This window comes from Camellia sinensis, chromosome 10 (genome assembly GCF_055761805.1).
Source record: "Camellia sinensis isolate YWXY chromosome 10, ASM5576180v1, whole genome shotgun sequence".
Classification (NCBI taxonomy): Eukaryota; Viridiplantae; Streptophyta; class Magnoliopsida; order Ericales; family Theaceae; genus Camellia; species Camellia sinensis.
The window spans coordinates 172,936,822-173,008,910 of record NC_138970.1 but is presented as its reverse complement, the minus strand read 5'-3'; the positions used below and the strand labels follow the sequence as shown (position 1 = coordinate 173,008,910).

At 43.1% G+C, this 72,089-nt stretch overlaps 2 protein-coding genes across 3 annotated transcripts; one reads left to right on the top strand and one right to left on the bottom strand.

The window, feature by feature from the left end:
• Positions 1-43,339: 43,339 nt before the first annotated feature.
• PHT2;1 (phosphate transporter 2;1) lies at positions 43,340-50,210 on the top strand. Its single transcript, XM_028239422.2, has 3 exons — positions 43,340-44,417; positions 48,919-49,110; positions 49,185-50,210. The coding sequence occupies exons 1-3, from the start codon at positions 43,740-43,742 to the stop codon at positions 50,007-50,009; spliced, it is 1,695 nt and encodes a 564-aa protein (XP_028095223.2). The 5' UTR covers positions 43,340-43,739; the 3' UTR covers positions 50,010-50,210.
• Positions 47,479-56,407, bottom strand: LOC114295217 (Nucleotide-diphospho-sugar transferase family protein). Of its 2 annotated transcripts, XR_014342939.1 has the most exons (7): positions 55,614-56,407; positions 55,152-55,495; positions 54,098-54,350; positions 53,260-54,018; positions 52,881-53,127; positions 50,910-52,332; positions 47,479-47,768 (listed from the first exon to the last, which is right to left on the bottom strand). XR_014342939.1 is itself a non-coding variant. In XM_082892839.1 (6 exons), exons 1-6 carry the CDS (start codon positions 55,656-55,658, stop codon positions 51,887-51,889), a joined length of 2,094 nt encoding a protein of 697 aa, XP_082748965.1. In that variant the 5' UTR covers positions 55,659-56,407; the 3' UTR covers positions 50,770-51,886. The 2 variants fall into 2 exon arrangements, 1 of the variants encoding a protein (XP_082748965.1); XM_082892839.1 differs by lacking the exon at positions 47,479-47,768 and having other exon boundaries at positions 50,770-52,332.
• Between the last annotated feature and the right edge of the window lie 15,682 nt (positions 56,408-72,089).

Below are 72,089 nucleotides of genomic sequence, written 5' to 3'. Positions count from 1 at the left end.
AGTATTTTCTTTGTCCAATTGCTTGGGGCAGTTTCCCAACGAGATCCATGCCCCATTGGGCAAACGGCCAAGGACTGGATATTGGGTTCAGGTCTGCTGCTGGCTGGTGTATCAGAGGTGCAAATCTTTGACATTTTTCACACTTCTTCACATAGGCTTCTGCGTCTTTCTGCATGTAGGGCCACCAATACCCCTGGGTAATGGCCCTATGGGCAAGTGATCTGCCTCCAGAGTGGCTTCCACAAATTCCTTCATGCATTTCATATAAAAAATCTTCAACTTGTGAAGGATGTACACACCTTAAAAGGGCTCCAGTGAAGGATCTTCTATAGAGGTGTCCCTCTGCTCTTCAATCTGATCTTGTGTGCCTCCTTGTGGTCATCTGGCAGCTTTCCTTTTTTCAGGAATGTAACAATTGCATCCATCCAGCTTGGTCCCATGTCCACACACATCGCTGTGCGCTCTGTGGTCAGTGGTTCGATGCTCGGGCCCAACAAGTAATCAACCATTATGGTCCTTGCTTTTCCAAGTTGTACCGCACTAGCTAGGTTGGCCAACGCATCGGCGTGGCTGTTATCATCTCGGCTTGCCTGAAGTAGTCGGCAGTTCTGAAACAAGGCTGACAACCTGATGACCTCCTTTGCGTAGGCCGACATTCGTTCATCTCAGGCTGCAAACTCGCATGTTGTCTGGTTAACTATCAGTTGTGAATCACAAAAAACTATTACCTCATCTGCTTGCACTGCTGCTGCTAGCTTTAGCCCTGTAATGAGTGCTTTGTATTCTGTTTCATTGTTTGAGGCCTTGAACCCCAAACGAATCGATTGTTCTATTATCTGCCCATCTAGAGATATCAAAACTACTCCTGCCCCGCTCCCTATCGGTTGGAACTCCCATCGACGAACAGTCGAAAAGAGTCGCCGATGTAAATGCTGCAGGGTCTGAGTTTTTCTTCTTTCTTTTGTTCTTTCGCCTTTACCTGGGCTTCTCCTTGCTTGTTTGGACATCGTTCCTTTTGGCTCAACGGAGCCCGATGTATGATGGATTTTGGCGTGAACTCGGCCACGAAGTCAGCCAAAACCTGGCCTTTGATTGCTGTTCTGGGTCTGTACTCCGGGTTATACTGGCCCAGGACGACTACCCATCTGGCTATTCTTCCTGTCAAGTCTCCTTGTTGCAGCAAGGACTTCAAGGGGTATTCAGTTAGCACCACAATTTTATGGGCTTGGAAGTAATGGTTCAGCTTCTTTGAAGCCATTACCAAAGCCAGTGCCAATTTCTCTAAGGGTAGATACCTTGTTTCTGCATCGGCCAAGATTTTGCTTACATAGTAAACGGCCCTTTACTCCCCCTTTTTCTTCTCGGATTACCACTGCGCTCACTGCGTGTTCTGAAACCGCTAAGTACAGGAATAGCTCCTCCCCAGGTTCTGGATTTGAAAGAACTGGAGCTGTGGTCAAGTACTTCTTCAGGTCGACCAAAGCGGCTTCGCACTCCTCGGTCCATAGGAAGTCCGTGGCTTTCTTTACTAAGTTGAAGAAAGGTTTGGATTTGTCTAAACTTCTGCTAATAAACCTATTCAGGGCTGCGGCCCTTCTAGTTAGCATTTGCACCTGTTTTGCCGACGTCGGGCTCTTCAAATCCAGGATGGCCTTGATCTGATCTGGGCTGGCCTCTATGCCCCTTCTAGGCACCAGGCATCCCAAAAAATTACCAGATCCTACTTCAAATGCACACTTTGCTGCATTGAGTCGGAGCCGATATGTCTTAAGGATGCCAAAGACTGCTTTCAGGTCGGCCAAATGACCTTCAGGTTCCTTGGTCTTCACGACCATGTCATCAATGTACACTTCTACCGTTTCGCCAATCAAGTGTTTGAACATCTTGGTTACCAATCTTTGGTAAGTTGCTCCTGCGTTTTTCAGCCCGAAAGGCATCAATCTGTAGTAGTACAGTCCTTTGGAGGTGATAAACGCAGTCTTCTCTTCATCTGGGGGGTACATGGCTATCTGATGGTACCCCCTGTATGCATCCAGGAAGCTCATCCTCCCGCGCCCCGAAGTGGCGTCTACCAGCTGGTCAATCTTGGGTAGAGGAAAGCTGTCTTTGGGATAGGCTTTGTTTAAACTGGTAAAGTCTACACAGACCCTCCATTTACCGTTCTTCTTCTTCACCACTACTGTGTTCGATAGCCATGTCAGGTAATTTACCTCTCGAATGGCCCTGGCCTTAAGAAGTCTATCTACTTCTTCTTCCACTGCTTCGACGTGTACCAACGTCGGTCTTCTTGCTCGTTGAATTACAGGTTTGGCCAACCTGCCAACGTTCAGCTTATGGCAAGTGACCTCGGGGTCAATGCCTGGCATTTCGTAAGGCGTCCACGCGAACACCTCAATGTTTGCTCTAAAAAAAGTTTCCAATTCTTTTTCCTCTTCTTCGGCTAAGCCCGAGCCGAGAAGAAAGAAGCATTCTTCATCCCCTTCCTGGACGAGGATTTTCTTCAATGCTTCTTCACTCTTCTCGGTTGGCTCCTTGCCAACATCTTCTAGGACCTCCACGTCCTCGTCTTCGATCTCTGCCTTTTCTGGTTCTCGAATGCTGCAGGTGGATTTCATTGCTGCCATGGAGCAATTTTTTGCCTGCAGCTACTCTCCTCTGACCTCTTCAATCCCATGTTCTGTTAGGAACCGCAATAGTTGATGCAGTGTTGAGGGAACAGCCCCCATTGCATGCAACCATGGCCTTCTTAAGATGATGTTGCAAGGGGAGGGTGTGTCGATTATGGTGAACTCTGTTGTTACCTTCCTGGTGCCTGCCTGCACCTCTAAGCTGGTTGTTCCCAGTGGCCATGTCGGCATTCCATTGAACTCGACCATTGGGCTATTGGATTGCTCCATATCGTCTGGGTGAAGGCCAAGCTCCTTTTAACATCGAACGTACATGATGTCGCAAAAGCTGCCTTGGTTAATCAAGATGCGTTTTACTTTGCACTCCCCAACCTGGAGGGATACTACCAAGGCATCATTATGCGAATGTTGTACCATCTCAAGGTTGGCTTCTGAAAAGGACACTACTGGTCCTTGGCACTCCTCTGCCCGATGTCCCTTCTCCCCGACTTGGTAGACATGTTACAGGTGCTTCACCTTCTGGGTCTCCCCCATAATTTCGTTCTCGTTGACCTCGAGTGAATCACATTAACTACTCGAGGTCCTCCTGCCTGAGGTTGTGGTGCTGGGGGAGGCGGAACTGCTGGCGCCTGAGGCAATCTTGTCTATTCTTCCCTCGTCCTGGCCTTATCAACAAGGTCTCTCAGATGGCCTTGTCTCACTAGGTCTTCCAAGTGTGTTTTCAGGGCTCTGTAGCCCTAAGTCATATGCCCATCTTCATTGTGGTAAGCACAATGCCTACCAAGGTTTCTTCCCATAAATTCTCCTAGAGCCCTTGCTGGTGCTTTGAAATAGGGTTGATTCCGAATTTGTTCGAGGACTTTGTGAATTAGGATTCAGAACATAGTTGTCACTGCCTGTGCAGCCCTTAGTTCTATTTCTTGTTTGCTCGATCCATTGTTACCTCGGCCTTGCTTCGGCGAGCTATTTCCTTTCTCTTGCTTTATCTCTTTAGTTCCCGACGTGTCTTCTTCGGCTCTGGCATACTTCTTGATTCTCGCCATGAGCTCTTCTATACTTTTTGACAATGTCTTTGCCAAAGACTTTCGTAGTGGACAGTTGTCTTTCAGGTCGTTCTTGAAAGATACGACCGCCACCTCTTGATTGCATTCGGGTATTCGGTTGAACACCTCATAGTATCTTTTTGCATAGGCCCTAAGGCCTTCATCCTTGCTGATCTTCAGAGCCATCAATGCGTCCACCCTTAATGGTTGCAACTTGTTTGTCACGAACCTGGCCACAAACATCTCGGCCAGGCCTTCCCAAGTCTTCACGCTTCCCTTTGGTAGTTTATGGAACCAATCTGATGCAATATCCCCGAAGGATGAGGGGAACACTTTGCAGAGCAACGGCTCGTTCCCACTATCCAATGCCATTGAGTTCAAATATAGTCCAACGTGGAAGTTAGGGTCTGACTTACCATCGTATATTTGGAATCTCGGCATGCTAAATCTCTTCGGTGCCTCAAACCTGTCCAATTCCACCGAGAATGGTTCTTCGGCTTATCTGGGGAGGTTACCTCGGTGTCGATGTTCTGTTGCTTCCTCTTGAGGTAATCTCTTAAGTCCTCCTTCGTTCGTCCAGGAGCTCAGCTATCTCCTGCTTTCAGTCTTTTTGGTGCACTACTTTTAGTTTCGTGGTGAGTCCTTTTCGACCCTTCTCCGTGAGTTGTGTCGAAGCACAATGCCTGCCCTTGAACATGCCGATGTCCTTTAGGGTCTGCCTCCTTTGTGTGATGCGTCCCTCGTGATTCTTCTCTTCTTGACTCTCTTCGTCCAACTTCCCTAGAAGGTCGGTGAGAGTGTCTTTCGCTCCCGTTGTGCTGAGGGGCTACGGGGATTGTTTTCTGCCCTCCCTTCTGGGGCATTAGCCGCTAGAATCGGCGTGTCCTGCAGCGGGAACGGTGGCTGCATGATGTTGTTTTGCATCATGAAATTGACGACCGACTGTAGGTCTGTCAATTTGTTTGCCATCTCTTTTACCTCTTCATCCCTCCGCAGCCACCTATCCTTCCATTCCTAGAGGTCGTCCTCGTTATAGTATCCACTTTGATCTGGTTTCTTTGGTGCGTCGCCAATCTGGCCGACGTCTTTCACTCCGTGGTTTTGGTCACAAGTTTCTGCGTTGCATTCGTCTCCTGTGAGATCAAGGTCAATAGGTCTCCCACTCCCAGCAGGAGTGTCGTCCCCAATCTTTTCCTTCTGTCCGTTACTGGCCATCTATGCTCCTTTCTTTTCCACAGACGGTGACAAATTGTGTGAGTGATTTTCCGATCACACTGCCCAACTCAGTATTTAGCTAGAGAGAACTGGCAGAATAGATGACATGTCACGACCCGAACCCGCCTCCATGGGTTAAGAACGTAACCGGCCAGTAATCATGAGATTACCTACGGCCTCAAAACAAACCAAACGTATTTTAACAGAGTTAATAGGGGCCAAACGGAAGCAATTTAAAACTTTGTCCATAGAGCTGTGCTTACATGGCACATCATAACAATCATACAGATACATATTAATAACTCACATCAAAATATGTACTAACACAACCTCTGTATATACAGGATCATTCGAATCTAAGTCATCCAAGTAAAACTATATACAGACGTAAACCAAAGTCCTCGCCAACATGACAAATGGACACAAGATAACAAAAGGGCGAAGACGTGTCTCGTTCATGAGACGCAAGGGCTGACTCTTCAAAACCTTGGTTATTCCACACAAACTTCACTGAGGCTGGGTTTGGACCTCTCTTCGCTCACCTACAAACACATGAATGAGCGTGAGCGATAGCCCAGTGAATAATATCAAACAAAGAAGTTATACAAACTATATGTAGAACAACATACTCCAAATGGCCTTGGGCCCAATTCATACTTCTATTTAACATATATATATACACAATTTAAGTCAAGTGACTGTAGTTCGTATCAGGCTGGCCTTCGGCCCATTTATACTTTTATTTATGTCAGAACGGCATCTGGCCCATCCATTCGTGTCAAAACGGCCTCTGGCCCATTCATTCGTGTCAAAACGACCTTCGGTCCATTCGTTTATCTCAAAATGACCTTCGGTCCATTCATTTATCTCAAAAAAACCTTCGGTCCATTCGTTTATCTCAAAACGACCTTCGGTCCATTCATTTATCTCAAAACAACCTTCGGTCCGTTCATTCGTATCAAAACGACCTTCGGTCCATTCGTTTATGTCAAAAAGGCCTTTGGCCCATTCACACTTTCGTGTCAAACTAGCCTTTGGCCCAATCATTCATATCGAAAACGGCCTCTGGCCCATTCATTCATGCTTGTCAAAACGGCCTTTGGCCCATTCATTATTTCTTGTCAAAACGGCCTCTGGCCCATTGCAAACTTTCATATCAGACATTGTCCACTATTCAAATTAATGAACTTACAGACTTACATAGAGGTAAGCAATAGGACAACAACATATTCAAACATCTTTTGTTAAGATATTATTCACAATGATCAGCTTATAAATTTGCCCTGGAGCTTAACCCTACACATCACATAACATATATGGGTCATAAATAACTTAATCCGTTCTTTAATTCACACATTCCTCTTTAGACTTCATTCTTATCTCTTTAATTCAATTACAATGCTCAAAGTATTCCTAAGAGTGCTTAGAAGTGAAAGGGAATGGAAAACAGAACACAAAATGCATTTTCAGAATTTCAAAAAACAGGGTCCCCGCTCGAGCGTGGACTTCCCCGCTCGAGCGGACCCTTAGGGCCTGCAAAAGTACTGGTTACATCAAATCCCCGCTCGAGCGTGAACTTGGCCGCTCGAGCGGAAGGCCCGTCTACATAGCTCCCCGCTCGAGCGGTAGTTTCCCCCCCCCCCCCCCCGCGGCTCGAGCGGACACCAAAATTCTGGGTTTTCCAAAATGAGTTCTTGAGCTCCAAATCGACTTTCAACCAATTTTTCTTGCATACAATGGCTCCAATCTCACATATATTTGTACTAACACTAGAATACGTCAACATGGAGCTTAATCTCATGAATCAAACACATGCATGGCTCATTTTCCACCAAACTCATTACCAACATAACAATGTCATGCATTCAACCTTATAATTTGTACATGCATGTGATGATTCTTAACTTAGATAACACAATTGGTGATTACATCATGAGCTTTAACCAAAACTCTACATGAATCATGTATTTCAAGCTCAAACATGCAAATTTAAGACAATTTCTTACATGCACGCACAATTTAGCCTTCAATTCAACAAAACCAATTCAATTTCATCATACTCAATTAAATTAATGTTCTTTATTCTTATTCAACTCTGAATTTACAATTAGCAAACAAAAACCCATGATTCAAGGGTTAATTACTCACCTAGGAGCCTTAAACACTCAAGTTCTAGCCAAATCTTGAGCTTAATCTTCAAATTCCCAAGCTTGAGCCAAAAATCACACAATTCTCTCCTTCTCTCTCTCTCTACAGCCGGTTCTCTCTATTTTGAGTCCCAAATTCAGCCGAAATGAAGTGAAAAAGAGAGGATAGAAAGTGTAGTGACTTCACAACAAAACCCACTAAGGCCAATATAATATTAATAAGATAATTGGGCTCTAATTCACCGATTTAATCGATTTAATTTGATCCGAATCAATTTTCAATTAAATTGCACCATAGGTTCCAAAAACTATGCCAATCCTAATGGCGTAATCAATTTCGGGTTCTGTGGCCGATAAGGCCTCCAATTAAATTTCCAAAGCAAATAAATCAAACAGATATTCCTACGGTGAACAGATAGAAATCCAAGACCACATAATGGCACACAAAATCATATTAAACACATAATCATACTCATATTAAGGACCAATTAACATATTACGAAACAGGGGTATTACAGTCTTCCCCCTTTAGGAAGTTTGGTCTTCCAAACTTAATTTACCTTTAGCCAAAACACTTCGAAATACCTTCTTATTCAATGGTTCCAATCCTTTTGATAGTTATCTGCTTAGTTTCAAAATCAAGCAACACTCTGTTCTCAATCAGTCAAAGACTCAACTTTTCCTCCATACAAGACTTGTATGGTGTCACACCAAAACTAGAGTGTAAGCTATGGTTGTAAGCAAAGTCTGCCAACAATAAATAGATCTCCCAAACTCCCCGAAAAATCTACTGCACGTATTTGGAGCATCTCTCCCAAAAGTTCTTTCTAGTTACATTTCGATTTTTGGATGGAAAGCAACGCCGAATCACAATTCAGTTCCCATTGTCTCTTGAAGGCTTGTCAAAATTCAGACACATTTTAGGATTCCTGTCTAAGCAGTAGACACTAGGATCCCATGCAAACGAGCAATCTTATTGACGTAAACAGTTGTCAGTCTATAAGCATCATACAAAAATTTCACAGGGAGGAAATGAGCAAACTTAGTAATTCTGTACACAATAACCCAAACGGGACTTATACTTGGGCGTCCAAGGCAGCCCCACAATGAAATTTGTAGTCACATATTTCTATTTCCATTCTGAAATAGAGGTAGAGATTGCAGTAGTTCTGCCAATATCTGTTATTCAACTTTGCCTTGTTGGCACCAAAAACATTTAGACACTAATTCAACAATTTCTTCTTCACAATAGGTCGCCAACATATTTATTTCTAATGCTAACTAACTTTACCCCAGAAGTTCAGTTCATTTCCTTGTCACAGAAGTTCAATTCGTTCTTCAATAATCCCATAATTTACAACCCAATTCAGTACTTAGTTTAGTGACTCATCACAGTCATCCAAGGTCAATTAAAAGTTTTCAGGAACACAAAGTGGATCCAGATATAGATTCCCGAACCAACAAAGGATAACAACAAAACAATGAACCACACGACATACGTAACTCATATATCCCCATAGCACCAATTGTAAAGCACAAGAACATCGAAGCAGTCAACTTTTAACATAATACACCTGTTCTCAATTCATTCAATTCCCCGTTCCATCAAGTCTCTCCATATTATCTGATAGTTGTCGAAAGCATAAGACAATTCACATATTAATCCCCACGGCGTCAAAGGTAGTATTAAAAACAGTCAAACACGCGTTAAATACAATTTACACATCCTCAGAGCCCCAATTGCAGAATATAATGGCACTGAGCAGTTATTTACACAAGGCGTACTGAATCCACACACTTTCGGATAATCAGGGTTTTTCAAAGCTTCTTTGGATGTTAATAACATCCACATGATCTCAAGAGATGACATTTGGGACCAAGCAAACAAATAATCGCCTCGAGACCAAAGCACACCCATTCACGACCATCGGTGGCCGGCCCGAGATCGATTAGACAGACCCACCCGTACAAGACCGTCGGTGGCAAAAGAGATATCTCAACAAAGGTGCTTCATAGGCTTAACGTCCCCTAGCACAAAGGGACGCTCCAAGAATGTCATCAAAACAAACATAATACCATTTACTTTAACCTGATTTCCTAAAATCTGATAACATTGAAGCAACTACTCTCCCTTACAAAATATATTCTGATCAGTCAAAGACAAATGTTCAGTACTGCTTATAATCAAATCAATCTGCCATCATCGGTCCCCATAGCGTCAACCAACAAGGATAGGACAATACACAAGCATCGTTTCTTAAGACACCCAATCACGGGATTTGTACAATTTGGCTCATTTCCAACGCATATGTCCTTGATAGTTGGGGGTTGGTTCTTAATGGTGTTCATGGTTAGATCAATCTGTCATAGCCCACAAAAGGTCTTTCAAATAGGTCAAGTACTCTAAACAGATTCAAGTTTTGGGTCTATCAGTTTTTCTGCCAAGAATATTCTGGCTATTTATTTACAGGCAATCCTCAATCCCTTTTTACAAAATTAAATTAGATAGAGGGTCTTATCAAACTAATCCCGACACAGGTCTTGCCAAATTAAATCAAACAAAGGTTTTATCAGATTATATCAAATGAGGGTTCCATCAAGACAATATCAGGCAAAGGTTCTATCAGATCGAATCAAATAAAAAATTTCTCAAATAGGGCACATTCAGTTCTGTAAGGCATACTTCGTCTGCTTAGGTACATGGGTGATGGTTTCTCAACTGCCCTAAGTTCATCAGTTCTCAAGGTCATATTGGAATCATTCACCACAATAGTTCATATCAAAGTGTTTCAAATCAAGTACAATACGGTATTGTCTACATAAACTCGGAGGTAGTCACATATGTATGCAGTTATTCGTATCGGGAGGTACGTATCATAATTAGTATAGCAGTTCTCAAATAAGTCTTATATACAAGAACACGGTGCATAGTAACACATTAAACAGAGTTCCTCAGGTACACATAGTATAAGATTGTTACGCAAAAGTTCCAAATTAGCCACAAAAGCATAGGTTTATGAGTCGAGCCCAGTATAGTCACGTAATCCAGTCAACTTTCTACCAATCAAAATACATGGTCTCACAATTATAGAGTTCATCATTTAGGGTGTTCAACTCGGTCACACGATCACAGAATCATACTTCCAGTGGTTTAGTCATTGAAACAGTAATATAACAAATCACCCTAAGCATAGGTTCAGATGTACATGTGCATGTGCAGAGTTAATCGATACCCCAATACGCATTTCACAAATTTTCCCAAATGGAACATACACGTTCAATGAATACGGTCTCGATCTTGTGGGTCCAACCAATCTAAATACACATGCAGCAGATACGAAAGGATATGCCAATTCGAATCAAATAATATCCCAAGCAAAGATGTACACATGTACTAATTCAAAATCAATCAACACATAAGCATTCGTTTGTAAACAATATAGATACCCGGGATAACAATCACAGTGTTCTGAGTGCTTTCTGGGATGAGTGTAATTACTCTATCCTGAGTAGCAATTCCTACCACTGGTACGAATTTAGCTGAGGCAGAACATTTATTCACATTGCTCAGTTCGGGAACAATCCCTTACCATATGGTCCATTTTACCACACCTATAACAAGCCCCCGAAATTTGACAACGACCCCTCGGCGTTTCTTACACTGGTGGTGGCAAAAGTTCTTGTCATAGCAGCAACTGGCGTTGTTGTCTTAAGATCTCTGTCATTTCTTGTACCATTCTTCCCATTCTATCAAGTCGGGCTGTAGAAGAGCTTTCCAGTTCGTAAGCCCTTAATTTAACCACCCTCTACACAAACTCTCATTAAACCTTGCCAATTACAGGGATGTCCAATACAAAAATAAACACAGATACACATAGGTACATTCGCACATAGGCACATTGTTATATTTTCATTTCACATATCATACGCAATAAATCACATACGTAACAGATAATTGCATACTTATCAAATATCGCATGCTAAACATTTACTAAGTAATTATATACTCAAATCATGTTCATGTTTCACATAGGCACCCATTGGCAGAATCGAATGCACATAAGCAACTTTTCATGGTTCATATGTTCATGTATGTGCACTATAACAAAACAAATTTTACTGTATACAGTAGTGTAACAATTCATATCTCATATTCAAATCATGTGTGGTATTTCCTTTAGCGTAACATATCATGTTGGTCAAGCATAACAAGTTCCATAATGGAACCTTCGGTACCGGGTAACATATCTCATTCATAAGCCATGGTATTGTTTCCCCCGGGCGAGGACTTCTGCTAAGGATACCGTAATTACATTCGAAGAAAATTTAGACAGTCATTCACTCATGCAAAACATAGCATTTCAGGGAACTTGTCATTTCATATCATCAGAAAATAATTAAAGTTCACCATTTGATTAAACTTGCATTATACTTTATACAGAAGATTCACAAGTATGCATATACTAGAGAGCATACATATTCCAATGGTTTACAATGCAAGCGATTCACGAATTTATAACACATAGCTGTTCATATCGAAACAATTAAGCATATTCTTGATGCTTCTAAGTTCACATTTATCACATGAATGCATCCTAGATCTTTTCTAGACGCTTATTGCTCATTTGGACAAGTGTGTGAGTTCTTAACTCGTGCTCTGATACCACTCTGTCACGACCCGAACCCGCCCCCATGGGTTAAGGACGTAACCGGTTAGTAATCATGAGATTACCTACGACCTCAAACCAAACCAAACATATTTTAACAGAGTTAATAGGGGCCAAACGGAAGCAATTTAAAACTTTGTCCATAGAGCTGTGCTTACATGGCACATCATAACAATCATACAGATACATATTAATAACTCACATCAAAATATGTACTAACACAACCTCTGTACATACAGGATCATTCGAATCTAAGTCAGCCAAGCAAAACTATATACAGACATAAACCAAAGTCCTCGCCAATATGACAAAATGACACAAGATAGCAAAAGGGCGAAGACGTGTCCCGTTCATGAGACGCGAGGGCTGACTCTTCAAAACCTTGGTTGTTCCACACAAACTTCACTGTGGCTGGGTTTGGACCTCTCTTCGCTCACCTACAAACACATGAATGAGTGTGAGCGATAGCCCAGTGAATAATATCAAACAAAGAAGTCATACAAACGATATGTAGAACAACATACTCCAAACGGCCTTGGGCCCAATTCATACTTCTATTTAACATATATATATACACAATTTAAGTCAAGTGACCGTGGTTCGTATCAGGCTGGCCTTCGGCCTATTTATACTTTCATTTATGTTAGAACGGCCTCTGGCCCATCCATTCGTATCAAGACGGCCTCTGGCCCATTCATTCGTGTGAAAACGACCTTCGGCCCTTTCGTTTATGTCAAAACGACCTTCGGTCCATTCATTTATCTCAAAACGACCTTCGGTCCATTCGTTCATGTCAAAACGACCTTCGGTCCATTCGTTTATCTCAAAACGACCTTCGGTCCATTCATTTATCTCAAAACGACCTTCAGTCCATTCGTTCATGACAAAACAACCTTCGGTCCATTCGTTTATCTCAAAATGACCTTCGGTCCATTCATTTATCTCAAAACGACCTTCGGTCCGTTCGTTCGTGTCAAAACGACCTTCGGTCCCTTCGTTTATGTCAAAACGGCCTTTGGCCCATTCACACTTTCGTGTCAAACTGGCCTTTGGCCCAATCATTCATATCGAAACGGCCTCTGGCCCATTTATTCATGCTTGTCAAAACGGCCTCTGGCCCATTCATTATTTCTTGTCAAAACGGCCTCGGGCCCATTGCAAACTTTCGTATCAGACATTGTCCACCATTCAAATTAATGAACTTACAGACTTACATAGAGGTAAGCAATAGGACAACAACATATTCAAACATCTTTTGTTAAGATATTACTCACAGTGATCGGCTTGTGGATTTGCCCTGGAGCTTGACCCTACACATCACACAACATATATGGGTCGCAAATAACTCAATCCGTTCTTTAATTCACACATTCCTCTTTAGGCTTCATTCTTATCTCTTTAATTTAATTGCAATGCTCAAAGTATGCCTAAGAGTGCTTAGAAGTGAAAGGGAACGGAAAACAGAACACAGAATGCATTTTCAGAATTTCAGAAAACAGGGCGGACCCTTAGGGCCTGCAAAAGTACTAGTTACATCAAATCCCTGCTCGAGCGTGAACTCGGCCGCTTGAGCGGAAGGCCCGTCTACATAGCTCCCCGCTCGAGTGGACACCATGTCTGCAAAAAGTGCTGGGAGCACGTATTTCCCGCTCGAGCGATAGTTCCCCCCCTGCTCGAGCGGACACCAAAATTCTGGGTTTTCCAGAATGAGTTCTTGAGCTCCAAATCGACTTTCAACCAATTGTTCTTGCATACAATGGCTCCAATCTCACATATATTTGTACTAACACTAGAATACGTCAATATGGAGCTTAATCTCATGAATCAAACACATGCATGGCTCATTTTCCACCAAACTCATTACCAACATAACAATGTCATGCATTCAACCTTATAATTTGTACATGCATGTGATGATTCTCAACTTAGTTAACATAATTGGTGATTACATCATGAGCTTTAACCAAAACTCTACATGAATCATGTATTTGAAGCTCGAACATGCAAATTTAAAACAATTTCTTACATGCATGCACAATTTAGCCTTCAATTCAACAAAACCAATTCAATTTCATCATACTCAATTAAATTCATGTTCTTTATTCTTATTCAGCTCTAAATTTACAAATAGCAAAAAAAAACCCATGATTCAAGGGTTAATTACTCACCTAGGAGCCTTAAACACTCAAGTTCAAGCCAAATCTTGAGCTTAATCTTCAAATTCCCAAGCTTGAGCAAAAAATCACACAATTCTCTCCTTCTCCCTCTCTACAGCCGGTTCTCTCTATTTTGAGTCCCAAATTCAGCCAAAATGAAGTGAAAAAGAGAGGATAGAGAGTGTAGTGACTTCACAACAAAACCCACTAAGGCCAATATAATATTAATAAGATAATTGGGTTCTAATCCACCGATTTAATCGATTTAATTTGACCCGAATCAATTTTCAATTAAATTTCACCATAGGTTCCAAAAATTATGTCAATCCCAATGGCGTAATCAATTTCGGGTTCTGTGGCTGATAAGGCCTCCAATTAAATTTCCAAAGCAGATAAATCAAACAGATATTCCTACGGTGAACAGATAAAAAACCAAGACCATATAATGGCACACAAAATCATATTAAACACATAATCATACTCATATTAAGGACCAATTAACATATTACGGAACAGGGGTATTACATGACACCTGGCTGACCTGTAACAGAAAGAGAAGATTCTAGCGGTAGTTCGTCCACCCGGGGGCACTCCGACGATCAAGTAAGTATATCTCTTAAATATAATCAATAGTGCTAAATTCACTGTTCAGAACATAAATTGCCTACCTTAGACCCACGGGGGTGCCTCTCTTTTATAGCTAACTCAATCCTTGTCCCAACAGGAGCCTAGCTCTAATGGACTTAGGATTACTATTAATCTTGGACTCCCAGTAGGATTAGGATAAACTCCCTAAGAGTCTTATCCTTTCCCAACTGTAGTCTTCCCCTTTTCTAGGAATCTTGTGCCTTATCCGCTTATCTCGGATTCCGATATCTTCGGAGGTAACCTCGGCCTCGCCATGATCACCTCGGCGCCATGACTAGGACACGTGGCACCTCGGCTGACACGTCGGCATCACCTTAGCCACGTGTTGGTACTTAGAAAATATATCCCCACACTAACCTAACATGCTGAAATTCTACCAAGTGAAAAAAGAAATTATGCAGAAATTAATAAAATAAATATATCTATTCTATTCATAAAATAGAGAGGATCTGAAATTTGTCAAGAATAAGGGTATTTCTCACAGTGTTTCCTTGATTATGGAGTGTTAGGTAAATGCTATAGTCCTTCTATAGATGACTAGCTAGGGTCATATATAATTTGGAAAAATCAAACTGTCCAAGCTCCTTCAACTTGGCTGAGCATATGTAAAAGGTAAACTGCAAATAAATCAAACCAATCATTAAATTTTAGCTGAACTAATTAAGCTTAAGCCAAGGTTTATTTTTGTTTTTATGACTAACACGTAACAATATCACTATCCAATGAGCAATCTCATTTGTGGGGGAACCACAATAATTTTTTATTAATAAGAGACACAGATGGTTCACTTAATCCATTTGCAGCTTTTTTACATTTTTTTTTTCCCCAAAATTAGGAGAATTCCATGGTTGTAGAAGCAAGAATACACCTTTACTTATGAGAAAGGGAAAAAAATGATGTACAAATAAATTTTTTTTTTCCCCTGTACAAAACTATGTTGCTAGGAATAACTAGGCATTAATATTTGAAATGGATCCACTAAAATTAAATATTAATAACAATTCAACTGTCACGCTAATTTGTAATTTGTAAAAATAATTTGCTTGTATAGTGACATGGGTAAACCCATAAAGGTTATAGCCCACCACTTAAGGCCCAATACATAATTCAAATACTAAAACTCAGCGTTACTGGAGCTCAACATGGCATTAAAAACCAATGGCATCTAAACACATGGCAAGAGAAGGACAGGCCACATAAGCAGACAAAGATCCTACAAAGTTATTGCACTGCACATCAGCCATTAATGAAGTCCCTTACAGCATTTATTGCGATAACCCCTCCCCGTCTAGACAGAACGGCCTCACCATGAACAAGGTAAGCTAGAGCATAGACTTTCGGCCAAGATGACAGGTCAGAAGGGACAACGAAATGATTACCAGAGGATATAAGCAGACGTCGAAGACAAGAAGAAGGTTAAGCTCTCTATCTTTATATTACATCTCTCTTTCTAACTTGCTCGTCGAATGGTTCGCTGGGGGACTCCCCGTTCCCCATCAAACTTTTGTGTAGGTTCCTCTGTAGGCTTGGTATCTCGGGCACTGGTTTGGGAAGCGTGGATCAGTCCGACCCGTTCCATCTGGAACACGTTGTATCATCAGTTGGCGCCGTCTGTGGGAACCCTTTTGCTCCGCGCACTAGTTGTGCTCATTGTCGCCGGAGACCCTTTCCCAATAACCCCTTCCTACCACTTGCGAAGGTGGATGGTCACAACTAGATCCATGGCTTCTCACCACAATGTTGCCAACCACCAAGCCGACCCTCCCAATCCAAACAACCCACCGTAATATTTTATCGAGCTCACCAACAGCATTAATCGCCTGGCCGAGCAAAACTAAGCTTTGATTAATGCTCTACTCCAAAGAAACCTTCCCATGCCTCCTCCACCACCTCCAGATGTCCCACCCAACCAAGAACGAGCCCCAAGCCATACTATCCAGCAGCCCCATCCACCCAACTTGGAAGGCTTGCGACCCCCTCCCCCAGATATGAACCTTTCACCTCGGATCCCACACCCATCGGCCCCGGCACCCACCCCCGAGGGAGAGGCTAGTAACGTCCAGCCTCCGCCCCAGTCTGGTGGTGACAACGTCCCTTTTTGGGATGCGAAACTCTGAGCCATGAAGCTCCAGCCCCAAGGAGTCATGCAGAACATACCGAATAAACCATCCACCACGGCCAACTCACCATTCGTTGCCTCCATCCGAGACAAACCTCTACCTCCCAAGTTTAAAATGCCCACGATCGACTCTTTTGACGGTACAACGGACCCAGTCGATCACTTGCAGACCTACAGAACACTCATGATCCTCCATGCATTCCCTGATGAAATCATGTGTCGGGCTTTCCCCGTAACACTCAAGGGGTCGGCTCGACTCTGGTTCAGTCAACTGCCAGCAGACTCTGTTTCCACTTTCCAACACCTCAGTGACTCATTTCTCAGCCATTTCATTGGAGCCCAGTGCCAGCGACGTCCGGCAACCCAACTCCTCAACATTCGTCAGACCGAGGGGGAGTGCTGCGTAGCTTCGTCACCTGCTTCAACACCGAAGCCCTGCAGGTAGCGAAAAATGATGACAGGGTCATCCTCACGGCGCTCATGGCCTGCCTGCAATCATCTGATTTCCTTTTCTCCCTCTCCAAAAACTCCCCGACCTCCATGGCAACCCTACTTTCCAAAGCCTAAAAATACATGAATGCTGAAGATTCCCTAGCCGCCCGGCAAGATCCTACAGCCAAAAACTCGACCCCCAGAGAAAAGAGAAAGGACTCAGAAGCCAGAAACACCTAGTACAATCGCCAAACACCTCAGTATACTGACCGACCACCCCGAGCCGACCGGTTGGCGCCGACCCCACCAGCCGGCTGGTTCGAACGATACACACCCCTCAACTCCCCTATGGAACAAGTCTTGAACCAGATTCAACAAGATTATCCCTTAAAATGGCCTAAACCGTCACAGTCTCCCTCCAACTGGCGAAACCAGTCCAAATACTACCGCTTTCATCAGGACCACGGCTATAACACGGCGGACTATATTAACCTCAAAGGCCAGGTCGAGGGCCTGATACGTCAGGGACGTCTTAGTCGATTCATGGAAACCCATCCTTAGCAGAGGCAAAGGACTGAACCCATCAGAAACAACCACCAGCGCGCCCCTCTCCGGCAACCCGCACAACCTAATCAAGGTCATGATCGCCCTCCACAACAACCCCGGGCACAAGGTAACCCCGCCCCCCCTGTTGGAGAGATTAGAGTTATAGTTGGTGGGCTTGCTTGTGGAGGACCATCCCGCTTGGCTCAGTGGACAGAACTCAGAAAAATAAAGCAGGGCTCAGACAAAGAAATTGCCACATTGGACTGACCCTCCAAACAGCCTAAGCAGTGGACGGAGCCTATCACCTTTATGGAGGCTGACTGCACAGGCATCCGTTACCCCCATGATGACCCTCTCATCATCTCTGCCCTCCTCTCCAATTACAAAGTCAGATGGGTTCTCGTTGACAACGGCAATTCTTTAGACATCATCTTCCTAAATGCCTGCTGCCGACTCAAGATTGGGGAAGAAAGTCTATCCCCTCTCCAAACCCCATTAGTCGGTTTTACTGGAGATCACGTGACCTCCATCGGCTCCATCGACCTTTCCATCGCAATCGGAGAATACCCGCGGCAGACCACAAAGTTGCTCACCTTCCTCGTCGTCGACTGTCCCTCTGCTTACAACATCATCCTTGGCTGCACCGCCCTAAATGCTTTCCAAGCTATTACATCCACTTTCCATCTTGCTATCAAATTTCCCACCAACCTTGGGGTCGGCACAGTGAGGGGCGAGTAGACCATGGCCAGGGAATGTTACGTCGCTTCACTTAAAGAGGTCAAGCTAAAGAAGGTTATGATCATTGAAGGGCTCGACATCAGGGACGAGGATGAACTGGTCAGAGGGGAACTAGTGGAAGAGCTTGTTGAGGTCCTCATCGATCCCACCAACCTGACAAAATCTGCCAAGATCGGCAGCCAACTATCCTCCCAGGCCGAGGCCGACCTTACTGCCCTTCTGATTGAACACAACGACGTATTTGCCTGGACCCACTCCGACATGCCGGGTATTGACCCCTTCTTCATCACCTATCGTCTCAGCATTGAGCCTCATTTCTGACCCTTCTGCTAGAAACATCACATCTTTCACCTGGAGCGCAATACTCTTATCGCTTCTGAAGTAGACAAGCTCCTTGAGGCACAGATTATCAAAAATGTGGACTACTCCAGGTGGCTGTCAAATGTGGTCCTGGTCCGTAAGAACAATGGTAAATGGCGACTCTGTGTCGACTACTCCGACCTCAACCGAACTTGCCCCAAAGATAGTTATCCCCTTCCTCGCGTAGACCTGCTTGTTGATGCCACGGCCAACCATCAAATGCTCAGCTTCACGGATGCCTTCTCTGGGTATAATCAAATTTTGATGCATCCGTCTGACTAGGAACACACCTCCTTCATCACCAAACGGGGAACCTACCATTATTGTGTCATGTCATTTGGGTTGAAAAATGCCGGGGCCACTTACCAACGGTTGGTCAACGCCATCTTTTATCATCAGATAGGCCAAAACATGGAGGTATACGTCGATAACATGCTAGTCAAGAGCAAACTCTCCATTAATCATCTGGCCGACCTACGAGAGACCTTCGGCACCCTACGAAAGTATCAAATGAAGCTCAATCTGGAGAAATGTGCCTTTGACGTAGGATCTAGGAAGTTCTTGGGTTTTATGGTCAGTCAAGGAGGCATCGAAGCTAACCCTGAAAAGATCAAGGCCTTGGTAGAAATGCAGTCACCCAGCACGGTTAAAGAAGTTCAAAGGCTTACTGGCAGAGTCGCTGTCCTCAACCGCTTCATTTCTCGTGCAACGGACAAGTGCCTCCCCTTCTTCAAAGTTCTTCGGCAGACTTTCGAGTGGACGACCGAATTCGAAGAGGCTTTCCAACAGTTGAAGCAGTGCATGGCCAACCCCCCCTTACTCTCTCAGGCACTCGCGAGCGAGCCTCTTTTTCTCTATCTAGCTGTCTCGAGCATCGCAGTCAGTGCGGCCCTCATCAGGGAGGACGGTTCAGTACAGCGCCCAATTTATTACATTAGACGGGCTCTCAGAGGCGCCGAACATAACTACCCATTGCTAGAAAAAAATGTCCTTGGCCCTGGTCACCGCCTCAAGATGACTCCGTCCTTACTTCCAAGCCCACTCCATAGTGGTCCTCACTGATTAACCTTTGAAAAAGATAATGCAACAGCCCGAGCTGTCCGGCAGACTCATGCAATAGTCGGTCGAGCTCAGCCAATTTGACATCTCCTACTGACCTCAAACGGCGATCAAAGGGAAGGCTGTTGGTAATTTCATCCTGGAATTCACTAATCCCACTCCAACCACGGCCCCACCGCCCCTGCAACCCCCTACTGAGGCAGAAGACCCCCATTCTTGGACCCTCAACGTCGACGGATCATCCCGCAAAGAAGGCAGTGGGGCTGGTCTCATCTTCACCGCCCCCGATGGTGGTTATTTCAAGTGTGCTCTCCGCTTCTTATTCGATGCAAGCAATAATGAGGCCGAATATGAGGCATTGATCGCAGGTCTTCACCTAGCCAGAGACATTGGTGTCAGCCATATCCGGGTGTTCAGCGATTTCCAACTTATTGTTGGACAAATTATGGGGGAATTCGATGCCAAGAAAGGCACAATGCGAGCTTACAAGGATATTGCACTCCCCCTTGCCCGCCTCTTCAATACTTTCCATATCAAGCACATCCCTCGGGCGAAAAACTCCAAGCAGATGAGATGGCTCAATTGGCTTCTATAGACCAGTCCGACCTTAGCCATGGTGTCCGCCTCGAGTATTTGGCCTACCTTGCCATTTCACCCAACCAGCAATAAGTCTACTTCCTCCAAAACGAACCTATTCCATGAGCGGCCAACATCTTTCTATTTTTGACACAGGGGGAACTGCCAGACGACAAATAGCAGGCCTCCAAAGTCAGGGCCCGGTTGTCCAACTACATTCTCATCAGTGGCCTCTTGTACAAACGTGGCTTTTCACGCCCATACATACGATGCCTTAATCCTGCTCAAGCAACCTACGTGATCAATTATGTGGTAATCATTCGGGTGCCAGGTCACTAGCCTACAAAATACTTCGCACTGGTTACTTATGGCCTACTCTCAACCAAGATGCCACTGAATTTGTGCTTAAATGTGATAAGTGCCAACGCTTTGCTAACATCCCCCACGCTCCTCCTACAGAATTGATCACACTTTGCAGTCCTTACCCATTCGCCAAATGAGGGATCGACCTTGACGGTCTATTGCCCACTGGCCGAGGCCAAACCAAATTTGCAATCGTCGTGTCATTGATTACTTCACTAAATGGGTGGAGGCGGAACCCCTTGCCATAATTACCGAACGGAACACAGCCAGATTCATCTAGCAGTCGATCGTGTGCCGATTTGGTATCCCTCAAGCCATCGTCTCCGACAACGGCAAACAATTCAACAATGCCAAGTTCAGGAAATTCTGTGCAGAACTTCAAATCCAGCCATGTTTCTCTTCCTCAGGTCATCCCCAAGCCCATGGCCAAGTTGAGGTTACTAATTGTTCTCTTCTGAAGATCATCAAAACTAAGCTGGAAGTTGCTAAGGGACTCTGGGCTGAAGAATTACCAAACGTACTCTGGGCCTACCGCACTACCGCTCGAACCCCTACTGGAGAGACCCCCATTTCGTTTAACATACGGCGCTGAGGCGGTCATCCCAGTGGAAATCGGTCTGCCTACCCCGAGGGTCCTACACCCAAATCCAGAACTAACTGAAGAACTGCGTCGGGTAGACTTGGACCTAATCGAAGAACTCCGAGAGACCACTGCCATCAGACGAGCCTCATATCAACAGAAAATGAGAACACACTACAACCGCAAAGTCCGACTGAAGGAGTTCGCCGTGGGGGACCTTGTTTTGCGCAAAGTAACTCTTGCCACCAAAAATCCGGCTGAGGGCAAGCTGGCAGCTAAGTGGAAGGAACCTTACGTTGTTAAGGCCAAACCTCGTCCGGGCACTTACCGACTTCAGGACATGGAAGGTCGAGATTTTCCCCATCCGTGGAATGTCGAGCACTTGAAGCGTTATTTTCAATAAAGCCCTATTTTTATATTGATCAATTGCTGTATTTTCCTTTTTTGACATGGTGTAAATTTTTGATCAATGGGCTACACTTTAAATGACAACAATCTTATATCTCAGTTATCTATGTAATATTTCAATAACGACCTGCCTAAAGCGTCAGCCAGGCTGAGCATGAAGAGCTCAGCCATATTGAGTTACTTAAAGCCTCAGCCAGACTGAGCATGAAAAGCTCAGCCAGACTGAGTTACTTAAAACCTCAGCCAGACTGAGCATGAAGAGCTCCGCCAGACTGAGTTACTTAAAGCCTCAGCCAGACTGAGCATGAAGAGCTCAGCCAGACTGAGTTACTTGAAACCTCAGCCAGACTGAGCATGAAGAGCTCGGCCAAGGCCATTCTTGCAACTTCATGTTTGTGGCATAGTCGCCATACTTAGTCAAATTTCAGGACCATGCTTTTACGCCTCTTAACATTCTTTACATTTTTTAGTTTTCATTTCCCAACCCAGTCTTTCATTTCTCAACACTCGTACAACATGCCTTAAAACTTCACATTTTAAGACCTTTACATTTCAACATTTTACAAGTTAGAATGGTTCCCTGCTGGGTCGCGATTTAACATTTCACATTTTTTAACATTCTTACAAGTTAGACTAGCTCCCTACTTCTCAACCTTTACTATGATTTTTACACAAGCCTTATGTGAATGACCATTCTCATTCTTTTCAGATCCACACACACACACACACACACACACACACAAAAGATACAATAGTATAAAAAACACAACTCATAATTTCATTCATTCACAAACTTACACATAAGTTCACTACAGAAATTACAAAAAAAAAAAAAAAAAAAAAAAAAAAAAAAAAAAACAACAACAACAACAACAACAACAACAACCAAATTTTATTTACAAATGCAAAATTTCACATAAATCATTCATCATCGCTCGAGGCCAGGTCTTCTTCGTCAACCCCTTCATCTAAGGGGGTCTGGGCTACATCGTCTTCGTCTATTCTAACATTGCTGAAGTCCAAGTCTGGGAACAGCTCTTCTGCTTTACATTTAAACATCTTCCAGCCACTGTCCCAGAACTCAGCCATCTCATGTTTGTAGAAATCTGACCGCTGGAAGCTCTGGATCACTTCCTCTTCGCTCCTACTTCCAGCGGTCGCTCCCGATGGACCAGCCGCCCTATCCCCCTCTTTCACCAAGCTGTTGGCGACTGCGGCATCAATAGCCATCTGGAAGTCGGCGGACCCCTTGAACTGCTCTACTGCTGCAATACATAGATCGGGGTACGCCGTCCTCTCAGACGCCAACTTGGTCTTCTCCTCCTCCAAGGCTTTCTCTAGCCTTGCCTTCTTAGCCATCGACTTGACCCTCTCGTCTGCCAGTGCCCGCTCCAACTCAGCGATCTTCAGATCTGCTTCCTCATTTTCTTTGATCGACTGAGTGCGCAGATCTTCATTGCAGACCATGGCTTCGTTCCACCTTTCATTGGCAATGGTGCAGGCTTTCTGGGCCTCTTCTAGCTTCTTCTACTGGCCAGCCAACTGGAACTCGAGCGACACCACCTTACGGCGTTCCGTCTCCAACTCTAACTTGGTGGCGAGCAGTTCAACATTGGCACGGTCGGCTGAATAGCCCTGCACCATCGCCAACACCTCTATCTTTTTGGCTTTCTGGGCCTCTTCCAGCCCCCTAACACACGCACTCTGTGCGGTCCTCCTCCACCCTGCAGTCTCCCTCCTCAAACTTTCAAGTTGGGCCTCCACCTCCTCCAACTTTGCCTTTAGTGGCCTAACTTCGTCTTTTGTAGTCGCCGCCTTGTTCAGTAAGGTTCATGCCAAGGTCGTCACCTCCATCTGAGCCAAGCACAGCCCCCTTAATAGTTTGGCCTCTGTGAAACTGGCCAACGAACGCACGGCCGCATCCTCTACCACCCCTAAAAGCCGATAGGAAGCAGTCCTGGCTTCCCCTCCTTCTCCCTCAAATCGCCCAGACACTGCTGGAGCGTGGTAGATGGCAGTCTTCAACTTGGTCCTTTCTCCCTCTCCTTGGGGCGCAGGCCCCTCCTTAGGCCGTTGCTTTGCTCCCTCTTCAGGCCCAGTTGACCCACCTTCCACTTGTATCTCGGGGCCCATGGCACTCGTGTGTTCTTTTTCCACTTGGGTCCCTTGACCTTCGTCCCCTTGCACCTCTGGGACAACCAACCCTTCTGGAGTAACCCCCACCCCCCCATTCCACTGCCTTCTCTGCCAAGGGCGTGTCCTTGCCACCAATCCTCATCTTCTTCGAACCGGGCGCATCCTAGCCCCCTCAGTGGCGACCCTCCTCTTCTTCGACCTCTTCAGCCCTGCCTCCACCTCTCATCTGCCCCTCTCCTTCAGTGGGTCTATCGATTGTGGCAATGGGGCAAACTCAGTCAGGTTCTTGTCCCCCAAAGGCTTAGGGCGAGGTCAAATCCTCTCCTTCACTACCAATTTCGGAGCAGGCCCCAAGTTTGCCTTTTTATACTTGTCCGCTCTGGCGAACAATCTCCTCTCCTCCTTCTCCTCCTCTACCTTCCTCTGCACCTCCAACTCCTCCCTTGTCGGATCCTCCCCCAACGGTTACTGTCCCAAGTTCAGGGCAAACAACGTTGAAGGAAGGACCAACTCATCCCACCTCACTCCTTTCTCTTCCCTCCATTCCCTCACCCTCTTCACTCGGTCCTCGGCCGCCTCGTCCAACTTAGGCTCGACTGACTTGGTGGGGACCTTCCACGTTGTGCGCACTCCTGCCCCACTTTTCGTCATCACAAGAACCATCTCGGCCTCCACCCCTTTACCGAAGATAGAAGACCCGTCACCAGACCTCGCCTCGCCACTGTTTGCAAAGTCACCCAAGTCTCCTGCTGACCGAAGGCCTTGTAGCAGGAGAAGAACTCAGCTACTGTCATTGTCGTCCCTCTGGTCGCCTACTGCCAGGTACTTGCGCATGCTATTATTATCTTCCAGCCGTTCGGCATCAGTTGCCCCGGTGTCGCTTGTAATTTGTTTAGCACATCCACCACTATTTTGGGGAGAGACAGTCTCAAACCCCCTCGCAACGCTTCCTTGTACAGGCTAAATTCGCCCGGCCGCACATCGGACGCCCTTTCCTTGGATGTGGGCAACCTTAATCCTATCTCCGAGGGAATTTGGTACTTCCTCCTTATTCCCTCCAACTCCTCTGCCGTAAGTATGGATCTGTCCGATTTGGTGTGCCAGTGGTCCGGCTCGACCTGACTAATAGGTCTCGCGACTGCAATCATTGTCCTGGGGCGAGCTCGCACCGCCTGACTCGCTACCTCCCTCTCCCTTCGCTCTGTGCGATATTGTTTCGCTAAATCCACCGCATCGTCGTTACCTAACGGATCAACCCTTGTGGGTGCTACCTCCTCTTGGGCTATTTCTCTTGTGTGTCTGCGAATGGCTTCGGATGCGGGCATAAGATGGGTTCACAAAGTGTTACAGGGGTGTATCACTGGAAAAGAAAGAGTTTACTTCTGGAACGTTTTGATTTTCTGCAAAAAGATAGGTAAAGCGGATAATACCAAAAGCCTAAGGTTTGCCTATATTCTAAGGGTCACAATTAAATTTTGCCAATTTGAAAATTTTCAAAAATCCGCTAAAACTGTCTTTTCAACACCCTATATTGACCTATCTCTTCATTTCTTGCTCAACGCCTAACCTTCCCCATTACGAGATTCCGCCACGTGTACGACCACGATCCACTGCCCCTTTTCCCTACCCGTCTTTTCCACTTCAAGTCACCACGTGCCTTGCCACTCCTCGAGCCCTGCGCACCGCCACTTACCCCTCCACTCGGTCACCTTTCGCGGTCGGTCCTCCTCATAGTCGGACCCTCCATTCGGTCACCCTTCGCGGTCAGCCCTCCTCATAGTCGGACCCTCCACTCGGTCACCCTTCGTGGTCTTCCCTCCTCATAGTCGGTCCCTCCATTCGATCACCCTTCGCGGTCGGCCCCCCTCATGGTCGGTCCCTCCACTCGATCACCCATCGCGGTCGCCCCACCTCAAGGTCGATCCCTCCGCTCGGCCAACCATCGCTGTTAGCTGTAGACACCCCATTTTTGACCGACCTTAAGACTCAGACGTCACCAATTGAGCGCTCGGTGATGTTGCATATTATGCTCGTTCTAAGGTTGTGGAGTCTCGACTACGAGCCTTGCCTTCGGACTTTGGGGCTCTTTTGTGCTTTGCCTCGATTTGCGAACTGGGTCCTATTTTCTCTGCTTTCTCTTCCCGAAGGGAGGGAGAGGTCTCATAGACCATCTCTCAGTGGCCATAGGCTACGCTTCGTGGTCGTAGGCCATTTTTCCCGTTTGGAGCCCGATTTCCGATTTTCGGAGCCGTCGGCTGTGTGCCTCGGTTCAAGACCGCTTAACTACCTTCGTTTACTCCGTTTTTTGGCATACATCTTATTTCCTCCCTTTAGAGGGACACTGTGGCCTGGGAAACCACCTTCGTGGTCATACGCCACTTCCGGTGCCTAACAGTCTGTTTTAGGGGCCCCGAACCGCGCATTTTGGCCCCCGAACCTTCGTTTTGCATCCGTTTTGGTCCGTTTTTGGTAGAGACCCTATTTTCACTGTTAGGGAGGTGGTAGGAGGGTGGACGGCCACCTCTTCCCCAGAAAAACCAGTTTTCTCATTTTCTCTCTCCAAAAGCCGATTTTTCTGACAAAAAGCTGATTTTTCTCACGTTTGAGCCACATTTTCTGGTTTTTCACCACAGGGCTGTGTTTTACTCGTCTGGGAGGCCACCTTTTTGAGTAGGCCGACCAGAAATTTTGCTTGACCCTTTTGACCCCTGGTTGGCCGACCATAGAGAGTGGCCGGCCGGCCACCTTAACTGGTCGGCCAGCTTTCTGCTTTTTGCTCTTCTCAAGTGCAACACAGCTGTGCCAGCTGTGAAGTACTTGACCCACTGTCCGAGATTTTGAGCCTCTTTTTGATCCTTTTTAATTGGTTTTGCCCCCCTTGCTTAACTTCTTGGAGAAGCTTGACTCTTTTGTTAAGCTTCTTGAGGAAGCTTGACCATTTTGGTCTAACTTCCTCAAGAAGCTTGACCTTTTTGGTTAAAGCTTCTTTAAGAAGCTTTGACCCCCTCTCTTGGCTTCTCCAAGAAGCCTTACTTCTCTCCCTCTATATAACCAACCCCCCACCTCATTTTGCAAGGATTAGAAAATTTTGGCCAAGGCACATGCACTCCACCCTCCATAGTCTTCTTCTCCAAAGCTCCAAACCCTAATTTTCTTGGCCATTTACACTACACCTCTAAGCCTAACACCTCCACCATCCATTCCAACACCTTGGAACTCATTTTCAGAGGTTGAAAGCTCACTTTCTTGGTCCAGGGTTGGCTGCATTGCTGTGCTACAAGGGTAAGTCCTCATTTCCCATTTTTTTGCATTATTTTGCTCTATACCTTAGCTCCATTTTCAAGCATTTTCGAGCCTGGGTGTAAACTGAAAATAGTCTTATTTTGAGCTCCTCTTCATGTTTGTTTAAGGGAACTTTGCTGTTTGAGGTCATCTACTTCCCCTTATCCTCTATCTCTCTTTTAGGGCTATTTTTGCATCATATTTTAGGCTTACTTGTGAACATTTTCGAGATTTTTCATAAACTGGAAAAGTTATTATTTTGAGTCCCTCTTCAAGTTTTATTAAGGGAATTTTTCTGTTTGGGGTCACCTTCCCCTATGCATGCTTCATTCCTTCATGATTAGGGCCATGCATTAGAGCACTTGCATTGGCCATGGTTTGGCCTCTTAGCCACTAACATCCAATGGATTTTCAGTGGCTTTGATACATTTTTTAGGGCCAAAATTAGAGGGGGGTGACCCCCTCTCTCCTTGTTTTGTTTGGGGATCTTTTGGGCCTTCCAAAGGGACCCTATTTTGCATGCATTGAAGTCACTTTTTGGGTCCAATTTTATGGGTTTTGGGGTCTGCCTTAGGTCTGTCCAGGGCCCTTTTGGCCATTTTTTAAACCTACAATGCATGCGTAGAACAATTCCATTCAAGGCCTTTTGAGGGGGCCTTTCATTGCATGCTTCCTTGACTGATTTCAGGGCCAATTTTGTGAGTTTTAGGGCTGTCATAACTCATTTTTCGAGTTTATTTTGCCATGCTAAGTGTCTATCTTGTATGTGCTTAACAATCCCTTGAATGGCCTTCCAAAGAAGCCCCTCATTTTTGCATGCATTGGCTACATTTCAGTGATTATTTGGGCATATTTTGGCATGTTTTATTCACTATTTTTGGCTAGTTTGATGAGTTCTCATTTTCTTCATATACATGCCATGTAAACCATGCTTGCTAGCCAATATTGCATGCTATTTTAGTCTATCATGTTAGCATCTTTTGGCCATGCTCTAAACTAGAAATGTGCATGTTTTGGGACTGCCTTGGCTCTGTCTTTAGACTTCATGATCAAATAATGCTTGCTTTGTATACTTGTGGTTCAATGCATGTGCCTAGTATTAAATTTCGGGGCTTATTCCATGCATCGGGTGCCATATTTCCATGTTTCGGGACCATTTAGCATTATGTTTCAGTGCTGAAAATTTCATGTTTGAATGCCATGCTTCATCCTTGCCATGTTTTGGTAGAATGGCATTTAATGCCTTAGGTTCGGTCCTCGGTTTGTGTGCATGTATGCACGCATTTCGATCATCTCATTTTCATCTTATGGCCACTGATGTGAGCATGGCTGAGATCCACTCATGTTGGTGTAAGTCCATCGCGCATTGTGTATGCCATTTCATAGCATTGCGTATGCTAGGTTGCATGTTAGAGCATTGTGTATGCCATGTTACATCGAGCATTGTTTATGCCATTTCATAGCATTGCGTATGCTAGGTTGTATGTTAGTCGCATTGTGTATGCCATCTCATTTGCATTGTGTTTGGGATAGGAGTTAGCCCGAGCACGGGAAACGAGGGACGTTTCGTACTCCGAGTGACGGAACGTGTCTCAATTCCCGGTCGCCGACACTCCGGATTACCAATGATGAAGTTTAGGTCTTGTTGTGTTTTCATGTGCATTCATTTCATATTGAGCCATGCAATTCGACTCCTCGGCCATCATGCATCGATATGCGTGATTGGTGGCACGAGGATCGAGGACTACACTCCCTGAAGAGTAGTCATGCATACATATGTGAAATACTTTGCCATGCCCCTTTGTTGCTCTCTGTTGCAGTAAATCAGAATCAGCGGCCTTCTCGAGCGTTGCGCAATATTCCGAAAACAATTACAAACAGAGGCAAATCGGGGCATCGCAATGGATTTTCGCGCCAGGCAACTCGAGCATGCATCATTCATCATTTGGAACAGAGCTGAGGCAGTCCATGGATTTGCGTGCCAATTTACTCGCTTTCCTAGATTAATTTGTTAATTAATTAGGGTTTTGTAATATTTAATTATTCATTTCGGACTATATTATTCATTCGGACTGTATTATTCTTTCGGACCCTCCAAGCGAGGGCAATGTTGTAATAAGTGTGCGTGAGTGTGATGTATGCTTTCCAACCCCACGTCTTTCTCCCTTTTATTTACCAGCTTATGATGGTTAGATTAGGGCATGTTTCAATTAGCATACAGTATGATAGCATGTTTGCATTCATTCATCTATCTTGCATGCACCAGGCGCGGCGCATCATACTAACTACATTTGTATTTCAATTCCAAGTTGAATACGTGTTAGCTGTAGCATTTCATATGCCATCTTAGAATAGCTGAGCCTATCTTAGTTGCATTTTGCATGTGTTGCATTAGGCATTATTGTATAGTTAGGACCATGTATGGATTTCTAATTAGCTTCTGTTTTGGCTTGGAGTACTCGGTAAGTGTTTTTGCTTTAGCATCCTTGCATGTATGTGAGTGACTGCCATGATAGCATGCTTACCATGAGGCTATTTGCTTATATGATATACCTGTCTGAATGCCTGTGGGTGAAGGTTGGGTTATTTGGATTGGAACAATTCATCAATTGTGAGTTTTAAGCCCACTAGATAGTGGCAAATCACCTTATTTTCTAAGCCCACCTGAGGGTGGCAAATTCACATTTTAGCCTACTTGCGAGTAGCAAACCATTTTCCAAAAACAAACATGAGACGTGTTGTTCCAATTCAGGCGATCCGGTCTATATTTGTATGCTGTGTGCATCACATAGTAAATCTAGGCTAATAACCGGAATAAGAACGCATAATGTTTTCAAAACTAGATATCATGGTTAGTAGAGGCCGATCTTTGATCGGGCGAGCGGGGGTGCTCACGAAGTGACCTTCCCCAATCGTACCCAAGTTCCCGAGCCGAGGCAACTTTGGTGATGACGGACACGTGGCCTTAGGCAACGAGTCAGGGTTTCCTAAATTTTCCAAAATAAAATATTTAGGTGGTGACTCTGTATCTGGCAAAGCAGTCCATGTTTGGCACTTCTTTCAAAAAATCTATTTTCAAAAATGATTTGTCGGATTTGGACTCTTTAATGATTTCATCGGTCTTGCATTGCACTCTGTGAGATTAGATACAGGACCGTGACATTGAGTCCTGAACTGTAGTGAGCCCATACGAGCAACACGGTAGGGGATTCCCTCCCGAGACGTTCGGGGACGTCTACAGTTTTTGGCGACTCTGCTGGGGAATTTAGTGAACTTGACTCGAACTCATGATATCTTGTTTTGATTACACTTGTGTGTTTCTTTGCATTGCATTTGAATTAGTGCGCCTAGGACACCATGTTTGCCATCTGCTATTCCTGAACAGTTTGTCGAAGGCTCGCTTCGAGAAGCGTGCCACAAGGCTGACCGGTTACGGGCTCTGCCAGTATGGGAGCACAAACCCCGGTTTTACCGGGGCACCCTTTTTGACCATTCGACCTAGTGCATATTCAGAATCTATAGGGACCGTTCCAAACTAGGATAGGTTGCTTGCCCGTTTATAGGTTGTTTGAAACCGCTGCGTGCGTAGTGAAACCCTAGCTCCTGACAAAATAGGACAGGGAAACCCTACCCCAACATAGGGGTGTTTTTGCTCTCACTTGTTTGCTATGTGCTTTTAGGGTGTGTCCCTACAGGAATGCATGTAACAGTTTGCAAGTCTGGGTATCAGGCCTGCGGGCATCAGTATCTGGGAATCAGTTTTACCTGAGGGTATCAGTTCACCAGCAGAATTTTGGGCAGAATTCAGTAGAGAGCACACTCATTCAACTATGCTCATATCTGTTCAGGTGAAATGGGCTGAGCTGTTGCATGTTTTCTCTTTTGCTAGGTAGTCTTGGAACCATAGCTTCAGAAGGCTCCAATATCCCCCGAGGTTCATCGGATTTGTGCTAATAGACTTTGTCAGGTCAGAGATTCAGTTCAAGGGCAAATTAGTATTCCTTCGCCAGAGGCAGGGTAAAAGGGCCAGTTAGGCACAGATCACCGGTTCAGCAATTACCAGATCAGTGGCCCTTATTCACCCCACCAGTGAACAGTCAGGCTGAGGCCTCAGTTTTTATCATAGAGATAGATATACCAGTCAGTCAGCCGGAACAGCAGAACATGGCAGGGATGGAGGAAATGATGCGTCAACTTCAAGAAAGTATGAAACTCATGTAGCAAGACGTTGCCTGCCAGACGGAATTTGCCAAACAGCAGGCTGCGATCATGGCCCAGCAGGCTGAGCTAATCACCAGGGTGCAACAGCAAACCGGAGCATCTGCTTCGCACCAAGCCCCTCTCCCACCAGGAGTTCCAGCACCCGAGGAGGCACCAAATGTCCAGGGAGATACAGATATTCCGACAGGACCAGCTCCGCCCCCAATCCTACCCTAATTATCCAAAACACCCACCAACCTGCCAGATTCGCCCTTTGAGTCCGAGGTGGACCCCACAGCATTGAAGGTGAGCAAGCTTGAAAAGCTATTCAAGAAATCTCAGGGCATCAGGTCCATCCCGAACATTGAGGATGGATATACCGATGCGGCCGTGACGCTGCCAGACCGCTTTAAAATGCCACATATCAACCGCTTTGACAGGTCCGGGGATCCCATGGTGCACTTACGGCTGTTTTCAGACATATTAAGGCCGATGGGCCTCACCAGACTACAGAAGCTTTCTTTATTCGGTCGGACCCTGTCGGGCGTGGCGGCCATCTGGTATGCAAAATTAGAAGACGATGTCAAACGGAACTGGGATGAGATGGCCGAGGCCTTCGTTGCGCAGTACTCTTATAACACACAGATCGAGATCACAACCCGTGATCTCGAGACGACTAGGCAGGAGCCTAAGGAGAGTTTTTCTGACTTCGTAACCCGATGGAGGGCCAAGGCCTCAATGATGACCACTAGGCCCACTGACAAAGATCAGATTCGGATGATTGTGCGCAATCTCCAGCCCAAGCTTATGCAGAAAATGATTGTTCTCCCCTTCCCTACCTTTTCAGATTTACATGAGATGGGGGTACAAATTGAGGATGCTATGAAGCAGGGCCTCATTGACCAAGAGAAGGAGCAGCCCAGGAGGGCATTTTCCCGCAGTTCGAACGTGACCACCAGTGGTGATACAGCTGCAAGATCTTCTGAAGTGGGCATGGTCACCACCACCACATCAAAAACAGCTACCCCATTCACCGGTGCGTCCGAAAGTAGCTCACAGAAAACCAAATATCCACCTCGAGTCAAGACAGTTTTTACCCCACTTTATATGCCTTTGTCAAAGGCTCTAGAGGCCTTACTCCGAAAGGGATATCTGAAACCATTGGAACAACGACCTCTACCTAATCCTATCCCTCCAAAGCATGACCACACTAAATACTGTGCCTACCATTAACAAACCGGTCATGACACTGACAGTTGCTTTCGTCTTCGCCACGATGTACAAGATCTGCTTGACAACAAGGTCATCGCCGCACCAGCTCAGCAAAGTCTATCGGCACTTGATCAGTGAACTTGTGGGGGGTAATGTGATGTGATCAAGTGATGAACCACCTGTGGGCGGCACTCAGTTTACTCCTGATGTGACATATGGTACGCACTGTTTTGAGCATTTGTGAATGCTAGTTTTTGTACTTTTTGACTTGGGTATTGGGTCAGTTTTGCCGTTTTGTATATAGTCAGTCTTTTTGTACTGAGTCAGTTGGGTCTGTCCTGTTGTATCGAGTCAGCCCTGTTTTGTTAGAGTCTGGTGATTTCGGGGGTGTTACCTCGGACATCACTTGCTTGTTTTGTGTTTGTCTTTTTGTTTTCTTTTGAGTCTGTTTCTGCCTTGGGTCCAGTTATGCCGACAGTTATGAATGAACAGCAGTGATTTTCACATTCTTGTATTCGCTTCTGCCTTGTGCCAGTTGTGCCGGAAGTTCTGAATGAAATGGCAGTGTTTTTCGCCTACTTTTCTGTGCCTCAAAACTCATTGCGTTGACCTAAGTTTTTCAAAACTTTTCCGTACACTGCAGTAAAAATGAAGAGGAAGGAATTCCTCGGGTTTTGCAAAAATTTGATCAATTGAGAGAAAGAGAGCATGCTAAGCCCTTAATGAATGAGATCATGCTTGTTAATGTGAGTACTGAAAAGGATCCTGGCTTGATCCAGATTGGTTCTACATTGTCTTCAGCGCGAGCGACTAGTCGCTTTCTTAAAAGATTTCAAAAAATATTTTGCGCGGTCCTGCGAAGACCTGTGTGGAATCGCTCTTGAGATTGTGTAGCTTAGGATCGCTCTCAGTCTCGAGACTCGACCCCTTGCTTTCGAACCTTGAACTTAGATTCAGAATGTTCAACGGTCAACCACCATGTAAGACCTATGTGGCCGAATCAGAAGCAGCTCTCGAATTAGGGGCAGGGAAGTGAGATCAAAAAGATCAGATGTCATCAAAAGGAGCTTGCAAAGCTAGATCAGAAGCACCCCTCGAACTAGGGGCAAAAGATGCCAGATTGTGCTCAAAGAGTCGAAGATGGATCATTCCACAAAACAATGAAGATCGGCAAGAATGCCAAACCCCAGAAGGGAGGAAAGAAGAAGACATTGCTGAAGGACAACCGAGTTCCTATCCACAATACTAGGGGAAAATTCACCCTCCATTGGATGGACTTTTACATCGTCAGGGAACGACAGCCATTCTCCTGGATTTAGATGATTTCAGGATCTCAAAACCATTTGACATGGACAAAGCTACACTTTTACCCCTGAGAGGCTCGTTGGGCCGAAAACTCGGAAGGGCGACCCAGGCAAAAGTTAGGGCAAGAAAAAGAAAGAAAAGAACAAAAAAAAGAAAAATGTAAAAAAAGAAGAAGAATGAAGAGAAGAAAAGAAAAGAAGAAAAATAAAGAAGATAAAAAGAAAAGATGAAAAAAATGAAAAGAAATGAAAAAAGAAAAGAAAAACAGGGCTTGCAAGGTTGAAAACCCAGAAGGGCGGCCTTGGCAAAAGTTAGAGCGCAAAAGGAGAGGTTAAATACACGAGTGTACCTTAACCCCGAACTACGTAAGGCTTGATTCCCATCCTTGGGATACGTAGACAACTTCATCCCGAAGTCCAGCCATAAAACACTTCAAATTCGATTGTGTCCATGTATTAGTTTTGATCATCTTTGCCTTCTCTGTGTCCGAAAGTTCGGTTGTGATCGTCACTCTGAGGACTGATTACAATGCGCTGCGATGCTATCCAAACAAGGGGCAACTTTCCGTTGCCGTGTAATGTCCTTCAGACAAGGGGCAATTTTCCATTGTTTATGGGTCCGAGGTCGTGTATCTTAAGAGTAGGTTTCTATGCTCGTTGAGCAATGGCCGTTTGCAAAAATAGTTTTCGAGAATTTTTACTGAGGTTGACTAATTTTCTCAAAAAGTATTTCTTTTTTCAAAACTAAACCATTTCTAAGACCCAAAAAAGGAAAATTTTCAGTACTCATAGCCTGACTTGCATGATTTTAAATCAGAAAATTGAACAAGCATGTTAATCTAACTCTCATGTTGGTCAAAATTGTTTTAACAGAAATCCAAAAACAAAAAATGGTCAAAATGATGAATTAGGGGCACAGTTGAGTCAGGCTTCTTGTCTTTTCCCCGTTGCCAATGCATTTGCTAGAAAGGGCACCATACTTGCCAAGAAGGGCACTCTCCTTGCCAGAAAAGGGCACAACTGAACTGTCAACAAAGGAGCTGAAAGCTCTCTCATCCTCCAAGCAACGAGGTATCAAGCCAAGTGCGAAGCACGAACTGGAATAGATCAAAATATCCCACTCCCTCATCTGGACAGATCTAACCACGTCCAAACTTCTCGACAGAGCATCGACAGCCGATGTCAGCTGCAGATTCGTTACACGCTTAATTGCAGTGCAACCCCTCTGTGGGAGGAACTCATTAGCTGCGCGCAGAAAAAGAAGAATCTAGCTGAGTGCTAGGGGCAAGAGCCCACAACTTTTTGTTTATTCATCAACCACCCAAGGGAGGGATAAAAAAAAAATGAGAGATTGAAGAATAGAGAGATGTGCGTTGAGAGAAAAAGCGAGGAAAGGATTTTGAGAGAAAAACCGAGCTTGAAGGCCGAGTGATGTAAGAATCACAAATGAGAAAGGGCGGGAAACAATACCCAGAAAAACAGGCTCCCTGTGCGTGTCTGCGTGTCGTGTCTTTTTGTTTTATCTCATTTCTTGTTTTGAGTCGTTTCGAGTGTTACTCGATGCGTTTAGGTTGTTTACCTTTTGTTTTCCGTTGTTGAGTCGTGGTGCGCTGTGTTCAGTCGTAGGCTCAATACCCGGTTAAGAACTCATTTCTCAATTTCAAAAATAAAATCGTTTTGCGCTCCGAGTGCCGTGCCGTTCTCCACATCTGTGCAAAACAAGATTCGTTCTTTCATAAGACCGCAGGGTTCAACCCAGGTCATGCGAGAACAGTGAAACCAGGACCTATTGAAGCTATATGGGTTCCAAACTACAAAGCAAAAGAAAAGAGAGAAAATGTCAGGTATCTGAGTTTGTTTCAACTTCAGTAAGTTCCGAGATTGTATTCCGTGTGTACCTCTTCAGGTCTTGCCAATGCTCCAAAGTATGAGTGTGCCTCTACCTCAAGCTCAGGATCAAGTCTGCTTCGAGCCAGAATGGCGATCAAAAGTGCTCTCCCTGAGTACCATTCCCTGCCAGAGGCATCATGGCCTTGTTTGCAATGAGTTCCTAGGAGACCAACTGCGACGGTGGAAATTAGAGTTCGAATGGCTGATGCCTAGAACGTAAAGGTTCGGGATTTCTGGGACTAAAGTCTGGTTAAATACCCAGGGGTGTATCCCCGGCTTGAAATCTGCGTGGAAGCCCCATAGGTTGAGATAGCGTGTATGCACCTCAATTCTGGATACTGAACCAACCTAGTCTGTCACCCCGTTGGAGAATAGGGAAAGTTGTGAATATGATCAAGAAGAAAGGCAGCATCCAAAGTGTTCTACGTGAAGAACCCTTATCAGTATTTCAGAGCCTTTGTACTGTGAGTTGAAGGTAAGTGTTCGAAGAACACGAGGGGAGATCCCCGTCACAGTAGAGTGGTTCATCGCCACTCACCCCATGAGGTGCTTTTTAAAGCGCCGCTACACTTGTTCATTGCGTTCCTTAAACATCATGCATTGTATTGTATTGTACCTATCAAGTTTCTTTCTCATTCATGCACGATATTGTATGTACGGTTCATTCAAAGAAGTTCCGTTTGAGATCCTTTATTTAGTGTATCAATCACACTTCATTCAGTTAGTGTATCAATCACACTTCATTTCTTTAGTGTATCAATCACACCTCATTCACCCTTAGTGTATCTATCACACTTTCTTTGTTCGCTTAGTGTATCAATCACACTTCATTTATTTAGTGTATCAATCACACTCTCTTCACTTAGTGTATCAATCACACTTCTTTCATTTTCTGTATCTATCACATACATTCTCGTTTTCTGTATCTATCACACACATCCTCATTTTGTGTATCTATCATGCACATATTCACTTCATTTACTTTAGTGTATCCATCACATTTCATTACCTTTTGTGTATCCATCACATTTGTTCACATAGTGCATCTATCACACTTTGTGTTCATTTTTAGTATATTTATCATACTCTGTTCACATAGTGCATCTATCACACTTTGTGTTCACTTTTAGTGTATCTATCATACTCTATTCACATAGTGCATCTATCACACTTTGTGTTCACTTTTAGTGTATCTATCATACTCTATTCACATAGTGCATCTATCACACTTTGTGTTCACCTTTAGTGTATCCATCACACTTATTCACTAAGTGCATCTATTACACTTTATGTCCACCTTTTGTGTATCCATCATACTTGTTCACTAAGTGCATTTATCACACTTCGTGTTCACCCCTTTGTGTATCCATCACACTTGTTCACTTAGTGCATCTATCACACTTCATGTTCACCTTTTGTGTATCCATCACACCTATTCACTTAGTGCATCTATCACACTTCGTGTTCACATTTAGTATATCAATCATACTCTGTTCACTAGATGCATCTATCACACTTTATGTTCACCTTTAGTGTATCTATCACACTTGTTCACTCAGTGCATCTATCACACTTTGTGTTCATCTTCAGTATATCTATCATACTTGTTCACTCAGTGCGTCTATCACACTTTGTGTATCTGTCACACGTTCACTTCGTGTATCCATCACACATGCTCACTTTATGTATCTATCACACGTTCACTTCGTGTATCCATCACACACGTTCGCTTTGTGTATCTATTACACGCACGCTCTGTGTATCCATCACATGTTCACTTTAGTGTATCTATCATTACACTCGCTTTGTATGTCTATCGCACATGCTTACTCACTCTGTGTATCTATCACACCTCGTCCACTTTTGTGTATCTATCGCATATGCTCGCTAAGATTGCATAACATTCTTATATCATTTCTGTATGTAATGTAGTTTGCTTTGTATTCTTGCTTAAAACTGTTACATTTATTGCGTATATTTGCTTCATTACAGCATGTTTTGCATGATCATGAGTTATGTTCGGCTTTGTGCATGTCTTTTGCATTTCGCCCCCTGCCTGCGGGCACATCTGTGTTATCTTGCCTATTTGTCTAAGTCTTTGGCCTGGTCAAAAATGGGTCATCTCTGGGCTTTGACATTCACTCTCGTCACGTATGACTTCCGAGTTCTGTCAAAGAGGGGCAACTGTAGACATCCCATTTTTGACCGACTTTAAGACTCAGACGTCACCAATTGAGCACTCGGTGATGTTGCATATTGTGCTTGTTCTGAGGTTGCGAAGTCTCGGCTACGAGCCTTGCCTCCGGACTTTGGGACTCTTTTGTGCTTTGCCTCGGTTTATGAACCGGGTCCTGTTTTCTCTGTTTTCTTTTCCCAAAGGGAGGGAGAGGTCTCGTAGACCATCTCTCAGTAGATGTAGGCTACGCTTCGTGGTCGTAGGCCATTTTTCCCGTTTGGAGCCCAGTTTCCGGTTTTCGCAGCCGTCGGCCGTGTGCCTTGGTTCGGGACCATTTAACTACCTCCGTTTACTCCTTTTTTTGGCACACATCTTATTTCCTCCATTTAAAGGGACACTGTGACTCGGGAGACCACCTTCGTGGTCATACGCTTCGGGGCCCTGAACCGCGCGTTTTGGCCCCCGAACCTTCGTTTTGCATCCGTTTTGGTCTGTTTTTGGTAGAGACCCTATTTTCACTGTTAGGGAGGTGGTAGGAGGGTGGCCGGCCACCTCTTCCCCTGAAAAACCAGTTTTCTCATTTTCTCGCCACATTTTCTAGTTTTTTACCACAGGGCTGTGTTCTACTCATCTGGGAGGCCACCTTTCTGGGTAGGCCGACCAACAATTTTTCTTGACCCTTTTGACCCCTGGTCGGCCGACCATAGGGAGTGGCCGGCCGGCCACCTTAACTGGTCGGCCAGCTTTCCGCTTTTTGCTCTTCTCAAGTGCAAAACAGCTATGCCAGCTGTGAAGCACTTGACCCACTGTTCGAGATTTTGAGCCTCTTTTTGACCCTTTTTAATTGGTTTTGCCCCCTTTGCTTAACTTCTTGGAGAAGCTTGACTCTTTTGTTAAGCTTCTTGAGGAAGCTTGACCATTTTGGTCTAACTTCCTCAAGAAGCTTGACCTTTTTGGTTAAAGCTTCTTTGAGAAGCTTTGACCCCCTCTCTTGGCTTCTCCAAGAAGCCTTACTTCTCTCCCTCTATATAACCAACCCCCCACCTCATTTTGCAAGGCTTAGAAAATTTTGGCCAAGGCACATGCACTCCACCCTCCATAGCCTTCTTCTTCAAAGCTCCAAACCCTAATTTTCTTGGCCATTTACACTACACCTCTAAGCCTAACACCTCCACCATCCATTCCAGCACCTTGGAACTCATTTTCAGAGGTTCAAAGCTCACTTTCTTGGTCCAGGGTTGGCTGCATTGTTGTGCTACAAGGGTAAGTCCTCATTTCCCATTTTTTTGCATTATTTTGCTCTATACCTTAGCTCCATTTTCAAGCATTTTCGAGCCTGGGTGTAAACTGAAAATAGTCTTATTTTGAGCTCCTCTTCATGTTTGTTTAAGGGAACTTTGCTGTTTGAGGTCATCTACTTCCCCTTATCCTCTATCTCTCTTTTAGGGCTATTTTTGCATCATATTTTAGGCTTACTTGTGAACATTTTCGAGATTTGTCATAAACTGGAAAAGTTCTTATTTTGAGCCCCTCTTCAAGTTTTATTTAGGGAATTTTTCTGTTTGGGGTCATCTTCCCCTATGCATGCTTCATTCCTTCATGATTAGGGCCATGCATTAGAGCACTTGCATTGGCCATGGTTTGGCCTCTTAGCCACTGAAATCCAGTGGATTTTTAGTGGCTTTGATGCATTTTTGAGGGCCAAAATTAGAGGGGGGTGACCCCCTCTCTCCTTGTTTTGTTTAGAGATCTTTTGGGCCTTCCCAAAGGGACCCTATTTTGCATGCATTGAAGTCACTTTTTGGGTCCAATTTTGTGGGTTTTAAGGGTCTACCTTAGGTCTGTCCGGGGCCCTTTTGGCCATTTTTTATACCTACAATGCATGTGTAGAACAATTCCATTCAAGGCCTTTTGAGGGGGTCTTTCATTGCATGCTTCCTTGACTGATTTCAAGGCCAATTTTGTGAGTTTTAGGGCTGTCATAACTCATTTCCAGAGTTTATTTTGCCATGCTAAGTGTATATCTTGTATGTGCTTAACAACCCCTTGAATGGCCTTCCAAAGAAGCCCCTCATTTTTGCATGCATTGGCTGCATTTTAGTGATTATTTGGGCATATTTTGGCATGTTTTATTCACTATTTTTGGCTGGTTTAATGAGTTCTCATTTGCTTCATATACATGCCATGTAAACCATGCTTGCTAGCCAATATTGCATGCTATTTTAGTCCATCATGTTAGCATCTTTTGGCCATGCTCTAAACTAGAAATGTGCATGTTTTGGGACTGCCTTGGCTTTCATGATCAAATAATGCTTGCTTTGTATACTTGTGGTTCAATGCATGTGCCTAGTATTGAGTTTCGGGGCTTATTCCATGCATCGGGTGCCATATTTCCATGTTTCGGGACCATTTAGCATTATGTTTCAGTGCTGAAAATTTCATGTTTGAATGCCATGCTTCATCCTTGCCATGTTTTGGTAGAGTGGCATTTAATGCCTTAGGTTCGGTCCTCGGTTTGCATGCATGTGTGCACGCATTTCGGTCATCTCATTTTCATCTTATGGCCACTGATGTGAGCGTGGCTGAGGTCCACTCATGTTGGTGTAAGTCCATCGTGCATTGTGTATGCCATTTCATAGCATTGCGTATGCTAGGTTGCATGTTAGAGCATTGTGTATGTCATGTTACATCGAGCATTGTGTATGCCATTTCATAGCATTGCGTATGCTAGGTTGTATGTTAATCGCATTGTGTATACCATCTCATTTGCATTGTGTTTGGGATAGGAGTTAGCCTGAGCATGGGAAACGAGGGACGTTTTGTACTCCGAGTGACGGAACGTGTCTCAATTCCCGGTCGCCGACACTCTGGATTACCCATGATGGAGTTTAGGTCTTGTTGTGTTTTCATGTGCATTCATTTCATATTGGGCCGTGCAATTCGACTCCTCGGCCATCATGCATCGATATGCGTGATTGGTGGCACGAGGATCGAGGACTACACTCCCTGAAGAGTAGTCATGCATACATATGTGAAATACTTTGCCATGCCCCTTTGTTGCTCTCTGTTGCAGTAAATCAGAAATCAGCGGCCTTCTCGAGCGTTGCGCAATATTCCGAAAACAATTTCAAACAGAGGCGAATCGAGGCATCGCAATGGATTTCCGCGCCAGGCAACTCGAGCATGCATCATTCATCATTTGGAACAGAGCTGAGGCAATCCATGGATTTGCGTGCCAATTTACTCGCTTTCCTAGATTAATTTGTTAATTAATTAGGGTTTTGTAATATTTAATTATTCATTTAGACTGTATTATTCTTTCGGACCCTCCGAGCGAGGGCAATGTTGTAATAAGTGTGCGTGAGTGTGATGTATGCCTTCCAACCCCACGTCTTTCTCCCTTTTATTTACCAGCTTATGATGGTTAGATTAGGGCATGTTTCAATTAGCATACAGTATGATAGCATGTTTGCATTCATTCATCTATCTTGCATGCACCGGGCTCGACGCATCATACTAACTGCATTTGTATTTCAACTCCAAGTTGAATACGTGTTAGCTGTAGCATTTCATATGCCATCTTAGAATAGCCGAGCCTATCTTAGTTGCATTTTGCATGTGTTGCATTAGGCATTATTGTATAGTTAGGACCATGCATGGATTTCTAATTAGCTTCTGTTTTGGGTTGGAGTACTCGGTAAGTGTTTTTGCTTTAGCATCCTTGCATGTGTGTGAGTGACTGCCATGATAGCATGCTTACCATGAGGCTATTTGCTTATATGATACACCTGTCTGAATGCCTGTGGGTGAAGGTTGGGTTATTTGGATTGGAACAATTCATCAATTGTGAGTTTTTAGCCCATTAGATAGTGGCAAATCACCTTATTTTCTAAGCCCACCTGAGGGTGGCAAATTCACATTTTAGCCTACTTGCGAGTAGCAAACCATTTTCCAAAAACAAACATGAAACGTGTTGTTCCAATTCAAGCGATCCAGTCTATATTTGTATGTTGTACGCATCACATAGTAAATCTAGGCTAATAACCGGAATAAGAACGCATAATGTTTTCAAAACTAGATATCATGGTTAGTAGAGGCCGATCTTTGATCGGGCGAGCGGGGGTGCTCACGAAGTGACCTTCCCTAATCGTACCCAAGTTCCCGAGCCGAGGCAACTTTGGTGATGACGGACACGTGGCCTTAGGCAACGAGTCAGGGTTTCCTAAATTTTCCAAAATAAAATATTTAGGTAGCGACTCTGCATCTGGCAAAGCAGTCCATGTTTGGCACTTCTTTCAAAAAATTTGTTTTCAAAAACGATTTGCCGGATTTGGACTCTTTGATGATTTCATCAGTCTTGCATTGCACTCTGCGAGATTAGATACAGGACCGTGACATTGAGTCCTGAACTATAGTGAGCCCATACGAACAACACCGGGGGGGGGGGATTCCCTCCCGGGACGTTCAGGGACGTCTACAGTCGGCCCACCTCTCGGTCGATCTTCGCCCCCCCGGTCTTTCACAACCATCGTCTTCTTCATTATTCCCTTCGTTGGACTAAAGCTGCACTTGGAAATGGGGGACTACTGACATAGGTAAGCCCATAAAGGTTATAGTCCACCACTTAGGGCCTAATACATAATTCAAATAGCTCAGCATGGCATTAAGAACCAATAGCATCTAAATACGTTGTAAGAGAAAGACAGGCCACATAAGCAGACAAAGATCCTACAAAGTTATTGCACTGCACATCAGCCATTAATGAAGTCCCTTACAACATTTATTGCGATAACCCCTCCCCGTCGAGATAGAACGGCCTCACCATGAACAAGGTAAGCTAGAGCATAGACTTTCGGCCAAGATGACAGGTCAGAAGAGACAACGAAATGATTACCAGAGAATATAAGCAGACATCGAAGACAAGAAGAAAGTTAAACTCTCTATCTCTAATCTATCTCTACATTCCATCTCTCTTTCTAACTTGCTCGTCGGAGGGTTCGCTGGGGGACTCCCCGTTTCCCGTCGAACTTTTGTGCAAGTTCCTCTGTGGGCTTGGTACCTCGAGCACTAGTTTGGGAAGCATGGATCAGTCCGACCCGTTCCATCTTGAACACGTTGTATCATCATATAGCATTCCTCATACTTGTAACATTGTCATTGTTCTCTTTTGGAGTTGTGTTTAGCAAAAGAACAATCTGTATATAAATAATCTCAAGCTGTGTTTAAATGTTAAATTTAGATAGAAATTTTGTAAGAAAAATAAATAGGAAGTAAAATGAGAAAGAAATATAAGTTAATTTTATTTTCATTTCTCTTTAAGAACCTCATAAATAATAAGTAAAGGAATTCTTGATTTTGTACTAAAAAAATACACTTTTTTATTTTTGGGTAAGCCTATCTCTGTCTGTCCCTCTCTTGGGTAAGGATAAATTATGAGTTCATTACATCCAGTTTTGGATAGTATGATATCAAAATGCTTTATTCATTTATCTATGTTCAATTTTTATTTTTATTTTATCTAAATTTCAAAAATGAAACTAGTGGGTGGTTGTGATGGAATGGAAGGACCTGAAACATCACTACAACCACTCGTTCCAATCGACCAAACCAATCAGCCAATTCAACTCATCTTTTTGAATCTAAAAAAAAATCAACTGATCTTCCTTTTTCCACCAAAAAAAACGAAAGAACTTTTGTTGAATTTCAAAACAATGCACTCTCTTCCTCCATTCCACCTCCTCCAACACCCTCCTCCTCCACCACCACCACATTCCATGGCCAAGAATCTACCTGAATAATCCCATACTCTCTTTTCTCTCCACCACCTCTCTCACTTCTCTTTCCATCATCAAGTCATGAGTCCCTCTTATTGCTTATCTTCTCCCAGAACCACCATAAAACCAGAAGCTTTCCTCCTCCACAACAACTCTCACCACCTCCATGTCTCCACCAGACACCACTCTCTCATTTTCAAGCCAAACCCACCACTCCCAACACTCAAAACCTGTAAACTCACACACCCTTTTGCTTCCTTATCGTCTTTCGCCGAATCAGAAGGCCAAGAAGGCCAAGAAATCAAATCCAAAGACCCACCACAAGAAGATTCGACACCCTCCGGGTTAGCACAGGCCTTTGGCATTTCGTCGAGCACCGCGTCTGCAATATCGATTTGCATAGCAATTGCGGCTCTGACACTCCCATTTTTCATGAAATCTTTGGGTCAGGGGCTGGGATTGAAGACGAAATTGCTGTCCTATGCGACTCTGCTTTTTGGGTTCTACATGGCTTGGAATATTGGGGCCAATGATGTTGCTAATGCCATGGGGACTTCGGTGGGTTCGGGGGCTCTGACGCTCCGGCAAGCGGTGTTGACTGCGGCGGTGTTGGAGTTCTCTGGAGCTTTGTTGATGGGGACTCATGTGACAAGTACAATGCAGAAGGGGATACTTGTTGCTGGTGTTTTTCAGGGGAAAGATAATCTGCTTTTTGCTGGTTTGCTCTCTTCTTTGGCTTCTGCTGGTACTTGGTTGCAGGTGCATTTCCGTCCTGTCCTGTTTTCATAGTATATAATTCTCAAATGAGTTAAATTTCACTTTTATATCACTTAAACTATCAATTTCGTCTAATGCCTTGTTTTGGAACTACATATTTTAATTTAAAAATTATTAAAATAGCCTGTTCTCAAAGTATCTATTTAATCTCTTAGAGTTTTGATTTTGGCTAATGTGATTTAACGAGTGAGGGTGTGGGGGATGGGTTATGGCAGGGGTTTGGCTTCGGCTGTTGTTTAATATAGTGTGAGTAAAAAATGAGTTTTGGTTTAATATAGTGGAAGTAAATCAATAACGGTGGTCAGTGAAAGCCTAATCTAATGGGCACAGATGTAATTTTAGACGGGTTAAAAAAAAAAGACAAAATAGATGAAATTAAATTAATAATTTAAGAATAAAATTTTAAAAAATGATAATAATTTAAGGGATAACAGGGAATTAACCCTTCTGCCATATAAGGCTTTATATTTTGATTGGGGAAATTGTAATATTCACCCTTTTATCATATGCATTCTAGTTATGTCATTTTTTTTTTTTAGTTATGATCAATTTTTTTCTTTAGTTATGACTCATGTTGGGTTTAATTATGATATTTTCTTTTTTAATTATAACTCAAAAAATTAAAATTATATTATTTTATTTTTTAGTTACAGGATACATATGACACACTGGTGTGCACTATAGTCTTGCCTCTTTGATTGTTGGATGTTACCTTTAGGCCATGTTTGTTTGGGCGAACTGGATTAGCATTTCCATGACTAATAGTTCTAAGACTATGAATCCGTTGGATTATGTATCCTATCTTAACTAATAGTCAAGTTTAAAATAATTAATCCGTACTTCAATTGTTTAACCAAATATCGGATTAATAATTTTATAGGACTATTAGTCCAATCCCAAGCTCGTGTCCACCCAAACAAACATGGTCTTAGTTCACTGCTGATATGGTATTGTAACTTGTAAGGGGAATGATTTGTGCTGTTAATGACTTGGTGGTTTATTTAGAAGGCATGTCATCACCATCAAGCCTACAAATTAAGAGGTTTTTGCAAATTTGTCGTTTTCTTTCAAGTTCAAATTAAACATTAATCCAGGTGCACGAGGCTGCTGAAGTAGTCTTTTTGAATTAAGAGGTTTTTGCAAATGTGTTGGTTTCTTTCAAGTTCAAACTAAACAGTAATTCAGATGCACGAGGCTACTGAAGTTTTTTTGGAAATTAAAAAAAAAAAAAAGGCTACTGAAGTTGTCTAAGAAGGGTATACACACAACTACCACATTTTCATTTACATTCTTTAATATTGAGTTTGAAGTCCTTGTTAAATTTATTCTCTTTTTCGATGATTATTTGGTAGTCCAAAAATACGGTCACATGGTATTTTATGATGGTATAATTGGTGGAAAAGGTGGGATATTAATTATTTGTGTTGAGTGATTGAAAAACATGAAAGGACATAGTAATGATGATTGATGAGAGAGCATGTCCACGTGATACTATGAAACTATTATATGATTTTCCCTATTTTTCTCACTCAAGAAGTGTCAACTTGATATACATTGTTAAATTCACTTTCTAATAGTTTAAAATTTTCGGACTATTCAAAATTTAACATGACATCAATATTATGGTTCTAAAAAATCTTGATTTCAGCTCTTCTCGCTCCCTTATTTGTCATTGTGCACTGTTTTTTGTCACGCGTGAGTGGAAGTGTTAGCTTGATATACAATGTGGAACTAATTTCCTAGTAGATTAAGCATTTGAGACAATTGATGACTTAATAGAATTAGGAATGACAACGGGCCGGAGATTACACTCCCCGTTCCCGATCTCCAAAGGTATCACCATCCCTGTCCCTACCCTCGACCGGTGGGGAACCCATCACCCCCCCTTTCCTTCCCTAACAGGGATCGGGTTTTCCCAACCTCGAAAAATTCCCGACCTTTTTTTTTTTTTTTTTGTAAATTTTGCATATCCCGTTTTATTCTTTTTTTTTTTTTTAGACAAATAAAAATAATATATATAAAAGCATACTCCAACAATGTCCAAACATAAACATCCAAACAATAACAACATGATAAAAAAAGATACAAAATAGCATCCACACCACAAAAAAAAAAAAAAAAAAAAAAGATTCAAACACCACCCGTGAACCTAAATCCTAAAATGAATCAAAAAATCCCTAGAGAAACACGCGCGCGCGCGTGCACACACACACATATATATAGGGGTATAATAGTAATTTCAGTTTGGAGCGGAAACAGGGATAGGAATGGGCAGGGGAACCTATCACCGTCACGGTCCCCGGCCCGAAAGTTGTAGGGAATTCATTTTCGAATACCATTCCCTGCCGTCGGGGGTATTTTTCGAAGAAAAATCGTTCTAATCGAAGTCGGGAGGCCAGTTCTTCGTCGGATCGGGTTCAAATTGCCATCCCTAAATAGAATACATCTGAAGTTGACTCAACTAAAAAATCCCAATGTCTCGAAATATAAATAAGTATAGGCAAAATTTATTTTTACACTCAATCCCATTTTGTTCCTTGACCGTTTAATTGTCACAGTCAACTCTATAAATTTTGAGTCAAGTTGCAATTGAGCCTACTCATATACCATTTGTTTCGAAAACTGACGAAGAGACTAAAGTGGATCAACTAAAGTGGGATTTTAGTAAAATGCAATAGCGTAATTAATACTATCATGTGACTAGTCTCCATTAGTTTTTTGAAATTTCATTATACTGATGGGCCTAATTACAACTTGACTCGAAATTTAGAGAGTTGGCTGGAATAACTAAAAGATCAGAAAGCAAAGTGTGATTCGTTGTAAAATATAGGGGTATAAAGTAAAATTTACCTCATAAGTGGTGAATATCCAACCAAAAGTTAAAAATAAGCAATGCGATCCTTCCCAGTCAATATTGCAATAATGTGGGTGAATTACACGAAAACTTCCTTTTAACTATTTGTGAGTATCAGTTTAACCTTTTAATCCATGAATCCATTCAACTTGACTCTCTCAACTATAAAAATTATACAAATACATAGGTAGGCTAGAGAGGATGAAAGTGATACATTTTCATAATTAAAAGAGTCCAAATATACTGGTTCATACATGAAGGGTGTAAGTTAATTTTCACAAGTAGCTGAATTAACCCTAATAATGTTCACAAGACTCTTGAGAGCTACTCATACGACTGATTTAGAATCAAGATCAAGAATCCTTTCTTTCGAAAATTTGCACCAAAGAAAGATCACTAAAACTTTCTCCAACCAGAAGCTCTCTCTTCAGAGCACTCTGCTCTTTCTCAGTGTTCTTGGATTCTTCAGCTGTCATTTTCTGCATCGAATAAAAATTAGCACTTAATCGCATACTCGTTGGGGGATTACTCATGTATCGATGATGACATTAGATAAATTTATGAATTTTGAATGGTCTTAGTTGACTCTTAGTTCGAATATCCTTTTGTTTATGTATTACTCACCTCGGATTAAACAAAAATGGAGTCAATAACAAGAACTCTGCTGACTGTGACACATTTTGTACATTCTCTGGGGAGTTGATAATAGCTAGGAATTTTGAGGCAAGAAAAACCACTTTTTATGGAATCATAGAGGAGCTGAAAACCAGAAAGGGACCATTTTATTATTTTTCAATCTCATGAGAATATGTTTATTTGCTTACAAAGTTCAAAGAAATTCATATTTTCTTTCTGCTGCTATAGTTGAGTCCTCAACTGAAGCTATAAGATCAATAAACTTCCTTAATCTACCAGATTTAAAGAGAAAAATCTAAGATACCTCGTTAAATATAGGGGGTTTTTCTTATAGGGTAACAATTTATGATTACTACAGATTCTTGGAAAGCTACATCACATGGTATAGCAAAGAAATTGAGTAAGAAAAAAGTTGCTCAATTATGCCCTCTTTAACAGATTCACCCACTGGCATACTAGTTTACACTCCTTAATTACCAATTAATGATCCATGAAACTGCGTAAGTTTGCACATCTTTGATGTCACTTTAATGTATCTGCGACATCAAAACAAAGGTAGCAATGCATACATTTAAACATTGTTGATATGATTCAGTGTATGTGGAGTTTAACCCTTTCTTTCTTCCTCTTGAAATTTTGAAGCGTACAAGGTTGAATATTAAGGGTTAATGTTGTTTGCACAAATTTTCTACTTAAATAACTTCAATGAACCAGACAACTCACCAAAAAAGTCTTTCAAAACTGGAATATCTTCTGAGTTTGGAGTGACACACAAAAAGGCATGACAATCTATGTAGAAAGGTTGCTTCAGTAGTAACAAAGACATAGAAGTCAATTATCATGATAAACTTATTTCAAGTAAGAAACTGGAGCTCTTTGGTGCATATGCTTTGACCTGTATTTTCTCGTGTAATATGCATCAATTGCTCTGTTCTAGTTTTTTTTTTTTTTCCCCCCCCCTTCATAATTTGATGATTTACCGTGTCTATTCAGGTTGCGTCATATTATGGTTTGCCTGTTTCCACTACACACTGTATTATCGGATCCATGGTTGGATTTGGCCTTGTCTATGGGGGACCTGGCGCAGTCTTCTGGAGTTCCCTGGCGCGGGTGACTGCATCCTGGGTGATCTCACCTTTAATGGGAGCAATGATGTCATTTCTTGTCTACAAATGCATCCGTAGGGTATGTTCTCATCACTTTAACACACTGTATAAGAGCAAATTCATTTAATTCTAAACCCGATTACTTTTTCTTAGTTTGTTTACAGTGCTCCAAACCCGGGACAAGCAGCTGCTGCAGCTGCACCAATCGCTGTCTTAGTAGGCATTACCGGAATCTCATTCGCCGCCTTCCCTCTTAGCAAAACCCTTCCTATAGCTCTGGCCCAGGCTCTAGCCTGTGGCACTGCTGGCGCAATTGTCGTTGACAGAATCATCCGGAGACAGCTTGGTCACCTCCTTATCAAGCCCGGCTCACCAGAGTTAGTGCCAAAGGACAACATTGTCCAAAACAAAAACATCGGGTTTCTTACAGATGTTGCAGGCCCTAAAGGTACCCAGCTCGAAATAGTTTATGGTGTGTTTGGCTACATGCAAGTCCTATCCGCCTGCTTCATGTCATTCGCCCATGGCGGAAATGATGTCTCCAATGCAATTGGCCCTTTGGCCGCCGCACTATCAATCCTCCAAGGTGGTGCAAGCGGAGCCGAGATTGTTATCCCTAATGACGTTCTCGCTTGGGGAGGTTTCGGGATTGTTGCAGGGCTTATGGTGTGGGGGTACAGAGTGATATTGACAATCGGGAAGAAGATAACAGAACTAACACCTACTAGAGGGTTTGCAGCTGAGTTTGCGGCCGCTTCCGTGGTTCTCTTTGCATCGAAGTTGGGCCTACCCATCTCAGCAACACATACTCTGGTCGGTGCAGTCATGGGAGTCGGGTTTGCAAGGGGACTTAACAGTGTTAGGGCAGAAACAGTGAGGGAGATTGTGGCTTCTTGGGTTGTGACAATACCAGTTGGTGCTATTGTCTGTGTTTTCTACACATGGATCTTGACTAAGTTATTGTCAAATATACTGTAAGGGTATATTCAAGAGACAAATATCGCAAACAGAATATGTCATCTGTAGGAGTTCATATTTTTTTGAAGTGGACTGGTCGAATGATTATATTTGAACATTTAGCTTGATTTCCTGCCCTGGTTAAAATCACTACGATTTGAATTTAGAGAACATGAATAATATTTGGTAATGAAATTGGTTTCTTTGTTTCATTCCACTCAATATGCAGTCTCCCTCTGGTGTGTGTGCACCCGCACGTGTGTGTGTGTGTGTGTTGAATATACTTCTAAATACATCTATCTACCTCTAAGTAAGAATGAAGGTTTCTAAATACATCTATCTGCCTCTAAGTAAGAACGAAGGTTTTTTATGTCGTAATTCGCCACATCTCAAACACCAAAGCATCATAGCACGAGCAGTGCATAAGGGAAGTTGAAATTCAAACAGTATCATCATGCTAAATCAGCACAGGTTGAAACAACACTTTCTTGTAACCGAAAAGAACGGAGAAAAGAGACTACTTCAAAATCATTTCTCAAATACCATGTCAACATGTTTCAAATGCATATTGCTAGTCTGAATTTCAAGTATCCAAAATAACGACCTAAAGGAATTGAATGTATCATTTACGTTAAAATTTAAATTGTAAAAATTCTGCTGGGCATATCGTATGTTCACCATGATATCCCATCTATACTAATTAGGTTCAATACAAAGTCCATCTTTTATCTTCCTAGTAAAATGTCTGACAATTGGAAAATCCAACAAAGAACAGGGTCTCTAATCCAAAAGGCAAGGCCATAAGTAAATTATCAATTAAAAGAGTACATAGAGACCTTTATTAGAGCAAATCTCATTTGTTGCTTTCGTTTTAGCAATTGCAAACAAAAGCAGTACAACCGCATGGAAAGATAAACATACCGGGATACATTGCAAGAACTCAGAACCTTCAGATATCAAGTAAAGGAGTCACGGAGATGTCTCCTGTACAGAAGGTAATCTGGGCTCCCATCCCAATCCCCTCCTTATCCCCGGCTTTTGGATGGGAGGTACAAATAGCTTCTTCCCTTTTTGACATTTTGTCGGCAAACATCGAGACCATCTTTCTCTAGAGACATAAAAGTCCTTCGCAGAACGAATAGGTGCCTCTGAACAACCTCCACTTACATCATCAACAATCCTCTTGTATAACACCAATTCTTTGCGTTCAGTAGATTCTTTTACTTTACGCTTCTCTGAGTGTTTATGCTTCAGTTTCTGTACAGTTGTCAATGGGATTATATAATATTTGTGCCCAAGCAACAACTTTTCTTCCCCCAATAAAAGAGATTCGTGGGGATATTTGAAAACTTCTGGTCTGGCCACACACATCCCGGGATATTTTTCCATTAACTTAGATGCAGGAATTTCAGTTCGATACAACTCTTCATGCCCACCCGCGTGCATTATTCTCACAGTAATATCCTTCAATTGCGCACTTAAGTCCACTGAAATGGAAGGGGCCGCCAACAATCTCGTTTTGCTGGATCCACCGTTGCTGGGCTGAACTGACCCGAACAAACAAGCCAAACTCTTCAACATAGCCAACAACCGGAAGGCCCCCACTCCAGTACGGAATTCTTAGCATTGTAATCTGATGTCGGTGGAAGTGGTGAAATCAACTAGATCGAGCTATTTGAATATGACATGAGCATTATCCACTTTTTCGTTTTTCATTGCCGGCTTTCTCTATTTTAACATTTTCTCAATTCACCCAAAAAAAAAAAAAACATTTTCCCAGATGATAAGATTGATAAATCCAAGGCTTAGCACAAAAGTTATATCATTTTCTTTGCATTTTCCCCAAGTGAAAACCCAAGTTGGTCATGTCGAAAAATGAAAGAAGCATCTTCCACATTTTAGAAATAACTTGTCAATTTAGACTTTTGCCAGCTCTGCAAACACATCCTCAAGCTAATATCATAGTCCCATAGGCCAGACAAGACCTGCCGTTCCAATTTCTTACTCCTCCCGCTGATCCAGTTGTTGTGGAGAACGAAACAGCCCTTCTTTTCACAAGTTGCTCTCACATTTTTTCCCTCCCAGAGACCTTTGTATGCACCATTTGGAAAGAGGTTTCTGTCCAAAAAATGAACGGTTAGATTTGTTTCAGGTTCCAAGCATCGGTTATCACCCACACGATTGGATCCACCTTCCCCGCATAATGTGTCGTAGAAGCTTGGCTGCTCTGAAAGATTGGAACTAGCTGCATGCTTCACTACCTTTTCCAATGCAGCGACTGTTGAACCATCACTGCGAACAAAGTAGAAGCCAGAATTCAAGCGTCGAGGCAAGTTTATGGGTCCTGTAGATAAAATGCCAAGAGTCCCAGCAAAGAAATTTAGAGTTGAGATCTGTACTTCAAGTAACAACCAAATGGATGATTCCCTAAATATTTGTCTAGTAAATGTATTGTTAACACTATTTTAGACGCCAATTCCAGATGAATCTGTCCTCATCTATATCAGTTTTTCTAGTTACTTTCTTTAATTCCTCACTTCTTCTTTTTTTACTTTCTTTTTATTTTTAATGATTTTTTTAAAAAAAATAGTGTCAAAATTTTTACTTTTCGAGTCTATATAGTCTAGAAAAATCTACAAATCTTGAAAAAAAAATTCAAAAAAGTTCACTAAAGATTAAAAAGTCAATTTTTTTAGTTCTTTTTTTTCTTCAGTGGACTTTTTTCATCTATATATATATATATATATATTTTTACTTTTCAGGTCCATCAAGACTAGTAAAACCTAAAAGTGAAAAGTATTTTGAAAATTTTGAAAAAAAAAAAATCACTAAAAAAAAAAATGGTAAAATAGCAATTGCCAAATCCACTCTTAGGATTCTCAGAATCATCACCTGTTTTGTTGTATTCATCAGACTGAGCAAGAAGAAATGCAGGCCCAAAAGAGTAGAGAAACGGCAATGGATTTTTAAACCAGTATACATCAACATCACTCATAAGTACATTGTATCCCAGCTTGAGTATCTGCAGAACCACTCTGGACTTCACTTTTGTCACTTTCTGAAAGCAAATTGTTCCAAAGTGGCAGTCATTAAAGCTGATGTTGGTTGGAGCAAGTGAATCCTTGAAAACAGGTAGACCCTAGCAAAGCATATAAATGAAAATCAGAAGATATCCTTAGGGCTATCTACATATGAATTGAAACCTAGTGCAAACCAAAGGCAAAAATTAGGGTGAAGGTGAAAGGAGATGGACAATGAGAAAGCAGATTACCTGCAAGAGTGAGAATTCGTAAATTTCATGGTCAAGAGCACAGACAACAAAATTTGAGATCATGAGGTGGCGTAATCTGCAGACCCAACTCATAAGCATGTCCTTGTAACTATATCCCGCGACTGCAAGCACAATCGTTTTGTCCTGGTCCGCAAGCATTGAAAGGAGCATTTCTAGGGAGAATGGAAGAGATGGCGACATTGATGACTTCAACTGGTCCTTCACATAGCAGTCCCTAGTTCTATCTAGTGATTTAAAATCATTAACACAATCCACAATTTTCTTATGTTTCTTTAGTTTCCTTAAGCTCAATGATCTCTGGTATCCCAATGGGTAAACAATGCTTTCTGCCGAATTCACAAAAAGATATCGTCCATCGCACTTTAAAAATCTAACCATGTTTGAGTAATTAGCTTCATGGAAATACAATGATCCATACAGAGCCCCAAGATGGGCATTCCCCACATTCTCCCAACTTTTCTTTCCAAAACTAGTAAAATTGGAACCTCTGAATGATTGATCAGACATAGGGTCAGGGCCATTCAAATAGAAATTTGAGATGGCCCAACTTGCATCAAATACGAATCTAAAGTCCGATGATAAGGCCTCGTTAATGACCCAATGGTTATGAATCCCCTTTCCAAACAAGAAAGGAGGAAGGACTCCAGTATGTAAAGGAAGATCTCCATTGTTCCATGCCAGAAGCATCCTCTCCTCACAATGCTTCCGCTTCCAAGCCTCAGCAAGAAGTCCCTGCAACTGATGGAAGAAAGTACAATTTTAATGGAAGTTTCCCCGAAGGCCATTCACCTTGAATCTGTATAACATTCCTCCATACCTGTTTGGTTCTAATCCATGTACCATCCTCTCCTAGCCAATGTTTTCCATCTTCATCCAAGTGAAATGGGAAGTAGGATAAATTGCGTGATGAAACAACAAGAAGCCAATCATGGTCTAGTTTGTGAGCATAATTAAGAGTTGAAACAAAGTCAGGCAAGAGAATGGTTTCAGGATCAATAACAACCGAAATATCAGATTTGGATGCCAGTGATCTTGCAACCATTGAGTGAAAGAATGGGGTACCTAGGAACCTACACAAAAATGGTCAGAGATCAGAAGACAGAAATTTCAATTCGCCGTGCAAATTTAGCAATAATGACTTCAGCATTTTCAGAAGAGCACAATAGAACCAACACTTGTATTGTTATATTTGATTATATCATCTTGCAAATATTCAAATATACATCTTTTAAGTAGGGATAACAGCATCCCCCGCCCTGCCCACGCATCTCTTGGTCGACCTCACATGGGTTTCCCCTGTCCTGACAAAGAAGCAGGGTGAGGATGGGTTTCCCTCCCCGTGTCCCATTCTACGCCGCCCCTGCCCCCATCCTGATTATATTTATTAAATATTTTTGTATATATATAATTAAATTTTCCTTAAATATAGTAAAATAAAACCCCAAAATATTACACTTAACGCTCATAATCACTACTTTTATCTCTCATCTTACATTTTTAACTCTGATCACTTATCAATCATTATCTATTATCTATATATCATATCATATCACTTTTATTACTACGGTAATTCATAAAGTCGCAAAATTAACCCATCCCCACCACTTCACCAATTTGCCACGTCTCCCATATGATTTGGTACGGGGCACTACAAACTCGTCCCATCCCTGCCCTGTCCTATTGTCTTTTTCTTTCTTTCTTGTTTTTTTGTTTTTGTTTTTAATTTTTAATTTTTGTTTTGCTAGGCCACAAAAAAACACTTGAATTAAAAGTCAAATGAAGATAATAGTCTACTACATTTATACAGATCAAATAATCCCATCAATGCAAGCTTAAGCTGAGAATTGGAGAGAGAAATTGAAAGGTCTTACGTGAAATCAATACTGGGCTCAACCAAAACCCTCGAACGAAATCCACCTGCAAAAGAGAAAACAGAGGGGTGTTGGCTGAAGAGAACAACATTGATATCTGGTGACAAACCCAGCCACGATCGAACAGCAAGAACCTGCCTCTCCCCAACCGATCCACCGAAAGGGGCAGGAGCTGTAAATATCGTGATTGTGGGAGTTCCCGAATAGCTAAGACCACTGTGAAAGACACTGGATTTGGTGGTCTGATCTTCAATTGAAGAGGATAGAAGCCGAGTAGCATAGAAGGAGAGAGCAATCAAGAGAAACCCAGATAACCAAATCGACCATAAACCGAATTTAACTGCCTGCAAATCAAAATCAAAATTGTTTCTTTAAGAACAATACGAATATATGTGTGTGTGTGAAGATGAAGATGGAGATGGAGATGGAGATGGAGATGGGTTGAGAAGAGATGATGAGTACCTTGTTGTTGTAGCAGAAGGGAGAGAGAGGAAAAGAGGGTTTCATTGCTGCTGATGTTAGGAGGAGGAAGAATGAAATGAGGATGGATGGCTTTTGATTTGGATTTTAGGATGTTGGGTTGGAGAGAGAGAGAGAGAGAGAGAGAGAGAATGTGGAACTTTAACGGAAAAAGGAGTATTGTGAAATGTAAGGTACACTAGCACTAGCACTAGCAGCGCCGCCGCCACAACCCAATGAAGGGAAAGCAGCGGCCACGCCGGGAAGGGCACGAGACAAGGCATGGCATGTGAGGTTTGGCGCCCAGTAAAGCCTTTTTCATACGCAAATAAACGAAGCAGCTTCTCTGGAATTTATTTATTTTTTTAAAAAACTTTCTTTTAATGATCAGATTACTTGTGTCTCGATTAATCACAAAGTATCTTCTTTATGTAAATTGGGTAAATCTCAGTCAAAATTTAAGGACATAATCTTAACGAATTGATAACACTTAATACAAGTAGAATTTAAAATATGAGGACAGAACACCCAAGATCCAAACTCCAGTCATTAAGCCAATTCCTTGTTGCTTCTCTGGAAATATTATACTAGTGTCTTGGAAAAAATTCATGTTGTTCCAATTTATAACATTGTTTAATGTTAGAAAGTGTGGAAAAAATATTTTAAAAACATGTAAATATATTAAAAAGTATATGATGAAATACCAATAAATCCCAAATTATACACTTGTGCATTAGTTAGTCACAAATCTTTTCTTTTTCACTGGAAAGTCCTAAAACACAAGAAATGACACATTTGTTTCCCTCACTCACGTGTTGCAGTGTTAAACAGGGGCTAATGTGGGTTTCTACTCCTAGTGAAATTACATTTGTGAACAAAAGCGCACTATAGGCTTTTTTACTTTTTCCTCATTTGCGATCAAATCTTACGTTCTAGAAATGGAAACATTGCGATTCCACATTTTCACATTTGTACATTTCCATGTTAATGGAGTGAGTACCTAAATGTGATCGAGGGTTTTCGGAAGAGGGATTGTGGGAATTCCACATTTGTCGATTTGGGTGAAACCCTGATTGGATAAAACTCTATCCAGATGGACCACCTTCAATACACATAACACCAGAATTGTCACCGCCGGTGAGTGCTTAACGTCAACTTCTCTGGCTAGGCGATGTCTAGACAAGAACGTCAGGGTTTTTCGTCGAGTATGCTGCTACTACAGGTGTTGAAGTAACAGAGGAAGACAATAAAATGCGAAGGTGTGTAACGTTTGATGCTTTTTTGCTTTGATGCATTTTGCAATGTTTGCATATGATGTGTTTTTGCTTTCGGTTTGTGAGTCGTAGTACAATCCGTAATTTGTGATTTAATGTGCAATGTTATGTTAGGGTTCATTTTTTCTTGGCATAGTTTTCCAATTTGCATGTGTAACATTGAACGGATGTTGTTGTGGGTTAAATGTTAAAAAAAGGTAGTGTAATTGGTAATGGATGGAATGTGGAGCTTCATGTTAATGTGTCACGAAATCTGGGGAAAATATTGTTCCATTGTGCTGATGGCCATGTGTGTGAGGGTAGAGAATACCCTGTTTTGTTATGGTATTTTTGACATCTAGGTAATGGTTGACACCAATTATCCATTTGGCAGTAATGTGGGATTACGTTGACAAATGTGTGATTGGGATTCACAGCATGATATTGATACGTGGTTACAATATTGGGTTTATGTTAACTAATGTGTGGTTGGGATTCTAGACATCTCATTTTAATCGGTCCTAAGATTTTTGCGCCTTCTACTGATTACCCGATAATGAAATTAAGAATATACTATCTCACAAAATTCTCAGAAAAAAGATGAAATGTACACTTTAATTCCAACCTTATACCCGTTTTTGCTAAATTTATTTTAGATCCATTCTCAATTTTCTTTTACTTTGTTTTTATATGTATTATATACATATTGAGAGGGTGATTTTTGGGAAAAATTGGGCCGAGCTTCGAGTTGGGTTTTGAGGCCCAAAACGCAGCGGGCAAGGTTACTCCGGCCTTAGGGAAACAAAAATACTTCGGCCCATGGAGGTGAGTTTACTCCGGCTCAAGAAGAGATAGTTACTCCGGCCCAAGGAGGAGTAAAGCTACTCCGGTCCAGAGACAACTCGGAGTTATGCCGGTCTCAGAGTTAGTCCGGTCGTCACGTACTATGGTTAGGTCGGTCAAAACTTGTTACCGGGAAGGTTGACCTAAGCACACCAAGGTTGAACAGGGCAGCCGAAGTAATGAGTTAGAGGAGATGACCGAGCTAAGGATAGTTCGGCCTTCTATATGGCTCAGCATAGCCAGTGTTATTTCGGTCATGTTGTAGTTCGGCCATGAAGAAAACCATCCCACTTGGTTTAAGCAGTGGGGGAGGGTGTAAAAGGATAAGCATTATCTTTTGGAGAATGAATCCTAGGAGGACTCTGCATGAAGAAGTACAAGTCCTACTAGGATTGTGCCACGGGAAACTTATAAAAGCCTACAAACATCACCTTGGAGGAGGTAATTGAACACAATCTTTCTGAGAACATAGAACTTTGTCTATTTGTCAAGTTTTCTGACTTAGGCATCGGAGAGGTTTCCGGCACGCACCCGCCGGCTAGCTCACGTTTGTGTTTTCAGGTGACAAAGCGACGTCGTACGGAGGAGCGCGGACTTGGTCAACAGGATTATACGAGGAGAATTATTTCCTCCCCGTACAATTGGCGCCGTCTGTGGGAAGAACAGACAAGAACAAAAACCTCTTGACCAAGCTTCTCCTTTTTTCTCAAATCAATGGCACACATTGAAGAACCACCACAGTCCGCCGTCGACGGGTTAACACCAGAAGGGGGCGCAAGGCGGGAAGGATTACCCCCTGTCCCTCCAATGGGAGATCTAGAACCCCAGCAACATAACTCCAGGAGGAGTGGCAGGGGAAGGCGGAATAACAGCCCTCGCCATTCTCAAAGTCCTGACAGACAAAGGAGGAGGATTGATCCTCAAGCCTTGGAAGATCGCGTAAAGGAGCAAGATGAACTAATCCGAAGAATGGCGGCGGATATGGAGGCCTTGAAACGCCAGATGAAGACCAAAGATGTGGCGACAGAAGAGGGGCGCAAGCACAAAACGCCCCCTCGCCACTCAGAGAATCGTAGTAGGAACACTACACCCTCCCAGGGAGAGAGCAGAAGCCTTAGGACAGGCGACACTCACTCCTTATCTTCCAGAACTCGTCACTCCAGGCCTGAGAGGACGAGGTCCGAAAGATCATACACTGAAGGGAGCACGTATTGGCCTTCGCACTCGCACCAAACCAGATCTAGACAAACGGACTTACCCCGATCATCCGACTTACGAACCGTGCTCGAAGAAAAAGCACGATGCAAGGAGGATGCCAGGGCAAAGGATCCACACCGAATTTCGGCCTTACAACGGTTGGCTCCTCGGACGCACGGAAGCGTCGAGGTTGGAATGCCAATACCGCGACTGGCCTACGAACCAGCGGACAAGGTATTGGCAAGACTACAGACTTCGCCGTTTGTCCCAGCGATCGAAAACGCACCCCTACCATCAGGCTTCCTTCAGCCGAAGTTCAATACATATGAAGGGAAGACGGATCCGTATTCTCACCTGAGCCACTTTCGCCAAGTCATGGCTGTATACAGGCGAAACGAGGCCCTAATGTGCATACTCTTCCCATCAAGTCTGGGCGACTTAGGCTTGACTTGGTTCGAAAAACTCCCAGAGGGCAGCATAGCCTCCTGGGCCCAATTGGCAGAAGCGTTCGTAACAAGGTTTCGAACAAATACTAAAACACCGGTGGAGATAGACCAGTTACTCTCCATCGACATGGGTGAGAAAGAAACCCTCAGATCTTACAACAGTCGCTACTGGGAGACATTCAACCAGATTGGAGACTGCCCCACCAATCTGGCCATTGCGCAATATAAGAGAGGCCTACCAGTAGGACACCGACTAAGGGATTCAATTACAATGACACCACCCCTCACCATGGAGGCCCTGATGGAGAGAGTGCATCAGCACATCAGGGTAGAAGAGGATGGCGCACGTGCCAAGGCAAAATCAAGTGCGACTGCGGTGCCAGAAAAGAAAACCTCAGCAAAGGTTAATACGGTGGACCGAAGTAACAAGAACGGGCGTGGCAGACGAGATAACGGAGAAGATCCAGACAAAAGATGGCTGAGAATCCGCACTGCCATAACCACGGTGTTTAAAAAACCAATATATCGGATCCTGAGCGAAATAAAAGACGAGCCATTTGTTAAGTGGCCAGCCAAGCTAGGGGAAGCTCAGAAGAACTACGACGACAGATCACGGTGCACCTTCCACAAAGAAAAGGGGCACCGAACTGAGAATTGCATGCCCCTAAGACAGCATTTGGAAGAATTGGTGGCAGCAGGCCACTTGGACCAATACATTGAAGGAGGAGCGCAACCGGCCCCCCAGGATCATGATGACCATCCTAACAGAATGCCAATCGACGCCCCTCCCCAAGGTATAATCAATGTAATTCATGGAGTTTTTGAACCTGAGCGCGTATGTGAGCTCAAAGGTTCAATCAAAAAAGCTGAGTACTTTAGGGAAGTACTAAGTGCCCAACCCACCATCAAGAAGGGGAGGACGGAGGCAACAAACGTCATGTCCTTTTCAGATAAAGACTTAGAACGAATTTACTGCCCCCATAATGATGCCCTGGTTGTCACTCTCCGAGTCAAGGATTTTGACGTCAAGCGGATTCTGATTGACCAGGGTAGTTCATGTGAGATTATGTATTACGACACATTCAAGCAACTAAAGCTACAAGACAAAGACTTGGCACCTGCAGTTTCTCCCCTGATTGGATTTAACTCCATGCCAGAATGGCCTGTCGGCAAAATAATCCTCCCAGTCAGAGCAGGGAGTGTTACAAAACAAGTAGAGTTCTGGGTGTTGAAGGTCCCCTCCACATACAATATCATCCTGGGCAGGACATGGCTGCATGCCATGCGTTCGGTTGCATCATCATACCATCAGGTAATGAGGTTCCCTAACGACACCGGCATAATTGAAGAAGTCTATGGCGATCAAATCATGTCAAAACAATGCTTCGCCACAGTGAATGGAAGCCGAGCTGCCAAAGGATATGTTCATTCGGTGGAAGAACCAGAAAGTAATGAACTGTTCGCGGACGTCGGCAAAGAGGCTAATCAGAAAGCGGTGGAGGACTTGGTTGAGGTGAAGATAGATGAGAAGAACCCGGATAAGTTCTTCTTGCTTGGCTCAACGTTATCCAGCGCTGAGAGGATAGAGGTCTTGGAATTCTTGACCTCTAATATCGAAGTGTTTGCCTGGACGCCATACGATATGCCAGGTATTGATCCAAACTTCATTAGTCACCAACTCAATGTCCACCCCTCCGCCAGACCAGTCATTCAACGCACACGCAGATCGGCACTCCACCACGCCGAAATAGTGGCAGAAGAGGTAGGCAACCTGCTGGAGGCAGGAGCAATAAGAGAGGTACACTACCCAAGATGGATCTCCAACACAGTGGTAGTGCCAAAAAAGAATGGTAAATGGCGTGTCTGCGTCGACTACAAAACAGTCAACAAAGCATGCCCAAAAGATAGCTTCCCTCTACCAAGGATAGATCAGCTGGTGGACTTAACGGCAGGACATAACCGACTTAGCTTTTTGGATGCATACAGAGGCTACCACCAGATCGCCATGCATGAACCAGACCAGGAGGTCACATCCTTCACAACACCACGGGGGTTATATTGCTATAAGGTCATGCCCTTTGGCCTAAAGAACGCAGGGGCGACGTTCCAAAGGATGGTCACCAAGATGTTTGAACCATTGTTAGGCAGAACAATGGAGGCTTACATCGACGACATGGTGGTCAAAAGCAAGGATGAGAATGACCATCTTAAGGATCTAGGCGAGATGTTCCAGATCCTCAAGAAACACAAGCTGCGCCTCAACGCATCTAAATGCGCATTCGGAGTTGGATCGGGCAAATTCTTGGGCTTCCTGGTGACCAACCGAGGTATAGAAGCGGACCCCTCTCAGATCAAAGCAATCCAGGAGTTGGAGAGACCAAACTCAGTCAAAGAAGTGCAGCATCTCACTGGCATGGCGGCTGCACTCAACCGGTTCATAAGCAGGTCGTCAGACAGACTACGACCATTCTTCCAAGCTTTAAAAGCCAAGTTTGAGTGGGATGAAGAATGCGACCGAGCTCTGGAAAGCTTAAAAGAATACATGTCTTCTCCACCACTACTCGTCACTCCAGTGCATGGTGAAGACCTCTTTTTGTACCTGGCAGTTTCTCAACATGCAGTTAGTGCAGTATTGGTTCGTGCAGAAGGAATACAACACTTGCCCATCTTCTATGTCAGCAAGACATTGTTGGGAGCCGAAACAAGGTACTTACCCTTAGAGAAACTAGCATTAGCATTAATGATGGCATCCAGAAAGTTGGCACATTACTTTCACGCCCACACCATAATTGTCCTCACAGCCTTTCCACTGAAAGCTCTGTTCGAAAGAGCAAACTTTAGCGGGCGAATTCTGAAGTGGGCAGTAGAATTGGGACAATTCGACGTCAAATTCCAACCTAAAACCGCAATAAAAGCACAGTCCTTGGCAGACTTCATCGCAGAATTCACTCCTGGAAGTCATCATATCTGCCCAGTCGACCTGACTGACACAACCGAACTAGGGACGGAAGTTGACGCCGGAATAGCGCAACCCCTAGTGGAAAACAGTCCATCAACCAAACTAGGGACGGAAGTTGACGCCGGAATAGCGCAACCCCTAGTAGGAGGTAGTCAATCAAGCACCAGGGCTGACCATGCTAAGGATAGCAAGGAAAAGACAGGCAGAGGCTCACCAACAGTTCAAACAGAAGACAAAGGACAGATAGCCAACATGGACCTTGAAGAGAACACCATTCTAGACCTCACGGCATCATCTGATCCCTCCACTTGTTGGAAATTATTCGTTGGAGAGATGTGGAAGCTCTTTGTGGATGGCGCATCCAACCGACATGGCGCAGGGCTTGGCATAGTCCTCATCTCTCCAGACGGTCTGGTTATAGAGCAAGCAATCAACCTTGGCTTCCCAGCATCCAACAATGAAGCGGAGTATGAGGCGCTCATCGCAGGACTCAAGTCAGCACACTTCATGAAAGCAGCCGAACTAATGGTATACAGTGACTCTCTGCTGGTGGTAAATCAAATTTCTGGCGAATACGAAGCAAAGGACGACAGAATGGCCAAATACCAAGAGTTAGTCAGAACGGAGATCAAGAAGTTTGATGTGGTAAGGATAGAACAAATTGGCAGGGAGGAAAACAGCCGAGCAGACGAGCTAGCAGGCCTGGCCTCAATGGCAGATACATCAATCCCCCATCCATTACTCATCGACTTCTTACCAAGACCAAGCATAGAAGATCCCGAAGCAGAAGACGTATACTGCACTGAATTAGGCCCTTCATGGATGGATCCCATCATCCTGTTCCTAAAAGACGGCATCCTACCAGCAGAGAAAAAAGAAGCCAACACAATAAGGGCAAAGTCGCAACGATTTTGGCTATCTCCATCTTTGGCATTATACAAGAAGTCATTCTCTGGGCCTTACCTCAAATGCGTTCATCCCAGCAAAGTAGAAGCCTTCCTGTTCGAAATACATGAAGGGGTATGTGGAAGTCATCAAGGGGGAAGGTCGCTCGCTTACAGGGCTATTTCACAAGGATATTGGTGGCCATATATGCAAGCAGACTCAGAGAAATATGTGAAGAAGTGTGAAAAATGCCAGAAATTCGCGCACCAAATACATCAACCAGCAAGAGAACTCCTACCCTTAACTAGCCCATGGCCTTTCGCAATGTGGGGCTTGGACATAGTAGGACCACTTCCAACAGCACCAGGGGGCAGAAAATTCTTTCTCGCAGCAACTGACTACTTCACAAAGTGGGTAGAAGCAGAAGCACTGGCGTCAATCAAAGAGAAAGATGTGAAGAAGTTTGTTTGGCAGAATATTATCACTCGATTTGGCATACCAAAAGCACTGATCTCAGACAATGGAACTCAGTTCGACGGCAGGATCTTTAGAAGCTTTTGTGAAGAATACAAGATAGAGTTCTACAATTCCACACCGGCATATCCTCAAGCAAATGGGCAGGCTGAAGCATCAAATAAAGTCGTCTTGGATGGACTAAAGAAAAGGCTAGAGAAAGCAAAAGGCAAGTGGGCGGACGAACTTCCTCATGTTTTATGGGCTTACCGCACCACACCTCGGCGATCAACTGGAGAAACACCATTCTCCTTAGCCTATGGAATGGAGGCAGTAATCCCACTCGAAGTTGGCCTCCCCACAATTCGAAGCGAAAATTTTGATCCAGACTTAAATGGAGAAGCCATAGCCTTAGAACTCAACCTTGCAGAAGAAAGAAGAGAAAGAGCGCTAGTCCACATCGCCTCATATCAACGAGAGTTAATCAGAAAATACAGCAAAAAGGTTCATCCAAGACAATTCAAGATTGGGGATTGGGTACTACGCAAAGTAATGGGAAACACCTTAATCCCAGGAGATGGCAAGTTAGGGCCAAATTGGGAAGGTCCTTATAAGGTGGTTGGATTAGCAGGCAAAGGGGCATACCACCTAGAAGACAAGGATGGCAAGGCAATCCCTAGGCCATGGAATACGGCCAATCTCAAGTTATTCTACTTTTAGCTTTTCTTTTTCAAACATGTAATTTTCTCTTCCTTCAATAAAATAAGAAATTCTTTTTGGCACAAATTACTCTTTAAAAAAAAGTTAGCTTTCAAGACTTAAGTATATTACAAACATGTTATTCGAAGTTAGCTGGACAAACTAACTTAGAGGTTGGCTGGAATAAACCAACTCTTGTTACTCTTCAGCCGAAGTAAGTGTAAGGCTAAAGAGTGGTTGGCTGGAATAAACCAACCCTTGTTACTCTTCAGCCGAAGTAAGTGTAAGGCTAAAGAGTGGTTGGCTGGAATAAACCAACTCTTGTTACTCTTCAGCCGAAGAAAGTGTAAGGCTGAAGAGTGGTTGGCTGGAATAAACCAACTCTTGTTACTCTTCAGCCGAAGTAAGTGTAAGGCTAAAGAGTGGTTGGCTGGAATAAACCAACCCTTGTTACTCTTCAGCCGAAGTAAGTGTAAGGCTAAAGAGTGGTTGGCTGGAATAAACCAACTCTTGTTACTCTTCAGCCGAAGAAAGTGTAAGGCTGAAGAGTGGTTGGCTGGAATAAACCAACTCTTGTTACTCTTCAGCCGAAGTAAGTGTAAGGCTGAAGAGTGGTTGGCTGGAATAAACCAACTCTTGTTACTCTTCAGCCGAAGTAAGTGTAAGGCTAAAGAGTGGTTGGCTGGAATAAACCAACTCTTGTTACTCTTCAGCCGAAGAAAGTGTAAGGCTGAAGAGTGGTTGGCTGGAATAAACCAACCCTTGTTACTCTTCAGCCGAAGTAAGTGTAAGGCTAAAGAGTGGTTGGCTGGAATAAACCAACTCTTGTTACTCTTCAGCCGAAGTAAGTGTAAGGCTGAAGAGTGGTTGGCTGGAATAAACCAACTCTTGTTACTCTTCAGCCGAAGAAAGTGTAAGGCTGAAGAGTGGTTGGCTGGAATAAACCAACTCTTGTTACTCTTCAGCCGAAGTAAGTGTAAGGCTGAAGAGTGGTTGGCTGGAATAAACCAACTCTTGTTACTCTTCAGCCGAAGTAAGTGTAAGGCTGAAGAGTGGTTGGCTGGAATAAACCAACTCTTGTTACTCTTCAGCCGAAGTAAGTGTAAGGCTGAAGAGTGGTTGGCTGGAATAAACCAACTCTTGTTACTCTTCAGCCGAAGTAAGTGTAAGGCTGAAGAGTGGTTGGCTGGAATAAACCAACACTTGTTACTCTTCAGCCGAAGTAAGTGTAAGGCTGAAGAGTGGTTGGCTGGATTAAACAACACCTAGTACTCCTAAGCCGAAATAATTATGTCGGTTAAGGAGTGGTTGGCTGGTAAGTATAAGTTTAACCAACCACAAACCGAAACAACACTGGAGTAATAGAAGACAGTAAAAATGCAAGCATACACACAATAACCAGAATAAGAGTTGCAGTAAAATTTTCATTCAAAAAGAAGTCAGTACAAGGGGGCTTAGTTCGGTTACCAAAAAAAAAAAAAAAAAAAAAAAAAAAAAAAAAAAAAAAAAGTACAAATTTAAGAGAAAAGTTCATCTATCTCGGCATCAAAGGCCGCATCAGTGTCAGCTGGAAGACCGGTCTCTGGCGGCAGGACTCCTTCAGTCACAATAGTGGCATCGACCGGAGCCACAGTTTCATTCGGCTGTTCAATAGTCAGATCTTCAACTCTGGACTCCGGCCGATCTATCTGATCCACGTTCTCAACCGGAGTATCCTCAGAAGCAGAATCTTCGTCAGTGTCCGAACCTTCAAGGAATTGCTGCTGCATGGCATCCGCAAACCCCGCAAGGGACTTCGGTATAAAGTACTCTGGAGGGTTGAAGACCTCGGTCTCCTGACCATGACCGAGCTTCTCCACAGCCGCCCTCCAGCCGCACTTGAAGAAGAGCTCCTTGGCGGCATCGCATTGCTTGACGTAGGCCACCTCTGCCTCCTTGAAACCTCGCTTGTACCCCCCCTTGTCGACCGCCTCCATGTTCTCTTTCAGTTCGCTTATTTCGGCGTCCTTCCTCTTCTCAAGTTTCAACAACTCCCGCAAGTACTTGTCCTTCATAATGATGGCAGCTTTCTGCTTCTCCGCTTCCGCCGAATTGACTAGATCGGCAAGACGGCCGTTCTCCGCCTCTAGCTCGGCCATTCTCTTTTCGGCTTGTAGTAGTTCGGCCGACTTTGCTTCGGCTTCCACCATCGCCTGTCTGGTGGTTTTTCGGAGTTCTTGGACTTTCCTATAAGTGACATTGTTCTTTTGCAAGGCCTGGCAAAACAAAAATCTCATCTCAGCCGAAGTAATAGTTGAAAAAAAATTTTAGACAGGAAAAGACAGACAGAGCTACTTACCAAGATCATAGACTTGGATGCAGACCGAATTGATTTCACTTCGGTGTTCAGTTGCTTCAAGTGGTGCTCCATGTCCTTAGGGAGGCACACACTTTTGGCCAGATTAAAGGCCAGTTGGTGGTCTTTTTCAGCCACGACCGAGTCAGTGGCTTTGATATTTCGGTCATTGAAAATCAAAGGCGGAGCCCACTTCGGAGATCGAACTCGGTCCGTTTGCTCTGGTTGGGACGCAGGATGAGGACTTTGGGGGACAGTTTCGACTTCATCAACAAGTTGTTGTTCGGCTGACGTAGATCGGGCGCGTTTGGATGGGCGAGATGAAGAAGGCCGTTGTGAAGGAAGGGCCACGACGGCAGGCTGCACCTCAGTAGTTGGTGTTACTTCGGCTCTAGTTGTTGAAGTTAGAAGGGCCCTGACTCTGCTCTTCTTGGCCATTTCTTCCTCAGCGGTTAATGGAACAAGTCTTATCTCGGGCAAAGTTGGGTCTGGCTCCGGTGCTTCCTCGAGAAGAAAATCGGTTACCTTCGCTTTCCGTCGACCGCTGTAACGGTAGGTCGGTTCGAAATTTAAAAGCTTGGCCCAACCTCTTTCTTTAACCCGAAATGCGGCTCGCAAAACGCCGAGGTTAGGATAGCTATACAAGGAATGGAGATGGGCGAAATCTGCAAAAAAGAAGTGTTAGTTCGGCTAGTAGACTTAACAACCGAGATAGCACACAAAGCAGAAGACCGAAGTAAAATTACCAGGCTCTCCCATTTTCCAATTTATAGGTCGGCCAGGAATTTGAGCTTGAAAATCCTCAAAATTCCCAGAGACCCAAAGGAAATCATCATCGTTAAGATCTTTGTCTGGAGTGTGCTTAATTATCTTCTCTCGGCGACGGCGAATTCTAAGGTAGTAGACCCACCCAGCATTCTTCGAGCCGATGGAATACTGATGTAATATTTCGGCTAGGCCAAGATTTAGTCCGGTTTGATGGTTTAATGCGGCTATTCCCATTATGATACGATATGTATTGGTGGACAGTTGGGTAGGACATAACCTAGTCTGTCTAAGAAACTCACAAATTAATGGTTGGACGGGAAACCGCAGTCCGGTTTCTATTATGGACTGGAGGGTAAATGGGACGAAGCCTTCATTATCCCAGGGAGTAGCATCTTTCTTGGCCAACTCCAGTTGGACATCGTCAGGGATCTGGTAGTCTTGCCTAAATTCGGCCATGCCACCAGGGGTTTCGACTAAGTATCTATACTTACCCATTTGTTGTATAAATTACGAATAAATTATTTCGGTACAAAAATTTGGCTCAGTAGCTCGGTTGAGCACACGCAGGAGTACCTGGGCAACCTAAGTCTGCAAGGTAGAAAACAAAGGGGTTAAGCACAGATCGATTGGACCGCGCTACAAATTATAAGCAAGATATACAAATCCTACTTCGGCTTATTGGCCTGGTTCTACCTCGGTTTATCAAAAGGTTTGTTAGCTCGGTCGTGAGCAGACTAGGCCGGTTTTTTGTCTAGGGGCAGCTTTCTGAGTTCGGCCTAAAGAACTAAAGAAAGCTGGTCTAGCCCCAAGACCAAAAACAATTGTGGAATGAATAAAGTTACTTCGGCCAAGCTTCTAGGGGCGGCTTTCTAAGTTCGGTTTTGGAACCAAGAAGACCGGCTTGGCCCCAAAAGCTTAGTTCGGTTGATAGCCGAAGTTCCTAGTTTCTTATATTCAAAAATTGGTGGTCTTATTTCGGCTAAAGTGAGTCAGGCTCTGGTAACCCATTGAAGCATTAAAGTTCTAGTTCGGTTCTTGCCTACAGAAGATCTACCTGTAGGGGCAAACAGAATCCTAGTTCGGTCGCAATATGATTTTGGATCTAAGGCTTGTTTTTCTACATAACAGTTCATACGCATACAAGTTCTACTGGTTTCTTCATAGAAAGTACAAAAGCAGAACAGATAAACGAAGAAAAATGATTGCAAAAAGCATGCAAAACAGAAACGAATGGTAAAACAAACAAAAAAATCGCAAGATGGGTAGATTTGCTTACCAGAGAAGAGAGAAGGAAGACTGGAGTCGGAAACAGTGGCAGCAAGAAAAGAGCACAAGCTCAACACAAGCTTGAGTATGGAAGAAGTAGAGATACAGAAAGAAGATGAAAGCAATAGTGTAAATGATTCTAGAATCGAAAAGGCTGTTTTGTGTAAAAGAGAGAGAGAAAAAGGCGGCAAAAAGAAGCGGGAACAGTACAAAATTTCTGAAGGACGGCGTGACAGTTGGCCACAGCTTATCAGAACTTGCCACGTGTCACTGGAATTGGAAGCGTTACAGTCGCCATGATTGAAGAGACGTTTTGACCAGACATAGTGATACCCGAAATAAACCTAGCTCGGCTGGAAAGGCTAAAGGGTTTTTTTTTTTTAGCTCGGCTGGAAAGGCTAAAGGGTTTTTTAGCTCGGCTGAAGAGGCGTAACAAACTCTAGCTCGGCCAGAAGGCTGGTAATCCCAATCATGTTGCACAGATGGGATTAAGGGGCAATTGAGAGGGTGATTTTTGGGAAAAATTGGGCCGAGCTTCGAGTTGGGTTTTGAGGCCCAAAACGCAGCGGGCAAGGTTACTCCGGCCTTAGGGAAACAAAAATACTTCGGCCCATGGAGGTGAGTTTACTCCGGCTCAAGAAGAGATAGTTACTCCGGCCCAAGGAGGAGTAAAGCTACTCCGGTCCAGAGACAACTCGGAGTTATGCCGGTCTCAGAGTTAGTCCGGTCGTCACGTACTATGGTTAGGTCGGTCAAAACTTGTTACCGGGAAGGTTGACCTAAGCACACCAAGGTTGAACAGGGCAGCCGAAGTAATGAGTTAGAGGAGATGACCGAGCTAAGGATAGTTCGGCCTTCTATATGGCTCAGCATAGCCAGTGTTATTTCGGTCATGTTGTAGTTCGGCCATGAAGAAAACCATCCCACTTGGTTTAAGCAGTGGGGGAGGGTGTAAAAGGATAAGCATTATCTTTTGGAGAATGAATCCTAGGAGGACTCTGCATGAAGAAGTACAAGTCCTACTAGGATTGTGCCACGGGAAACTTATAAAAGCCTACAAACATCACCTTGGAGGAGGTAATTGAACACAATCTTTCTGAGAACATAGAACTTTGTCTATTTGTCAAGTTTTCTGACTTAGGCATCGGAGAGGTTTCCGGCACGCACCCGCCGGCTAGCTCACGTTTGTGTTTTCAGGTGACAAAGCGACGTCGTACGGAGGAGCGCGGACTTGGTCAACAGGATTATACGAGGAGAATTATTTCCTCCCCGTACACATATTATGTTATATTATTATATATAATATTTTATTAAATTTATTAGGTGTTGTGGTTTCACCCACGCATCATACTTTTGTATATATATATATATATTAAATATTAAATATTTTATATATTATTATATTATATAAAGTTATTATTCCTCCTTTGAAAATTAACCCAGCCTTCCCACCGTTTCTTATTTTGTTTCTTTTGTTTTAGACCCGATTTGGTCAAATTTTGTTACATATTTGGCCTTCTAAAATATATTTTATTAGTCCACGTATTTTGTTATTTTATAATTTTACATATTTGTGTGTGTTTTATATATTGTTTTAGGTATTTGTATATATATTTATGCTAATAATACATTTTATATATTATTATATTGTAAAGTGCATACTAATTTTACTGTGCAGTGCACAGTAAAATCACTATGCACCTTTTGAAATTAGCTCCTTTCATCACTTGTTATTTTGTCATTTTCTTGATTTTATTTTCTATAAAATGAGAGAGCGAGAGTGGCAAGGATTGGCGAAAAGAATTAAGGGAAAGAATCAAAAAGAGAGAATTGAGAGGAAAAGAGATCAGAAAGAAGAGAAAAAAATAGTTTTTTTAAGAGAGGGAAAAAGAAAATATTAGATAATTTATTTTTTCGAACAAAACATTTCTTTCCAATACGTCCAAACCAACCATTAAAGTTGAAATTCCGAATTTTGAATAGAGAATTGAGAACACATTCCACAACCTTGAGAGTGATCAGAAGAAAGTTTGTAAATCAAAAAAAATCATCATTTCCCCGAAAGGTGAATTTTCGCAAACTTTCATTTAATTTAAAATATGATATAATTTGTTTAAATATTTCTTTTATATCTTTTCATAACTGTTTTATTGCTTTAATAGGAAAGCTGCACCACTCATATATCCGTTGTAATTTATTATTTTTTTATATAACTGCTTTATTGATTTAACAGGAAGGCTGCATTACTCACATATCTGTTGTAATTTACTGTCGTATGTAAACTATTGTAATTTATTATTTAAATAAATATTGTAATTTACTACTTATATATAAATTGTTGTAATTTTACCACTTTAAATGGTCAGTTGAACCACCTAATTTGGTAAAGATGTGACCTAACCGGATGAATAGTAATCAACGATGAATAATAACCTCCGGCAGTGAATAGTGACCTCTGGATGTGAATAGTAACCCCAACGATGAATAGTACCTTCAACGATGAATAGTAACTGCGAACGAAAAATGCCTAGTAAGATGAATAATTACCAAAGATGGTGAATAGTAACTGTCACGGTGAATAGTACTTTCAGCAATGAATAATGCCCCCGCGATGAATAGTGCTCTCGCAAAATTGAGATTTTTTGAGCAAAATAAAGCAATATCTTAGCAGCTAACATGACCATTTCCGACAGTCGATCTCCGAGGCATATTTCTATTTTCTTTTTAATTTGAGAGTTGTGAGGATTTTTTTTTTTCGTAATATTTGTTTTCTCCACTCCTCATTTTATTTGGGTTTGTAATATTTAAAAGTGTTGTAATAATTCCCCGCCTCGCTTTTTTTTTTATCTCGTTCTCTTACTTGCTTTTCTTATTTGTGCATAAGCATCATATAGTTTTTTTATATTATATCCATGCTTTGTATCCATGTTTTATGCATCTTGATTCGGCTAAGTTTGTATTTTTGGATTTAATCAATTCCTGTGTAATTATGTACGCTACCTCATGTTTTTGAGATGATTCACATGTCATATCTTAGAAGCTGAATCTTTAGTTTCATTTCATGAGTGAGTTGCATTAGAATTTTGTATATAAAATCATGCATATTTCGCTAACTTTGTTTTGTAGCTGTTCGCGGGACGTCAGTAAAAATGTAAGTTTTTATGCTTTAACATCCCCCTTGTGTGTGTTTTCCTTACTATGTTTGGCATTTTATCATATGGCTAGTTGCTTATTTGATATAACTTTATGAATGTCAGTGGATGGATGTTGTGTTGCTTAATTTGGAATGATGTTGATTTTTATGTTTGACTCAATTTCTTTGAGTTGTACATCTTCAAAACTCTTTCCAAATACATGAAGTCAAATTGTTTCAAA

Excerpts from the sequence above, each read along its gene's own strand:
- LOC114295217 (XM_082892839.1), bottom strand. The coding sequence starts at position 55,658 with ATGAAACCCTCTTTTCCTCTCTCTCCCTTCTGCTACAACAACAAG. Across the intron at positions 53,128-53,259 it reads ACGAATTCTCACTCTTGCAG|GGTCTACCTGTTTTCAAGGA; the intron begins GTAATCTGCTTT and ends ATGCTTTGCTAG. Across the intron at positions 52,333-52,880 it reads TGATGAATACAACAAAACAG|GACCCATAAACTTGCCTCGA; the intron begins GTGATGATTCTG and ends TTTTATCTACAG.